General features: G+C 55.3%; 1 protein-coding gene across 1 annotated transcript; it reads right to left on the minus strand.

Moving 5' to 3' along the window:
• Window positions 1-743: 743 nt before the first annotated feature.
• EPHA2 (EPH receptor A2) lies at window positions 744-32,486 on the minus strand. Its single transcript, XM_003279934.4, has 17 exons — window positions 32,272-32,486; window positions 27,328-27,395; window positions 24,814-25,483; window positions 14,547-14,702; window positions 14,125-14,457; window positions 11,989-12,104; window positions 11,367-11,520; window positions 10,798-10,897; window positions 10,193-10,248; window positions 9,833-9,958; window positions 9,532-9,720; window positions 8,805-8,866; window positions 8,491-8,700; window positions 8,147-8,296; window positions 6,644-6,837; window positions 5,857-6,012; window positions 744-1,728 (listed from the first exon to the last, which is right to left on the minus strand). The coding sequence occupies exons 1-17, from the start codon at window positions 32,354-32,356 to the stop codon at window positions 1,623-1,625; spliced, it is 2,931 nt and encodes a 976-aa protein (XP_003279982.1). The 5' UTR covers window positions 32,357-32,486; the 3' UTR covers window positions 744-1,622.
• Between the last annotated feature and the right edge of the window lie 37,679 nt (window positions 32,487-70,165).

Here is a 70,165-nt window from a genome sequence, read left to right on the forward strand (position 1 = left end):
TTGAACCCAGGAGGCAGAGGTTGCAGTGAGCCAAGATCGCGCCACTGCACTCCAGCCTGGCGACAGAGTGAGACTCCGTCTCAATAAAAAGAAAAAAAGAAATTAGAACTCTGGCTTTTCTTGAGACTGCTGTGTGACTTTGGGCAAGTCGCTGCATGTCTCTGAGCCTCCATCTCCTCATCTATGAGAAAAGCATCCCACTGAGATTTCTGACCTTGCTTTCAATTCTGGCCTCTGCCCCTAACTTGCTGTGTGGCCTTGAGCAAACCCAGTTGCTCGGCTCCGGCTTGGTTTTCCTTCTCTGTAAAATGGGGCCGCCCACAAAACTCATAACAAAGTGTTGAGGTTCTGACAAGCTGAAACCTGTGAAAAGCTTGTGTAAACCTCAGAGCCCCACATGGATGGTTGAAGGATCCATTTCGACAGCTCCGGGGAGCCGTGGGAGGGAAGCTGACGGCGGCTCTTGCTGTTCTCCTACCTCCCAGCCCTCCAGAAGGCTCTGAGCAGCCTGGAGATCAAAGGTGATTGGGGCCTGCTGGCATGGAGGCCAGGCTTGGCAGAACCTGCTTCCCGGCCCCCTGCCCACCTCCCACCCACCCCTGCTCCCAGGGTTAAGTGACGTGTCTGCCTTGTACGCGAATCTCTGTTTAAACACTCGGGGTTTGGGAGGAACCCTCAGCCCCTCAACTCCCACCCAGGAAGCTCTGGGACCCCACTGCTTTTCCCAAGACTGAAAGCCAAGATCGGTTTGAATCATCTGCAACTTTATTCCAGAGCAGAAATAAGTCATTTTCTAACAATAAATATAAAAAAAAATAAATTAAGATTTGAAAAAAATTTCCAACAAAACAAAATCCTTAACACTGACAGAACAGAAACTGCTGTCCAAAGCGATGAGAGATGGGGCCGACTGGGGCATGGGCAGGACACTCCTGCAGCACCGGCCCCCGGGTCCCCAGCTCAGGAATGTTTGACACCCTCTGTCCCCAGCCCTGGCGGGGCCCCCTGCCACACACACACATTCTCTCCACAAAGTACAAAATATATATTTAAAAACCTCAACACAACCAAGCATCTTGCAAAGGCCCAGGAAAGCAAGGGTTTGGCCAGTCAGGGATGAGGACGGGGCCCAAGGGTCTAAAGAAGGCACTAGAGGGACGAGGACCACTTTGGGTCTCGCCCAGTCAAGTTCACAGTCTGCCCTCTTAGTGTGAGGAAATGGGGCTTGAGGTACCCTGTTCACTTGGTGCTGGGCCAAGTCCCCCCATCTCCTGAGATGGCCTCATGTGGGAGAAGACGAAGCGGAGGTTGGCTTGGGAATATCCTATATGTCTGTCCGAAGGCCGTGGCGGGGCTCCTGCTCCAGGGATGCTGGGACATGGCGGTGCCTGCTAAGTGCTCAGCTGTCTGTGCCTCGCAGGGAAAGAGGGCCCGGCCCAGCATCCGTGGTCATCTCCTCAGTTCAGGCCAGGGTGTCATCCGAGACCCCTCAGCAGAAGTTGCAGGAGGAGGAAAGAACTAGAAATAAATAAGGTCCCCAGTGGCCCAGCATGGCACAGCAGGGAGGCCATTCTGTTTCTTCAAGTATTCTTGGCCGATGGGGCTCCAGGCCCTGTCGAGGCTCAGATGGGGATCCCCACAGTGTTCACCTGGTCCTTGAGTCCCAGCAGGCTGTAGGCGATGCGCTTCTGGTGGCCGGGCAGCCGCACCCCAATCCTCTTGATGTCGCTGTGGGCCCAGAGGGAGAGAGGGAGAGTTAGGGGCTGGAGCAGGGGAGGGGGTCGGGCTGGGCGGGGACAGGACTCGGTGGGCGGCTGGGGAGGGGAGTGGAGGGAGGCAGAGGAGGAGGGTGGAGAGGGTGCCTTGGGGACCTGTAGGGCAAGAGAGCGCTGGTTAGGTAGGCCTGGGAGAAGGAGCCACAGCCTAGAAGCTTGCCAAGGTGGCCCACCATCAACAAAGTTAGGAAAAGGACAGAAGGCTCAACGCTGTACGAAGCTTTAAAAAAATAAAAATAAATCAAATCTTCTGAATTATCTGTGAGGCAGGTGCTCTTTTTCATCCCCATTTTGCAGATTAGAGAACTGAGGTCAGAGAGGTGAAGTGTCTTGCCCGAGGTCACACAGCTAGGAGGTGGAAGAGCTGGGAATCAAACCAGCTATGAACAAATGCCTCCCCTCCCCTCACCCCTAGTCTGTCCCCAGTGCCCCCAGCTCAGGCCTCCTTCCCAGGAACTCTCTAGGGATGTCGCTCAAAGCCTCTCTGACCAAGGTCTCTTCCCATCTGCTGCCTCATTTCTCCCTCACTCCTTCCAAGTTCCCACTGCTGATCATGAAGGAAGGACTCGGGAAATACTTGGAGGGTTAAACTCTGCCAGTCTTCAAGGGTGAGGCTTGCAGGTCACCAGATCCAGTGACTAGGAAGATGTCTTCCCTTGGGGGAACCTCAGTTTCCTCCTGTGTAAAATGGGAGCTACTGTCCATCTGGAGGGCGAGAGACCTCAAAACCAGCAGTCGCCGGGGAAGGCAGCATCAGTACCAGATGGACAGATGTGCCCAGGAGCCCATAGCCCTGCTTTCCCACACCCACAGGGTACACACTCTCCTGGGGCCCCCTTCCATGGCCCTCCGTCCCCTCATGAAATCACTTATGCTCCCAGGAACCTGTGAGGAGGGCATTTATTACTCACTTTGGGAGTTTTCTCCTCCACCGTCCTCACCCACTAGCCCAAACCCATGAAAACACCCAAGTTTTTATGGGCCGTCTTTTGGCTGTAAAGGGAGCTAATTATATGATGCAAGATCCTAGTCGCAGTTCTGCAGACATGACTTTCCCACAGGCTCCGGGAGCCTCGGCACAGGCGCAGAGCAGGGAAGGGCAGACCCAGGTGAGTGGGGGGGACTCCAGGACCTCCCGCGGAGGCTGGTGCTCCCGCAGCAGCAGGAAGGCTGGGACATTTGGGAGAACTTCCTATGCTACCCGCACAGGACGTTTCTAACCTATACAGTTGGAGGTGCTGAAAAAGCAGCAGTTTCCCACACACTTGAAGTTCTCGAATTGTGGTCCCTGGAAAAGCGCTCAGAACACGGGGAAGAAGACAGGACTCCTGGCCTGACACCCGATTCACTCGACTTGCAGTTCTGCAGGTGGGGCAAGGAGTCTGCATTTGGTTGAATCCCAGAAGAAACCTGACATCCGGTTTAAGAAGCAGTGGGTTGTAAGCTCCAGGAGGACAAGTGCTGAGACCTCGTCATCTGGGCCCATCACCCCCACAGCCCCTGCTCCCGCCCCCACCCCTGCCCAGGGTCCAGGATAGGCCTGGCACATAGTAGGTCCCTAGGGAGTGTCTGCTGCATGAATGAATGAGCGAATAAATGCTTTAGCGGAGACTGGGCCGTTGCTGGGCCACCTCTGGTCCCTCTTGCAAATGGTAGTGGTTAATCTCACAGGATGGGAGCACAGTTTGCTTTTGAGGCCCTGCGTAGAAAACTCCAAGGCCATATACTCGGTGAGCTCCTACTGTGTTCTGGCCCTGGGTGCAGGAAGACGGGAGTAAGAAATGGCTCCTGGAACCTCATGTATCAGATCATTCATTCATTCAGCAAGCATTCCTTCAGTGCCAAGCCTATGCCAAGGGCACTGGAGACCCTAAGATCTACAGCCTGTGCCCTCGACCCCCACACAGGATGCAAATGCTGTAGTCCCAGCTCTGGACAGTGCCTGGGGTTGGGCTATTTTTCTGGGGTGCAACATCCACCCCTTTCATCAGCTGCCCACAAAACATCTGGGACCACTAGTCTAGCTAGAAACCCAACTGACTCCAAAATAGCACAAATGGAGAAGAGACAGTGGCTGTGGGACCCCAGGGGAACAGGCAGCTGGTCCCCTGGGAGGAAGTCAAAGAGGCAGGAGGCTGAGAAGGGGAGGAGGTGGGACACTGAAGCCTAAATCCTGATCCTATTGGGAAAGGCACGCATTCCCCTGCTACCAGCTCCAAGCCTCCCATTGGGACCCATGGCGTGTGTAGACCCAGGCTTCAGGTTTTAAAAAGTCCTTTGAGATCCCCATTTATTTGGAAAGAGGCAGAGGGGAAGGAGGAGGCATGCAGGCCCCAGCTCTGAGCACCAGTGGCTGGTGGGAGGAGCGGGTGGTGGAGGGCGGGGGGCGCCGAATGACTTCCTGCCTTTATCCAGGCCCTTTCACAACAACGCGCACTGGAGCGCACACACACACACACACACACACACACACACACACACAGCCTCCATCCATCCAAGACCGCCCCGTCCCTGCTCGTGGGAAAGGAATTGGCGAGGAACACCCCGGGCTATTTAGGGAAGCTTCTAAGAACATGTGTTTCCTATAAGCACTTCTCCATGCCCTCAGCTCTGGTCATCAGAAGAGAGGCTGTGTTGTCCTTGGTGGGAGCCCCTGGAGGGGCAAAGGGTCTGGTGGATGCTCCCAGGGAAAAGGAGAAAAGGAGGGGGCATTTGCACAGCGCTAGGGGAGGAAAGCAAGGGAATGGAGGAAAAGAGGAGAGCAATGAGGATTTAGCACCTACTGTATACCAGTCGTGTCATCTGCACTGCACCCATGCAATCCCATCAAACTTGATCAAGGTCACTCGCTAGGAAGCGGTAGATGCGGTACTTGAACCCAGGCATGTGTGCAGAGCCCAAGCCTGTAGCCCTGCTGCGCTGGCCGGCAGCAAAAGACATCCTGTGATCCATCTCCCCTCCCTACATCTCCCCGCCTCCCCTCTGGTCGGCTCTGTTCCTGCCTGCTTCCCATCACCGACTGTCCCCTGAGGGGGGCTATGGCCTTGGCCAGCAGGTTGGAAGCCCAGCTGAGCAGTTTCCAAAGGCCCTAGAGAATGTTCATGAACAGGCTCAAATCCCAGAACTTCTGTGACCTAGAACCATGGGAGGCCCAGGTCATCCCCTCCATACGGTTCCCAAAACCTCCCAGCCTCCCGGTCTGTTCCCGCCATGACCTTGGACCATGCACAAGCTGGGTTGTTGAAACCGGCACTATTTTTAGAGGCACAAAAGGCTAAGAGGATAGTGTCTTCCCCCTCCTGGGACGGAAGGAGGTGTCTGTGCCAAGGCCATGCCGGGAAAAGTCTCAATGCTGGAGCTGGGAAGGAGAGAAGAGCTCCCAAGGGGCAGCTCGACAAAGGGGCAAACCCAGGGCCAGCAGGGAGTAAGTGGCACTTCTCGCCAGGTGGGACTGCAGGCTGAGAGCCAACCAAGTGGAGAGAGGTGCCAGGGGTAGGCCAGGGGTTCTCTCTCCTGGGCAGCAGCCAGTGTATCTTGGAGAAGACTGCTCCAAACTGACTGTGTGACCTCAGGCAAGCCAGTAATGTCTCAGCCTGTTTCTCCACCAATGACCTCTCCGATCCCTGTGCTCTGGGACCCCGACTGACTGGGCCTGGAATCCTGCTCTCCCCGTCCTGGCTATGGGACCCTCAGCAGGTCACTGCACTTCTCTGCATCTGTTTCTCACCTGCACCTGTTTCTCACCTGTTAACAGGACTCGCCCCGCTGGGTTCTCATTCAAAGTGCTGAAGCAGAGATGGCACATAGCCCTCAGGAAACAGTAGCTACTGTTATGATTACGGTTACTATTATTTCCCCACTCTGGTAAAGGATGTAGGAAGAGGAGAGAGCTGAGAGTGGGCGCCCAGAGCTGCCAGCTGCTGGCGGAGTTCTGCCCTTCTCTTCCAAGGAGCCTCTTCCCAGAAGAGAAAGAACAAAGAGAGGAGCATTGAGGGGCAGGGAAGAGGGTTTCGGGGGCATGGAGGCAGCCTCCGGAGTGGGAGGCGGGAGGTGAGGGGGGACGGGAAGGGGCCTGACTTACTCGTTCGTCATCTGCACCACCTTCTCGATGGCAGTGTAGCCGGCCGCCATGAAGTGCTCGGTATACTGCTGCATCTTGATGGACTCCAGCCACTCGGACACCGTGCGGAAGGGCACCCCCTCCGAGCCGCTCGTGCTGGGGAGCCGGATAGACACGCTGCAACAGGAAGCACTGCAGGTGAGGGGCTGCAGCACCCAGTCCACCCTGGGCGCCGCACCTGCTGCTCCCTAACCTGGACGATTGACTCGGCTGCCCCGTGCCTCCGTTTCCTTATCTGGGCAACAGGGAAGCCCAGTCAAGTAGGGTTCAATGAGACCTCCTGGCATGTTGGGAGCGCTCAGCATCTGTAACTACTGCTGCCCCTCCACTCCTACTAACAGGACCACCACCAATAACTACCACATCATAAAACGCTACGAGCAGAGATTCCGGATCCTGAGGTCACAATCCCAGCCTGACCACTTCCAGCCATGTAAGATATTCAATCGCTCTGTGTCTCAGTTTCCTCTTCTACAAAATGAGGACCACTGGAGGACTCATCTCGTAGGTTGTTTAAATGGATGAAAACATATTAAGTGCTCACGCAGTGCCCTGCACACAGACACATAAGCTGGTTGCTTCTATGAGGATTTCCTGGGCCATCGTGTTCAGTGTAAGTCAAGTCCACACATAACTTCTTAGCCCCCAGCAGCCCCCAACTTCCCCTGGGTGCCCACTCTACTGAAGCGGTTCAGGAGTCTGTAGAAGGAAAATTGGGGTCATCATGGGCAGAGGGCATAGAACTCACCGGGGGTCGAAGTCAGCCAGGGTCTTGAGGGAGTCAGGGGCACGAATGAGCTTGTCCAGGATGCTGACGATGTCAGCGAACTTGGGGCGGCGGGCACGCTCCTGCTGCCAGCACTGCATCATGAGCTGGTAGATGGCGGAGGGGCAGTCCATGGGCGTGGGGAGCCGGAAGCCATCATTGATGGCTTTCATCACCTGGTGGGGCATGAAGGTCAGGGGCGCTGTTGCAGAAAGCCACTGAAACCCACTGCAGCCTCCAGCCTATGGAGGTGGGCAGGGGAGGGAAGGGAAACAGGAATATCCCAGAAACAGACGGGAAGGGCCTTTCTTGAGCTGCCACCCAACCTTCAGAGCTGCCCAAAGGGCAAATGCCTAAGGGGCTGTGTCCAGAGTTCACTGGAAGGGACTTTTTTTTTTTTTTTGACTGAGACAGGGTCTCAGTTTGTCACCCAGGCTAGAGTGCAGTGGCGCTATCACACCTCACAGCAGCCTCAACCTCCTGTGCTCAAGTGATCCTCCCACCTCCGCCTCCTGAGTAGCTGAGATTACAGGCACGTGCCACCACGCTTGGCTAATTTTTTAATTTTTTGTAGAGACAGGGTTTCGTCATGTTGTCCAGGCTGGTCTCGAACTCCTGAGCTCAAGTGATACTCCTGCCTCAGCCTCCCAAAGTGCTAGGATTACAGGCATGTGCCACTGCTCCCAGCTAGAAGGGACCCTGCTCCCTCACAGGGCACCAGGCAGCAGCCACACTGTGTGCCCTCAGCCCAGCCTCCCTCCCATCTCTCTTCCCCTCCTTCTCTTCATCTGGCTGCCTTACAGTGCCCTTGGTCTTGGCAGAGATGTGACCTCTTCTGAGAAGCCTCACAGGCCACCAGGCTGAGTGAGGCACCAAGCACACAGATACACACACACATGCATGCATGCACATGTGCACACATACGGATGCACACACATGCATGGACACACGGATACACACGTACATCCCACTCCTTGTTTCATCTCTGCACTCTCTGAATCAGCTCCTGGAACCTAGCACAAGGCCTGGCACGCAGTAGATCCTCAAGAAATATTTACGGGGCTGGGTGCGGTGGCTTACCCCTGTAATCCCAGCACTTTGGGAGGCTGAGGCGGGTGGATCACCTGAAGCGAGGAGCTAGAGACCAGCCTGGCCAACATAGTGAAACCCCGTCTGCACTAAAAATACAAAAAATAGCTGGGTATGGTGGCGCATGCCTGTAATCCCAGCTACTCGGGAGGCTGAGGCAGGAGAATTGCTTGAACCTGGGAGGTGGAGGTTGCAGTGAGCCGAGATCATGCCATTGCACTCCAGCCTGGGCAACAAGAGCAAAACTCCATCTCCAAAAAAAAAAAAAATAGACATTTATGGAGCAAACCTAAGTAGGTTCATCTAAACTGTCCTCTGCCCAGCCCCTGCGGTTTGAGATGAGTAAAGGGCTTGAGTGCAGGTCTGGGCAGGCCTGGGGAGGGCAAGGGCACCCACCTCGTGGTTGGACAGCTCCCAGTAGGGCCGCTCGCCGTAGGTCATCACCTCCCACATGACAATGCCAAAGCTCCACACGTCGCTGGCAGAGGTGAACTTGCGGTAGGAAATGGCCTCCGGGGCGGTCCAGCGGATGGGGATCTTGCCGCCCTGCAGGGAACCCAGGCCCAGTCACCACTGTGCCCTCTGGCTGGCCCCAGGACCATTGCAGCCAGGCCCCACGACCCCTCCCTGGACTCCTACAGGTGTTCTGCCTCCTGAAGCCCATGCCCAGGTGTGCAGGCGAGAAGACACCAGGCAGGGCGAAGGCCGCTTCTCCCTTGAGGTCCCCTTCCCCGACTCACACTGGTGGTGTAGGTGGCCTCAGGGTCGTCCTCCAGCACGCGGGACAGGCCAAAGTCAGACACCTTGCAGACCAGGTTGCTGTTGACGAGGATGTTGCGGGCAGCCAGGTCACGGTGCACATAGTTCATGTTGGCCAGGTACTTCATGCCAGCTGCAATGCCCCGCAGCATGCCCACCAGCTGCAGCACGCTGAACTCGCCATCCTTCTCCTGCCGGAGCACGGGCGCTCAGCTGCCGGCCAGCCCTGAACCCGCCAGGCCAGCCCCAGGCTCAATGGACAGGCATCCCCGCCCCCTACAACCCACATCCTTACCCTAAGGAACTTGTCCAGGGCCCCATTCTCCATGTACTCGGTGATGATCATCATGGGCTTGTCTGTAGGGGGGTGGGCACAGGTGAGAGGTAAGTGGGCCCAGGCATGTGGGAGAGGTGGGCACAGATATGGGGGAAGGTGGGCACAGGTGTAGGAGAGGTGGGCACAGGTGCGGGGAGAGGTGGGAACAGGTGTGGGGAAGGGTGGGTACAAGTATGGGGAGAGGAGGGAACACGTGTGGGGAAAGATGGGCACAGGGGGAGGAGTGGGCACAGGTATGGGGAGAGGTGGGTTCAGGTGTTGGGGAGGAGGGCACAGGTATCGAGGACAGGTGGGCACAGGTGTAGAGGAGGTGGGTACAAGCATAGGGAGAGGTGGGCACAGGTGTAGAGGAGGTGGGTACAAGCATGGGGAGAGGTGGGCACAGGTGTAAGGAGTGGGTACAGGTATCGGGGAGAGGTGGGCACAGGTGTAGAGGAGGTGGGTACAAGTATGGGGAGAGGTGGGCACAGGTGTAAAGGAGGTGGGTACAGGTATCGGGGAGAGGTGGGCACAGGTGTAAAGGAGGTAGGTGCAGGTATGGGGAAGGTGGGCACAGGTGTAGAGGAGGTGGGTGCAGGTATGGGGGGAAGGCGGGCACAGATATAGGGGAGGTGGGCACAGTCACAGACAGAGCCCCTGCTAGGTGGCCCCTCTCCACCCAATGTGGGCAGGCCCCAAGCCTCACATTTGGAGACGACGCCCTCCAGGCGGATGATGTTGTGGTGGCTGAACTGGCCCATGATGCCGGCCTCGCCGAGGAAGTCCACTCGCTGCTTCTCTGTGTAGCCAGCCTTCAGAGTCTTGATGGCCACCGGCACCTCCTTCTTCCCCGAGGATGTCTTCAGCGTGCCCTTGTACACCTCCCCAAACTCTCCTGTGGGCAGACAGGGTCAGGGGAGCGCCCCAGTCAGCCCTGGCACGAGGGCTCCCACCCTGTGTCACCACTGCTGCCTCCTCAGGGCCCCTCGGCAGGGGGCCGACCTCACCTGCTCCGATCACCTTCTGCCGAGTGACACAGGACGGATGGATCTCGGTAGTGAACTTCAACACAGCCTGGTTGGGGTCCTCATATGTGTGGGGGTCCACGTATGTCTTCAGGGGCTTCAGTTGTTCTGGAAGGAGAAGGGGTGCGGTCACAGGCAGCTCAGGAGGGGCCCCATGGGGGGTGCCCTGGAGTCAGAGGAGAAGGGCACATGATCTTCAGAGACTTGGACCAGGCTGTGGGGGATGGACCCCTCAGAGCTGCCACGGAAGCCTGCGGCCCCACCCCAGTGCCCTGGGAACACCCTGGTTGCCCCCACCTCCCCCACAGAGCTGGGGACGGTGCGGGCAGGGCTGCGTCTCACCTGACTTGGAGAAGTAAACGTCCTCCGGGGACTGGCGGGCACGCAGTTTCTTCCTCCTGAAAGAGCCCCACGGGGAACCAAATGCAGGGAGGTCAGTGAGGTCTGCTCTGGCCAGGGAAGCCTCCTGACCCTACTTTGGTCCTAGGAGGACCTGGGGTGCTCAGAACGCGACCCAGTCCCCGCTGTCGCTGCCCAAGCTCCACTCTCAAGGCTGAGGGTGCGGAGAAGGCGGGTGGAGGAACGGGGAGGAAGTGAGCGAGCCAGGACTCCCTCTCCGGGATCTAGGCCCCAGAATGGCCCCTTAAGCAGTGGTGACGAAGGCATTCCCATTAGAGCTACTCGGGGATTCCTGCCTGCGTGTCCAGAGGAAGTGTGGACGCATCATTAATAACAAGAGCAGAGGTAATGACCCCCGTGTCCCGGCCCCACCGCGTGCCAGGCACTTCGCTACGCACTCCAGCTCATATATCCTTGCACCATCCGGAGGCAGGGATTAAACTAGACTAGCGTCCGGTGGGCCCCATCGTTCAGATGAGGAAACAGAGGTTCCTGCCCCATTTTCCCACCCAAGTCCCTGTGGAGCCAGGGTATGGGCTCTGACGAACCTGCGGTGGATAAAGAAACCAACTCCTGCCAGCACCAGAAGCAGGACCCCACCGACAGCCACGCCGCCAATCACCGCCAAGTTGCCAGATCCCTCCGGGGCTGGTGGAAGAAATCAGCTGATGACAAGGGAGTTCCCCCACAAATCACAGCAACACCCAAGCTGCACCCAAGACACCTGGGCCCCTACTGTGTGCTGGGTGCTTGCACTTGGGAAGGCTCCAGACGGTACTTAGTCCCATTTCACAGACGGTCAAGCAGAGGCCTTCCCGAAGGGTCTCACAGGAGGTATTGCAGGTATGTGGGGCTCAAAGCTCTGGCTCTTTCTGCGATGTGGATTTGAACTTCCTCACATCACTGTCGTGAATCTACATCCCGGCTCCTCCACCCCTCAGCCCTCCATGCTTCCCCCTCCCCAGGCTTGGGGGCAGTCCTCAAAGGGCTGTCCCAGGCCCCCGCTGACCGAGAAAGGGGCATTTCTAAGTTCTTTGATTCACTTCCTTTCCCAAGATGTCTCAATTGCTTGGTTCTGGGCCCTGGCCTGGTCCATGCCCAGGGTCCCCCAACTCACACAGTGTCTGGAATTCGTGCACCTTGCTGCCGGCCCCCTGGCCCTCCTGTGTCAGTGCCTGCACCTGGACCAGGTAGGTGGTGTCCGGAGCCAGGTCATCCAGGGTCACGGAGAAACCCTCAGTGCGGCGCACATTGTAGCTGTTGGAGTCTCCCTGTGGGTGGGTGGGTGGGCGGCGGAGGGGCAGGTAGTGAGGGCAGGGCAGGGGCCTCGGCTCAGCCCTCTGGAGACCACCCCGAGCTAGCAAGGTGGCTTGCCTTTGTTAGCAAACTTGAGGCTCTTCTTACAGAGGAGGAAACTGAGGCTCGGAATTAAGTGATTCACTCAAGGTCAGAACCACTAAATGCATGAGCCAGGACTCAAACCGAGCTGTGTGGGGTCCCAAAATTCTGCCCCTGTCCTCACCCTGACTGCCTCTTCCAAGGACACCATGCCTTCGCTCCTACAAATCTCTGCTGTGCTGCCTTGGGAGATGTAACCCCCTGGCAGACTCCAGGCCTGTTTCTCCATCTGCAGAAGGGTGCTTCTTCAGATGGCTGGGTGGTTTGGTGAGCATCTATGTGACCAGCCCGTCCGCTGCTCTCGGCCCAGCTACAGCCAGCCCCGCCCCTCTGGGAGTTACCTTCTTGCGGTAGGTGACCTCGTACTTCCACACGCGGCTCTGCTGCGGCAGGGGGATGCTCCAGGAGACGCTAAGCGAGGTGGTGCTGCGGCCCTCCAGCCTCACCTTGGGGGGCTCTGGGCAGGACAGGCAGTGGGGGAAGTGGGTAAGAAGCTGCCTACGAGCAGGCAGGGTTTGGGGGGACAAGTGGACGTGAAGCCAGATCCTCCACAGCCCAGATTCTTTCATTTTTTTGAGATAGGATCTCGCTCTGTCACCTAGGCTCGAGTGCAGTGGCATGATCTCGGCTCACTACAGCTTCGAACTCCTGTGCTCAAGTGATCCTCCTGCCTCAGCTTCCTGAATAGCTGGGGCTACAGACATGTGCTGCTGTACCTGGCTAATTTTTGTGTTTTTTGTAGAGATGGGGTCTCGCTATGTTGCCCATGCTGGTCTCAAATGCCTGAGCTCAAGCAATCCTCCTGCCTCAACCTCCCAAAATGCTGGGATTATGGGTGTAGTCACCACGCCCAGCTCCCAGGCTCTTTAGATCCCAACCGAGGATCCTAAACTTCCAGCTCCAGAGCACAGGGCCAGAGCCCCAGGCCTCCACCCTGGCCCCATCACAGGGGCTGGCACATCAGAGGTGCCCCATATTTACGAGTGCATAAATAATAATAATAATAAAAGGCCAGGCGCGGTGGCTCACGCCTGTAATCCCAGCACTTTGGGAGGCCAAGGCGGGAGGATCACCTGAAGTTGGGAGTTAGAGACCAGCCTGACTAACATAGAGAAACCCTATCGCTACTAAAAATACAAAATTAGCTGGGCGTGGTGGCACATGCCTGTAATCCCAGCTACTCGGGAGGCTGAGGCAGGAGAATTGCTTGAATCTGGGATGCAGAGGTTGGGGTGAGCCAAGATTGTGCCACTGCACTCCAGCCTGGGCAACAAGAGCAAAACTCCGTCTAAAAAAAAAAAAAAAGGAGAAGAAGAAGAAAGAAGAAGAAAAGAAGAAAAAGGAGGAGAAGGAGAAGGAGAAGGAAGAAGGAAGAAGGAAGAAGGAAGAAGGAAGGACTAACTTTTGCTGAATGCTTTTTTATTTTTTTCTTTTGAGACGGAGTTTTGCTCTTGTTGCCCAGGCTGGAATGCAATGGCACGATCTCGGCTCACCACAACCTCTGCCTCCCGGGTTCAAGCGATTCTCCTACTTCAGCCTCCCGAGTAGCTGGGATTACAGGCATGCACCACCACACCCAGCTAATTTTTTGTATTTTTAGTAGAGATGGGGTTTCTCCATATTGGTCAGGCTGGTCTCGAACTCTTGACCTCAGGTGATCTGCCCGCCTCAGCCTCCCAAAGTGCTGGGATTACAGGCGTAAACCACCGCGCCCAGTCTCAATTCTCAATTATTATCCCACTTTACAGGTGAGAACATTGAGGCCCAGAGAGGTTAAGTAACCTGCCCACAGTCACAGAGCTCAGAAGCGGATCTAGAGCAGGAGTGTCCAATCTTTCAGCTTCTGTGGGCCATAATGGAAGAATTGTCTTGGGCCACACATAAAATACACCAACACTAACAACAGGTGATGAGCTAAAAAAAAAAAAAAAAAAATTGCAGGCCAGGCGCAGTGGCTCACGCCTTAATCTCAGCACTTTGGGAGGCCAAGGCGGGCGGATCACGAGGTCAGGAGATTGAGACCAGCCTCGCCAACATAGTGAAACCCCCGTCTCTACTAAAAATACAAAAAATTAGCTGTGTGTGGTGGCACGTGCCTGTAATCCCAGCTACTCCAGAGGCTGAGGCAGGAGAAATTGCTTGAACCCGGAAGGCAGAGGTTGCAGTGAACCGAGATCGAGCCACTGCACTCCAGCCTGGGCAACAGAGCGAGCCTGTCTCAAAAAAAAAGGGGGAAAAAATTGCAAAAATAATATCATAATGTTTTAAGAAAATTTACGAATTTGTGTTGGGCCGCATTCAATGTCAGCTGGGGCCGCATGTGGCCCACAGGTTGGACAAGCTTGCTCTAGACACTGTGCCTTTAACCACTTGCTCTGCTGCCTCTCTCTAAACACACCCGGGCCCCGGGTGGCCGTCCTCCTTAAGCCCCACCTGGACAGGCCCCATAGGGCACAGCTGCCACCCCTGGACCTCACCTGTCTGGTTGATGCTGACACTGGCAGTACGGAAGCTGCGGCTGGTCACCAGGCCTGAGACGCCGTTGCGGGCCTCCACGGTGAAGCTGTAGTTCATGTGGGGCTCCAGGTCGCTGACTGTCACACTGGTGCGGGTCAGTCCCTGCGGAGGCTCTGAGTAGCGCACACTGGCCTCACACGGCCCGCACTCCCCAGACTCGGGCCAGCACTGTTCGCAGGTGACGCTGTAGACAATGTCCTCGCGGCCCCCGCTGTCCTGAGGGGGCGTCCAGCGCAGCTCCACCTTGGCACCCATGCCCACGGCCGTGAGGTAGTGTGGGGCGGAGGGGGGTCCTGCACAGACAGGAGGAGTCAGTGCTGTGCTGGACCCAGGCTGACACGTCACCCTCAGTCACATCACCCTGACCCACTGCAAGACTCACGTGTGCAAGGCATCGACACTGGGTCCTGAGGTGCCCGGAAGAAGCCTTCCTCACACTCGCAGGAGGTGGCACCCTCAGGGGATGGCAGCGTGTGCTCAGGGCACTCCAAGCAGGGGCTCTCAGATGCCTCAAACTTAAAGAATCCAGGCGAGCAGGCTGGTGGGCACAGGACAGACACAGCACAAGGACATCAGTTCAATCTGCTTCTACCCCACGTGACTGTCTCATTCCCTCACTAGGGACCCCTGCCCTGCAAGCAGGTCAATAAATCTCTGTGGACCTGTTTTCTCGTCGGCAAAATGTCTTGTGATGGAAAAATGCATGGCAAGAGCCTAGCATGTACCGGGCACCCAGGAAGTGCTTCACACACATGCTGCAAACCTTTGCTTCACTCCCCACTGGCTCCTGCAAGAACCACCACGCCCCTGAGTCTGGCATTCAAGGCCATACATCGCCTTTCAGCCAACCAAGAATCCCATCACAGCCTAGCTCAGCACTTGACCAAGCACGCTGCCCACCGGCCTCATCCCCTTTCCTCTGTGCAGACTAGTCTCTCAGGTCCCCACCTGGGTAGCTGAGAGCTGCCCAGGGCAATGACTGCCTCTTCTTGACCATGTGTGTTTGTTGACTGTCACCACCACCCTGACTCACTGGCCAGCCTCATCAGTTCAGGATGCCATCCCTGCAGGTGTTCCCTCTAGCCCAGGACCTGCCCACCTTTCCATCCGGGGCTGACCAGGAAGCAGGAAAGGCCAAGCCCCCTGGCATTTTCTCTGGCTCTGCTTCCAGGACCGAGTCATATCCGCCACTCACAAGGACAGCCAGGAAGTGACTCTTCCTCCCCCAGTGGCCAGTCCTGTCCTGGCCCAACAGGCTGGGGGCTCAGGCACCTGACTCCGGGGGCTTCTTCCTCCCACTGCCCTATCCTGTCTCATCCCGCCCCTGCCCTAAGCCCCTTCCTGGCCCTACAGGCAGGAAGCTGCCCAGACACAGGGCTCATGGTGCAGGGCTGTCCAGGGCTTGGGCAGCTGCTGAAGTGGCCAGGGTGGGTAGAGGTCACCCTAGGAAGCTCCCCCAACAACCCTACAATTATAATCCTTCAGATTGTTCTGATGAGAGGGTCCTGAGACACCTCCAACCTCAGCACCATGTTCACCACACACACAATGATCCTCTGCTCTGTGCCTGGCCCACCCCCAGTGCTGGGTATGCACCAAGATGAAAACAAACCCCTGATCTCAGGGAGCAGAAGCACCTGACAAGGTCTGCAAGACAGAGGGAGGAAGCGAGCTAAGAGCTAAGGGGGTGGAGAAGGGGAAACAACCTTGGCCAGGAGTCTGAGAAGTCACAGAGGGGACATTTTGGCTGGGGTTCAGAGGCTGCATAGGAGTTCAGCAGGAGCGTGATAGATGTTGGGAGAGAGAGTTAGGAGTGAGAAAGTGCATGACTAATACAGAAGGTATGAGTGGGTTTGTGGGCACAAATGTGGGGAGCAGCAAGCAATAAAACAGTTGAGAAAGGCCTTCAGTGCCAGGCCAAGAAGCTAGGACTTTATCCTGGAGGCAATGGAAAGCCGCTGGAGGTCTGATGTGGGGAAGTCAGATCCCTGCCGTCAGGAAAAATCTGTGCCTGGAGGCAGCTTTTGTCCAAGACCCTGGGGACAGCCTGGCCCCTAATGATCTAAGGACAGCCCCCTCCAGGGAAGCCAATTTCAAGTACCCTGGCCCAAACAGGCCTGCTAACTCTCAGGGACAGAATCTGGAGCGAAGACTCTCTTCGTCCAGTCCCCTGTGTGAGCTGAGGTGGAGAGGGGGACCAGGAGTCAGGGGAACAGGACTCAAAGGACACCCTGCTCTGTAAGGTGCCAGGTAGTGACTTCCTACTAATGACTCTGCTCTCAGAGCCAGGCTGCATCCCTGTCCCCTCCCCACCCTGGCCCAGGGACCACACAAACAGCCGCTCTCACCCCCTTGGCCCATCCTGCTTCTGCAGACCCTCAGCATTGGCCCTGCGAGAGCTCAGGCACACAGGGCAGGGAAGGGGGCTTGTCCCGCGTCATGCAGCAGGACGGAGGAGGCCCAGGACCCGACTCCTGCTCTGCACAGAGCCTGGAGTCCCAGTGACAGTACCTACTGTGCGCAGGGCTCGGGTTGAGCACTTTACACTCATTTAGTCCTCACAATAGACCTGCTACATACAGGCACTGTTAGCGCTCGTTCCACTTTGGAGGTGAGGAGAGACAAAAAAAACTTGCTCAAGGTCACCAAGCTCCCAAGACAGGAAACCAGAACTCAAGATGCCTTTTTTTCAGCCTCTCTCCTCTCCCACTCCTTTTTCATTATTTATTTGTTTGTTTGTTTGTTTTTGAGATGGAGTCTCGCTGTTGCCCAGGCTGGAGTGCAGTGGTGGGATCTCAGCTCACTGCAACCTCCGCCTCCCGGGTTCAAAGAATTTTCCTGCCTCAGCCTCCTGAGTAGCTGGAACTACAGGCACCTGCCATCACACCTGGCTAACTTTTGTATTTTTAGTAGAGATACAGGCTGGTCTCGAACTCCTGGCCTCAAGTGATCCACCCGTCTCGGCCTCCCAAAGTGCTGGGATTACAGGCGTGAGCCACTGCATCCGGCCTATTTTATTTTTTAGAGACGGGGTCTGTCTTTGTTGCCCAGGCTGGTCTCTTGACCTCCTGGCCTCAAGTGATCCTCCCACCTCGACTTCCCACAATGCTGGGATTACAGGCGTGAGCCACTGCACCAGGCCTCCTTTCCGACTTCTGTTCTTAGGAACACTTCAATTTGGAGCAAAGATAAATCAACATTCTGAAACAAGCCTGAAGAGAGAGGAGATAAGGACTGACCCACTTCAAAAGCCAGAAACTCCTGATGAATTTCAGAGCAGCTGTGGGTCTATGTGTTGTGGAGAGGGGGGAGGGTATTCCCCACCACAGATCTTCTCAAACTGGGCAGTTTTGTGTCTGTGAGCAGAAAAGTGTAGACTCCATCCCAGGGGGTTGGTTGGGGTGGCTGAAGTGGTCTCCTTCAAGCCCCAGATGTCTTCAAGTCTCCTATTGCGTTTGGAAACCCATGAGTATATTGCATCCCTCCCCATAATATATCTGCATGATACAAAAATAGCTCTCTCCTCCACCAGATCTTTGAGCAAAACTGAGACTCCAGAAAGCTGGGCCATGTTTATCCTGGGGTTTCAATTCCCCTAAATGCCCTGACTTGTCTGCCGAGGAGACTTCACCTGGCTAAGTGCTGGCTCCAGGTGGTCCAGGGCCAGCAGCCTTGGGAAGCTCAGGGGCGTTCCCAGCCCAGGCTCTCAGGCCAGGCAGGGGCCATAAACCCCCACAGCCCAGGCTCGGACCCACTGAAGGCTTTAGCCACCTGCAAACCCTCACAATGCCCCGACTCCCCACCATGCGGCTGCTCCTATGCCAAGAGGAGGAAGTGGGGGAAGAGATGGGCTCTTTGGCCCCAGCGCCCGGGGGTGGCCCGCCTGCTGCCGCCAGGAAAGAGGGAATTTGGAGAGATTTCCGCTGCGGATGTGCCAGATAATACAGCAGAGAGGCAGCGTCAACAGGGCATGTGCCTGCCTGACGAGATGTGCTTCCCCTCCTCCAACCACAGAGCTACCAGGGGCTGTCTCCAGGGCCCTGCCAGAGTTTCCAAGTGCTCAGGGGTCCCAGAGTTCATGAGTAGGACACCAGCAAGCCCCTGTGTTCTTCCTGACTTTATCTAGTTGGATTTCCTGGCATTCTGGGTGGGCAAGTGGGGACAGGGGTCACACACACTCAAACACACCCACATACACCAAATACCTACTGTTCCTTAGCCAACCAGCAAACTCCTATGCATCCTTTAATACCCAGCTTAAGCTCCTCTACACAGCCCTCCCAGACTGCCCAATTCCTGGCCCCCTTGGCCCCCATTAGGGCATCTATTAATCTTATGTTTACCAAATAGAAATGGGCACTTCATAGGTGTCTGGCACAATGCTGGGTGCTAGGATACGATGGTGAGACAGATAAACGCCGTTTCAGCTCCAGGGGAATTCAAAACTTGGCTTTTATGCTCCATTTGAAATTATTCCTCCATGTATCAGGAGCTTCCGTGAGACTGGCAGCTCTTGAGGAGCAGGAATGGAGACCAATTTATCTGTGTCCCATGGCCCAGCGGTGCTCAGTTAATGTTTGCTGAATGGATGGACAGACGGATGGATGGATGGATAGATGGGTGGGTTGGTGGGTGGATGGGTAGATGAGTGTGTGGATGGATGGATAGGTGGATGAATGGATGGATGGATGGAGGGGGCTATCAGTGGGTGGATGAATGGACAGATGAATGGACAAATGGATGGGTGGGTTGGTGGGTGGACGGATGGATGAGTGGGTGGGTGGATGGAAGGATGGATGGGTGGGTGGAGGGGTGGATGGATGGATGGGTGAGGAGGATGGACAGATGAATGGACAAGTGGATGGGTGGGTTGGTGGGTGGACAGGTGGATGAGTGGATGGATGGATGAGGGATGGATAGGTGGGTGGGTGGGTGGAGGGGTGGATGGATGGATGGATGGATGGGTGGGGAGGATGGACAGATGAATGGACAAGTGGATGGGTGGGTTGGTGGGTGGACAGGTGGATAAGTGGATGGATGGATGCGGGATGGATAGGTGGGTGGCTAGGTGGAGGGGTGGATAGATGGATGGACGAGGGGGAGGATGGACAGATGAATGGACAAGTGGATGGGTGGGTTGGTGGGTGGAAGGGTGGATGAGTAGATGGATAGATGAGGGATGGATGGGGGTGGGTGGGTGGGTGGAGGGATGAATGGATGGATGGATGGATGGATGGATGGATGGACGGATGGATGGACGGACAGATGAATGGACAGGTGGGTGGTTGGGTGGAGGGGTGGACGGATGGATGGGTAGAGGGGGGTATGAGTGGATGGATGGATGGACAGATGAATGGACAAGTGGATGGGTGGTTTGGTGGGTTGGCAGGTAGATGAGTGAATGGATGGATGATGGATGGATGGATGGATGGATGGATGGATGGATGGACAGATGGATCAATGAATGGATGGATGGATGTAGGGGTGGATGGGTGGAGGGGTGGATGGATGGATGAGTGGATGGGTGGACAGGTGGATGGAAGAGTGAGTGGGAGAGAGAATGGGTGGCAAACCTACCATGTGCACGTGAAATATACACTCCAGGGCCAGAGAAGTGAGCAGTGTTTCAGTGCCCAGAAAGACACTGTGGAGAAGGTCCACCAGGATGCCTACCTGCCTTACACAAGAGCCTAACTTTGGCACACCTGTGGCACACCTGTGGAGAGCTGTTCTGGGCCCGGTTGTCTGGCCGGCCTGGGCCACTCCGAGCAGGGGAACTGGGGCATAGTGGCTGCACCTCCGGCTATACCCTGGTTTTTCCAGTTCCTGATGCCTGCCTCTCAGGTGGCAGCATGAAGTGACTCAGGGACAGACGCCCTTATCATGACGCTCCCCGATGGAGCCCCTCCTCCTAAGGCACAGCCACCTCCCAGGCTGGCAATGGCAAGGTTGTGAGGTCAAGAGGTCATGGTGGCAATTCACCTGGGGCCAGTCACCGCCCAAGCCAGGCCCAGCAGGTGACCGCAGGAACCACCTTGGCCCAGGGATGTGGAGCTTGGACTTTGTCTCTGGGCCCTGACAGACGGCAAATGGCGACCTATGGGTCAGTAGACCCAGAAATGAGGGAGCTGACAACCTCAGGCCCTGGTGGCTTCTTGCTCCCAGCAGGCCCTGTCGTCCCTGCAGAAGGGGGACTGCCCCCAGGGCCTGACGGCTGCCAGCACCCTGTCCCTTTCACACACACCCTAGGGAGCTATCTGCAGGCACATTCCTCCACCATTGATAAGCACCGCTCCCCACCTCAGCCCCCGCCTACCGCTCCCGTCCTGCCTCCAGCCTTTCATCTTCTGTTTGCTTTCCCTCGCCTCCTTCCTTCCGTTCTGGGGACCCACTTACCTCCAGGAGGGGAGAGGGAGGGAGGGAAAAGCTGGTGCCCGCTCAGCGGAGATGCCAGCACCTAGCTTTGCCCCCAGTGTGAGCTGAAGGTGGGGCAGACAGGGCACAGAGGTGAGAGCCACCATGGGGGGCTGGGGGTGCTGCCACCGTGGTCCCACCCCTGTAGGCCAGAAGAAACATCACAGAAATAAGGCTTGGTGGGACTTCCCAGCAGGGGACAAAGCCTGCGAGCCACAGCCAGCAGCTCCCAGAGTCTTCCACCTGGAGGACCAACTGTGACCTGATGAAAAAGGAATCCTGCCAGCAGCCCCTGCCATGGCCCGAGACCACCCTGTCTAAAGACCACCTTAACCACAGCCATACCCTGGCCAGGGGACTCCTCCCTGTCAGCTATGGACCTTAGGCCACTGGGGCTGCAAGCAGTGGGATCCCTCCTCACCACACTTGAGTCACACAGTCAACAGCTTCCCGGGTGTTCAGACTGAGCCCCAGTGGGAAACCACAGGAGGGAAGCGCGGATCACCAGGCTGACAGTGTCCTTCAGGGCCACAGGTCCAGCCCACTCATTTTACAGATGGGGGTGGGACCCCGAGGGGACCTGCTAAGGTCATACAGCCTGTGAGTGGAAGGACACACACCAGGGCAACTGCCTTCCTGTGCCAGGCCCCCGTTCTTTTGGTCACTGTTCACTGCTTCCTCTCCGGACCTCAGTTTCCTCATCTGTAAAATGGGGATCAAGTCCTCATCCTCTCTGTGTTGTGTGTGAAGATGGAAGAAAGCCCTGCTTATGAGTTGTCCAGCATGGTGCCTGGAATGGGGTGTCCCTATGAACTGGGGGATCGTGAAACTTCAGTAGGGAGGGGAGTCCCCAAGGGGCTGGGCCCCTTGAGGGAGCAAGAGCCTCTCAGGAGGGAATCTCCAACCCCCCACAACCCCAGCTGGGGTGAGCTCACCTGCTGGCCAGGTAAGCAGGTGGCCAGCAGCCTTGGCCGGCGGTCCCCAGGGCTGAGGCGCCAGCAGGGGCCTCGCCAGCTGCTGAAGCCAGCACAGGAAGCGGAGACATGGAGACAAAGCAGCCCCTGGGGGACAGTGGTCAGCCTGAGCAACTCCACTGTCCCCACAGGCAGGGCCGGGGGTGGGGCGGGGGAACCAAGGGAAGCTGGCTCATTCCTGACACAGTTCATGGGAGCGCTCCGGGCAGCGTGCCCACCTGCCGCACACAGCACCTGGGAGGTGCCTGCCTTCCTCTGCCCACTTAACTCTTTCCTGAGCTCCAGGCTTCCTGGGGAAAGAACCCTGAGGAGAAACGGACAAACTGGGAATAACCTAGACAAGGTGCCAGGTGACCTCAGGGTGCCCCACCTCTCTCTGGGTCTGGTTTGTCACCAGCAGGAGCCCCAGTGAAAGAATCTGGGTCTCCAGGCCTGGGGAGGGTCCGGCAGGGAGGGCAGACCCTGTGCCTCCCTCTGGTTCTCCCTCAATGTACCCAGCAGTGCCCTCTCCAGGACCCCTGCCTCCAACAGAGCCCCCAAGCCCCTGCAACAGACCCTGCCATCCCCAGGGCTGGCCAGAGAGCCTACCCCAGGGCCAGGAGCTGAGTCAGGGATTCCAAAGGAACTGGTCACTTCCCGCCCCATTTCCTGACCCATCTTGCAGCCTGGGCGCTGCTGCACCGCCTGGATTCAGATCCTGATGCAGCCATGTCCTAGCTGTGTGACTTCAGACAAGCCTCTTTAGCTCTCCGAACCTCAGTTTCCCGGTCTATCAAACGGGATTGATCACAGTCCCTGCCACGCGGAAAGGCAGTGTGGATTCCGCTCGCATGTCTGATAAAGCATTTGTTTGGCTCAGCGCCTGTCCCTCGGACGGCACCTGTCTACGGTAGTGACTGTCATCACTTCCAGCAGCAGCATGGCCAGGGGCTGCTGAGAAAAGTCTAGAGGTATAAAGAGGAGCCAGCCGGGCGTTCCTGGCATCTCACACACCGGCACCCAGCCACACCGAAAGGAATTTTGGTGGGAGGATCCTGAGGAAGAACAATCCAGCAATAGGTGACTAGTGATTGATAGGGTCCCACCAACTAAGTCGGAAATTTCGCTCTTGGAAACTTGTCCTCCTGCTGGGCTGATCTTCCCAACAAACGGGGCTGCTCGGCTCTCTGCAAACAAAATCTGCCAGAACCTTGACCCCCCACCTCTAGAGGAGGGAAGGCTGCCCCCCTGTCCTGGAGAGACACCCCCACCCCAACCGTCCACTTATCTCTGTGGGGCCTGCCTCACCAGCCTGTGGAAAGTTTTCAGCTGCCCCTCACCCCCACCCCCGCATTCTTGTGCGAGGATGTCATGTGGGAGGAGCCTGCTCGCCCCACTGGGTTGCCTCGTCCCCGGCCCGGCCCCCTCAACCCGCAGTCATTGTCTGAAACTGGGAGTATGCATTCGAGGTCACCTAAAGCAGGGGCCGCCTGGGGAAGGGGGGCTCACTCAGCAGAGGGGAGCTGGGAAGACAAGGGGGCGATGGGATGGGCTAGAGCAGAGCCTACACCACAGGCTTATGGCCAGATAGGCTCATAGGGAACTTCTCATCGGGGGGTTTACAGACCGTGTTAAGTAAGGTTCTGAGGACTTGCTTTGGGAGGCAAGTAGGGCCCATCACAAAGGGCTTCAGGGTCCTCCAACCCTTCAACCCCCTCCAGGGGCTGCAGGATCCATGGCCAGAAAACAAGCATAAAGTCTGCTGGTGCTGGTGAACTTTCTCATTTTACTCAAAGGAAACCCAAGGCCAGAGATGAGGGGGGAATTAGCCAAGGTGTGTGCAACGCAGCCACTAAACCTCCAATTCCTTAACGTCCCGCTTATCTCAGCAAAGAAGCTGCCAGAGAGAGGGGATGAGCCAGCCCTCCAAAGGTCCGCCTGCATTCCACAAATGCTCTGCTTCATGGCCATTTCCAGAAAAAGTCACCCACTGAAAATCCACATTGCTGTGGAGATTTCCGTGGTCACAGGCCCTGGCCACACCACGCCACTGCTTCCTCCATGTGAACTCACTAATGCCCAAGCCTCATTCCCCAAGGAGAGTCTGATTGAATTGGCCCTTTTCTGGGTCCAGTGTGTCATCTATAGAGGCCCCAGTGGAAAATCAATAGAGGCACCAATGGGAAATTTGTGGCCCTAGGGACATTCAGACAAGAAAGGCAGACCCTTGGCCCCCCTCCAACCTCTCCCTCAACAAAAGCATTTCCCAAAAGCTCCGCTGGTGATCCTGATATGCAGCCAGGGGATGTGCACCCCGGGTCCAACTCAGTCGCTTCTATGTACAAAAGAGGAGTTTGAGGCCCAGGGAGTTGAAGTACCTTGCCTAAGGCCACATAGTGAGTTGATAACAGACATGGAACTCGCTCCTGGTACTCCACCAAGGGACCACAGTGCCGCCGCACTGGAGCTACTCAGTATACATTTGTGGGATGAATAAAAAATAACAGCCACATTTAAAAGTACTTACGTGGCAGGCACTGACCTAAGCACTTTATATTAAGTCATTTTATTATCACAGCCACCCTACGAGATAGACGCTATGATCCTCTCCATTTTACAGATGAGGAAACCCAGGCACAGAGAGGTCAAGGAAATGGCCTAAAGCCACACAGCTAAAAATGTAGACCTAGGATTTGAACACAGGCATTCTTGTTCTAGAGTTATCAATCATAAACTCCACATTCTACTGTTTCTCAATTCATTCATTCTTTTTTTTTTTTTCAGACAAGAGTCTCACTTTGTCACCCCAGGCTGGAGTACAGTGGTGTGATCTCAGCTCACTGCATCCTCCACCTCCCGGGTTCAAGCAATCGATTCTCGTGCTTCAGCCTCCCAAGTAGCTTGGATTACAGGTGCATGCCACCACACCCAGCTAATTTTTGTGTTTTTAGTAGAGACGGGGTTTCATTATGTTGCCCAGGCTGGTCTCAAACTCCTGGGCTCAAGTGATCCACCCACCTCAGCCTCCCAGAGTGCTGGGATTACAGGCATGAGCCACCGCACCCAGCCACAATTCATTCATTCTTAATGAATGAGTTAATCCAGCCTTAATAAGCAAACTGATGTCTGGGAAGGATCTATAATTTCCACTAACAGAACTAATATGTGTCAAAGCAGGGATGAGCTTACCAAGATTCCATGATTCCAAAGCTAAAGACCAGAACCTGGGATGCAGCCTGTCACTCCAGAACCCCTTCCCTGCCACCCAGAACCGTCACTCACCCTGGCAGGCATCCTCCACCTTCTCGTAGCCTGCCTGGCACAGGCACTGCCCAATGGGCACCAGCCACTCGCCGTCCACTGCGCAGTGCATACGGGGCTCTTCACCCCCCGGTGGCACCACGGCATGGTCCACACAGGTGCCGGCCACAGTGGCCAGGGAGGGTGCATCAGAGCCGGCGATGGTCTCAGGGAAGTGGGCCAGGCCCTGCAGCAGCTCGGGGCACTTCTTGTAGTAGACACGGACGGACAGCAGCGCCACACAGGCACCGATATCCTGGAAGGCCAGGTAGAAGCCTTTGCGGGTGAGCGGCCCCACGGAGCGCTCCTCCACGTTCAGCTTCACGTGACGTGCCTCGAAGTCGCTGCTGACAGTGATCTCATCGGGCGCAATGGTGTCAATCTTGGTGAACAGGCGCTTCTGGAAGTTGGTGCCGTAGTCCAGGTCCGACTCGGCATAGTAGAGGTTGAAAGTCTCCTTGCAGGAGCTGGCGCCACCAGGGAAGCTGTTGCAGTCACGTACAGTAAACTTGAGCTCAATGAAGATACGCTCAGCCTCTCCTCGGTACACCCAATTGGTGCGGAGCCAGTTGTCCTGGTCGCCAGACATCACATTGCACACGGAGTACATGTAGATCGGCATGTCATTCATGATGTTCTGCATCAGGTCCCACTGTGGAGGGAAGATACAGGTTAGTGTGGGCAGGTGCCTGGGGAAACTGAGGCCCAGGTGGCAGAGTGGGGCACTAGGAAGATGGTTTCCGGTTCGTGCTCTCCCGGTTCTATGGTGAAGGAAACTGAGGCCTGGGGCAGGTGGGGGATGCATCCTAAGTGGCTGAGCTGGAATCTGGCCCCTGGTCTTTCTGGCACATGTCTGGAAGCCAAACCTCTCTATTAGATTGTGAGCCTGCAGGTGGAGTCCGGGGCTCCATGTGACCTCAGGTGGGTTATGCTCTCTAAGCCGCAATTTCCTCGTCTGTACAATGGGAGCAAGACCCCCTACCTCGCAGAATCGCTGTGAGGATAAAGGACAGAATGTCTACACTGGCCAAACACAGTGCTTGGCACAAGGTAATAGGCATACGGGCAGCCAGTATGATTATTGTTACTGTTGGTATTATTTACCATGCACCCATGTGTGTTGACAAACGCAGGAGTGGCGTTAAGTCACAAACAACGGATGATCCTCTCCGTCATTTAGAATTTGGCTTTGGAGCAGATCAACATGTTCCTCCTTCCCTGGATCACAACTCAGCCTTCTCCAGAAAGAATTCCCAGGTTAGGCTACAGCTGGGCCAAGTGCCCCCCAGCCACCCAACTCCCAAAGTTGCCATGTTCCCCTTACCCTGTACCCCTTGCCATTTACCAAAGTGCACTTGGCACGGCACATGGGGACACCTACACCTGGGCTCCCACACGAGATTCTGAGCTCCTCAGCCAGGGTCGGCATCTAATTCACCTGTGTCCCTAGAGCCTGCTGCCTGAGACAGAGTAGGTGCTCAGGGAAGCGTTTGTTGAATGAATAAACAAAAGAATGAATGAAAGCACAGGGGAGGAGGAGAGAGGCCTGGGCTATACTGTGTGGCATTGGCCAAGGCCCTACATGCCCTTGGGCCTCAGTTTCCCACTCTGTATAATGACTGGGTTGTATTAGGTGACCCGTGTTCCCTCCCAGCTAGACTTCCAGGATCCTAGAAACCTGCTCAGGGCTACACCCCAGCCAAGCCTGCCCAGAGCTAGGGTGACCAGGGACAAGAACTCGATTCATGCAGATCTGGCCAGCTCTGGGAACTATTCCAAGTAGCCCCTGGGAGACAGCCCCTTTTCTCAGCTCAGGGTCCCAGGACAAACTCAGCAAGGGCCCATTGTATAGAATGAGAAACAGAGGCCCCGAGAGCCACATCTTCCCCAGGATCACACAGCAGACACACACAGCCAGGGGAAGAACCCCCAACCCCTGCCCCCATTCCTGGTCACATCAGGACGGCACAGAGGGAAAGACCTGGTTGAGAACGAGGCAGAGAAATCCAGCCCCCCACAGGAAGGGGAAGCAACAGCTGGAGGTGGGAAAGGGGCGGGCAGGAAGGAACTTGATCAGGTTTTCCTGTTCCCTGTCCCTTCTTCACCCCTCACCTCCTGGGCTGAGACCTCAAGACAGGGGGCATCTTTAACCTCTTCCCTCCCAAGAAGTGGATGGGTGGTGCCAGAGATCCCTCTGACTGTCAGCCCTTCTGGAACATGGAAGGCCCAGCTCTGCTAGGGCCTTCTCTGTCTCCCCAGTTCCCCCCACCGCTCAGGCTTACACCCACACCCCCGTACCTTCCCACACCCATCCAGCCCTGGCCTGGGCCGGCTGACTCTGAGCCTGGTGTGAGAAGCTGGACCCTGAGCCCGAGACCTGGCCGAGCTACTGAATTGAAGCCAGGACCCACGCTCCCTGGGCCTCAGTTTCTCCATCTCTACAGGGGACCAGCAGCCCCACTCTCACACCCCTCCCCACCCCGAAGGCTTACGTACCCCTTTGCCATACGGGTGTGTGAGCCAGCCGAGCTCCCCTCCAGCTGCAGCAAAGTCCAGCAGTACCACTGAAAGGGAGAAGGGAGAGGGGGTGAGCCTGAGGGTGTCTTCAGGAGTCAGACCATGGCAGGAAAGGTGAGGATCCCTCCAGGAACCCCAACTCTCAGACAGAGAGAGAAGGACCCCACCGCACAGGGTCACCAAATCCAAGAAAACCATCCTTCGACTCCTGAGGGAAACAGGCCCAGAAAAAGGATGGAACCCAGCTGAAGGCACACAGCAGGCTGGGGTCAGGACTGGGCCTCTTGTCTCCCAGGCCAGGATTCCAGCCATGCTGCCCCCCTCCGTTAGTCCCCAGCTGGGCAGAGCAGGCCAGGGAGCTCAGCCCGGCAGGAGAACAGCAGCTGGGCAGAGAGCTGGGCTGAGCAGGGTATTAAGTGACACCACACCGCCCCCTCTGCTTCCTTGAACAAGGCTCTTCGGCAGCACTTCACGTGCATGTGGGCCTTGGGGACACTGGTGTCTGCTTCTGCCACATTCCCCCCAGCAGGAAACACACCAACCCCACTCAGGTCATGTAGCACACACATATGCACCTATATGTACACGTGCATCTTGCGGTACTCCAAGAAGAGAGTGCTGTTGACAGGTGGGAACAGCTCCAGGGTGGAGGAGGGAAGGGGGTATCTGGAAACCGATCTTCTCACCACAAAAGCCACAGAGCAGGCAGGATAAAGCCCTGAACCCATAGGGCCCCTAAGAGGGGCCCAAAGATACACACAGCTGGCAAGGTCCCCTCCCTGGGAAAGTCACTCCCACCACCCCTGCCCCTCACATCCTGACCACTGCCCTGCCAGGGGTGCCAGAGGTTCCTGGGGGATCAGGAATAAAAGCCCTTGTAGGGGACATTCTAGGCCCAGAGACCAGGTGTCAGGACCATCCCGTTCCCAGAGAGGCAACTGGAGCCTGGCGGAGGGATACACTCCCGGGGTCTTCCCTAGAACTAGTCCTGCCCTTGGGCACCTCCCACTGATCCACCCCAGGTTCTCTGCCAGGCTCAGAGGCCATAGCCAAAACCTAAGATCCTAGGTACTGCCCCCACTCCATTTCCAAGTAAAGTCCAGGTAGCTGCCAATAAGTGCTACCCTCCCTAGAGGGTAAGGAGATTGGAGAAACTGAGGCATAGAACCTATGCAAGATGGATTAAGAGGGTAAAGCCCTAAGGTGGGGGTAAAGAAACCAAGTCAATGCTTCCTTCGGGCCCTGGAGCATGAGGGATCTGCCTCAGAAGCCCCATTCCTCAAGGCCAGGACCGGAGAAGGACTCAAACGGTGGACAGAGCTCCAGGCAGGCTGGGAGCAGGGATGACCTGGTTCGGGGAGATGGGAGCTGGGCTCTGAGGGTGGTCTTGAAAACCCCCTCCTGAAGTGACATGGCCCTCCTACCTGGGCTGAAGGCCCCCAGGCTGGGGCGTGAAATGCTGCCACCCCCACTACTGACCAGGGCCAAACCTCTCTAGGAAGGGTCAGGAAGCCCAGACAGGCAAGAGGAAATCCGATGTGACACCGGCCCCATGGCAGAGGCTGTGGGGATAGGGGAGGGTGGCTGGGGGCAGCGGGGTGGGCAGGGGCAGGGATTTGTTCAGACATGCCCAGGGCTGGGGCTTTGAAACTCACTAACCCCACTAGCAAATGGAATGTTCCAGCTACACAGGAAGGAATCTGGAGGCTCCTGATTTCAGCTGGGTGGGTAGAAGGACAAAGGTTCCTCACGGTCCTGCAGCCCGCCCCCCCTCAGATTGACAGGAGGCTGAGGTCTGTGCCCAAGTGAGAGGGCTCACCGCTACCAGGCTTCTGAAGGGTTAACCTGGCATGGAGGGCCCTCCCTTTCCAGCCTAGGCCTGGCTCTAGAAGTAACACAGGGCTCAATCAGAGAAGAAAAGAAGCCCTCACACAGGAAGGAGCCACCCCTGCAGGGGTTTCCAATCCCGGCCCCCTCCCAGGGAAATTCCCTCAAACCAACCACCAGGAACAGGAGGCGCCCAGCGCTGGGTCCCTATGCCCTGACGCGGGCGCGGCTCTTTCCCCAGGTTCTTCCAGGGACAGAGGCTCCCGCTTCCCTGGAAGGGGTGGGAGCTTGGAAGCCCCTCAGCTGACCCAGACGGCTTCCTGGAGAGGCTTAGGCTAAGCAGGGCTTATCCATGAGCTCTCTATCCCCTTACCTTCCCATATCTGGGGGGGAAAAAAAAAAGCAAAAAACACCTCCTTCTTTGCCATGCGTTCCATCGTAGGTGCCATCTTTGTGGGTCCACATTGCTCCACAGCTTCTTCCACAAATGCAGGACTGCCACCCACTCCCAGTCTCCGGTCCTTCTCCGCAGCCTCCAAGGTTGTGGTTCCCTCCCCGCTTCCCCCATTCCTCTCTAACCAAGACCAGCTAATCCCTAAAGGAAGCAGGGAGGTGGGGACTCTGGGGAAAACATGAAAGAAAAAGGGAAGGGGACAGAGGCCCCGGTAGAACCAGAAACCAAGGACTTCCTGGCACTCTCCAGCCCTCTTCCCATCAGCAGCACCCCAGCTCAGCACCCCTTGCCACCCGTCCAGGCCCCTGCCCGGCTATGTCCACTTCCCAGGAAAATCTACCAAGACACCAACCCCAAGGCAGGCAGGGCCTTGGCTCTGGCAGCCGAGAAGCGGGATGCTCAGGTCTGGTCCTCTGTCCAGAGGGCGCTGGTTGGCAAGGGCTCGGGCCTCCCTCAGTTTCCCCATTTGTAAAAAAGAGGGCAGATTCAGTGGCTGTTGATGACCTAACAGGAGCCACGTGGGCAACCAAGTACAGCCTAGGGGTGAGGGGGCAAGAAAGAAGTCTGAAGCAGCCTGGGGGTAGGTGAAAAAGGCACCTGTGTCCTCCTGCCTGCCCCCTAAGCCACCCCCAGGCAGACTCACCACATACAACCTGATTCCCAGGAACTGAAACCAGCAGCTGCCAGCTAGGCCATCATGCCCACCCCCACCTAGGCACACTTCTCTAGGGAGTCTTTCACAGGGACTCAGAGTCGAAGCAAAAATGTACCCCCACCCTAGTGCAATACACAAGCCTTTCCCCCTGCATCCCATGGGGTGTGGGGGTGGGGTTTAATCACACGGGCTGGGGAGAGGTGGACGCAGGGGACAAGAACAAGGCAGCTCCAGACTTCCAGGCCAGCTTGGGGGCTGCAGCAGCAAAGCACCCGCCTAATCCTCCAGCCCCCATGGGCAGCCGAGGAGAAAGGCCTATAGTGATTCCAGCTGTCTCTCCCCTTCTCTCCAACCACAGTCCCCCAGGAAGGGGGAGGACCAAACGTTCGTGGGGCGGATATTGAGGGTGGCAGAAATCCCTGCCATGAGCTCCTCCTGCAACCAGAGGTCCTGGTTGAGACCCGGGCCCTGTCACTCCAGAGACTGAGACAGGATGCCACCCCCAACACCTGCCACTGCCCAACGGCTCCAGATCTGGCCTCTTCCTCCCAACACAGAGCAGCAAAACCTCCAAACCCAGTTTGGGAGGCAGAAAAAGAAGGAAACGGGTGGGGGGGGGGGTGGTGCAGGCGGTGGCTCATGCCTGTAATCCCAGCACTTTGGGAGGCCGCGGCGGGTGGATCACCTGAGGTCAGGAGTTCAGGATCAGCCTGGCCAACATGGTGAAACCTCGTCTCTACTAAAAAATACAAAAATTAGCCGGGCCTGGTGGCGGGCGCCTGTAATCCCAGCTACTTGGGAGGCTGAGACAGGAGAATCGCTTGAACCCGGGAGGCGGAGGTTACAGTGAGCCAAGATTGCGCCATTGCACTCCAGTCTGGGCGACAAGTGCGAAACTCTGTCTCAAAAAAAAAAAAAAGAAGGAAACTTCTCACCGGCCCAAGGTTTCCTCCCGGCTTCCCCCTTGTGGAGCCTGCGGAAACCTCGCTCTGCCCAGGCAGGAGGGGAAGCCTTACCCTCACTGTTGGAAACTGAAGCTGGCCTGGGCTGGGTGGACAGGAAGGCCCTCGGCCAGGGCAGGAGCCCCCATCCTCGCCGCGACCCTAGCGGAGGGACAACACCCCCACCACACACCCGCCGCGCCATGAGCAAAGTCTGCGGCCCCTCACTCAGCGCGGCTCCGGGAACACTGGGGCGGGGGTGGGTGATTCAGTCCCCCACCCCCGGGTGTCCTGACTCCCTGGTGGCCCTGGGCTGACAGCTCCACACCTTGGGAGGCCGCACCCCCACCTGCCGCATTTCCTCGTTCTGAGTCACCCTTGCTCAGAACGCTTGACTTTGGGACTTCCTGTCCGCACTCGCGGCCCCTAACCTGCCCCGGGAGCCTGGGAGTGCGGCTTGGGAAGGAGGGAAAGGAGTGTGTGAGCAGGGATTGGCCCGAACCTACCTCCACGCTCTCCCCCGGGACTGGAGGTGAAGCGGGGCGTGGAGGAAATCTCAGGGAACAGGGGCTTCGCCAGGGGGCTCCCGCCCGCCCGAGCCCCCTCCCCAAAATTCGAAGCCTGCACAGTATGCCTTCTCCGCAAAACCCCGGAAGCAAGTTAGTGAATTCAGGTCACTAAGAAGCTGAGCCCGCGGAAAGCCGCCCAAACACCGCCTTCTCTAGGGGACTCCCCACGCCCCCCGCCGGGACGCGTTTCCGAAGCCGCCGCCTGGACTGCAACCGCGTGGCCTGCGCCGCGTCCTCTTCTCCGCAGCCTCCGAGGCCTGTGCGACCAAGCTGAAACCCCTTATTCTCCGGAGCCCCTATGACCCCGGATGGGGGCCAGGGCTCGCCTCGATCGCAGCCCGTGCGCCCTCCGGACTCCAGCTCGCTGGGACTGGGCGGCACCAGGTCGGTTTCCAAAGTTGCGCGCGTCAAGGAGCGCCGGGCTCTGGAGGGCACTGGGGCCCGGGGGCCAGGGGTCCAGACGCCGCGCGCACTCACCTTCCTTGCCCTGCGCCGCCGCGGCCGCGGCCAGCGCACAGCCCCACAGCAGGGCGAAGCAGGCGCGGGCTGCCTGGAGCTCCATGCCGCGCTTCTCGCTCTCAGTCCGATCCCCCGAGCCCGGCTCCCGCACACCCGCACGCCTGCACGCCGGCCTCGATGTCCGCTCCCGCCCGCCGGCCCGCGCGCAACTTCTGCCCCTCCTGCCCCGAGTCCTTAATGGAAGTTGAGTGAGAACCGACTCCTGTTCATTCATGCCCTACGTGACGTCAACGCCACGCCCTCAGGAATGTCTTTAAAGGGGCCGGGCTGGCACACGGAGGAGAGGGAGGGGAAGTCCGGAGGGGTTTGGAGGAGGACCTTGGGGCCCTCTGGACTCGCGGGCTCCCCGCAGGCCTTCCAGAGTTTGAGCGTCTGAAAGCGCCAGCGCCCCTACGGGTTAGTCCCCAGGGATCTCTGAGCCTGGTATCCTCGGTACAAACGTTTAATGGTTTTGCGCTGAGCCATACCCATTCTGCCCTTCACCTCTGAGACTGAGCTCAATGCAACTGAGCTTAACGCTGGCCTGAAGGCCTGACCTGAAATGGATTGGGGGTCCAATAAGCAGTTGCCTCCTAAGCAGCAGGTCTGGGAGAGTGGCCCAGAAATAGACCTGGATGCCCTCCTTCCTAAAACACTTGAAGAGTATACCAAGCTGCTGATGGTCAAAAAGAGTATCTCTGTTCAGAAGCCTCTAAGCCTACTATGATCTGAGAGTAGGTTCATTTCCTCTGGGAATGGATCAGACATGCACTAGCTTATTTATTAATAATTCTCATCTGAGAGGCAGGGGTCATCATCCCCATGTTACAGAAGAGGAAACTGAGGCTCCAAGAGCAGAAACAACATGCCCAAAGGGTGTAGAGCTCACGGGTAGTAGAAGCAGGATTTGAATCCTGGTGGTCTCTGCTTGAACCACTGCTTCTTTTTGGGGAAGGGGGCAAGAGGCTGCTGTGCAGAGCACCCCTAGCCCCCGACCCTGGCGTGGCAGGATAGGTTGATAGGTTTTGACACTTTGGAGGACACCTGCCTACCACCTGCCCCTTGATAAGGCCTCTTCACAAAACTTCCTCAGACATGAGCTCATCTCCCTTCCTGACAGAAGCGGCTAGTGTGAGTGAAACAAACGGGAAATTTGCTCTGGCCCGCCTGCCCAGCCACCCACGGCTGCCTGTTGGCCAATCACCATTTGACCAGTCCAGGAAGAGCAACTGTGGCAGGCCTGATTTCCTGGGAGGCCCCAGACTCCCTTTGCCTACCTCTTCCTCTCTGACCCCATCCTCGCTTCGATGCCTGGGACCTGCTACCCAGGTACCTGGGTCCTCTCTGCCGGATGTGGACATCTTGGCCTCTCACCTTGGTGCCTACTCTTGGGAAGCGGGTCCAGACATCTCTCCTGCAGGAGGAGAGGAAGGGTTAATTACAGGCGTTGGGGTTAATTAAAGCCTCTGACCAAGAGGATGGGAGGAGAGCCTTGGTCCTCTGAGAGCCTGTGAGTGTGCAAGTGCCTGTGAGAATAAGTGCATGTGTATGAGGGTGTGAGATTTTGTTGAATGTGCATGCGTGTGTGTAGACATGAGAGTGTTGATGTATGTATGACTGTGTGTGAGTGTGTGTATGGACATAAGTGTTGTATGTGACTGGGCACAGTGGCTCACGCCTGTAATCTCAGCACTTTGGGAGGCCGAGGCAGGCAGATCATTTGAGGTCAGGAGCTCCAGACATGCCTGGCCAGCATGGTGAAACCCCGTCTCTACTAAAAATACAAAAAAATTAGCTGGGCGTGGTGCCACTCACCTGTAATCCCATCTACTAAGGAGGCTAAGGCAGGAGAATCACTTGAACCCCAGAGGCAGAGATTGCAGTGAGCCGAGATTGTGCCACTGCACTCCAGCCTGGGCCAGCAAGACTCTGTCTCAAAAAAAAAAAAAGTGTTGGTATATGTGTGTATGAGTGTGTGTGCATGGGCATGAGAGGATTTGGGTATGAGTGTGTGTCTGTGTGTGTTTGAATGTGTGGATTGTGTGGATGTGTCTAGATGTGTGTATGAGTGTGCATGTGGGTGTGAGAGATTTGTGTATGAGTGCATGTGAGTGTGGATTTGTGTATGCATGTATTTGTGAGTGTGTCATACTTCACAGTAGTTGTGGAGTCAGCCTGTGAGTTTCTCTTTTTTTTGAGACGGAGTCTCGCTCTGTCACCCAGGCTGGTGCAGTGGCGCGATCTTGGCTCACTGCAAGCTCCGCCCTCCCGGGTTCACGCCATTCTCCTGCCTCAGCCTCACCAAGTAGCTGGGACTACAGGTGTCCGCCACCACGCCCGGCTAATTTTTTTTGTAATTTTTTAGTAGAGACGGGGTTTCACCGTGGTCTCGATCTCCTGACCTCGTGATCCGCCCGCCTCGGCCTCCCAAAGTGCTGGGATTACAAGCGTGAGCCACCGCGCCCGGCCTAAGCCCGTGAGTTTCTGAACAAGTTATTTCACTTTTCTGAGCCTCAGTTTGCTCACTGGGAAGATGTAAAGCCTATTTTGGAGAGTTACTATAAAGGTCAAATAAAGTCATGCATGTAAACCACATGGGCCAGGACTACAGAGAGCACACATGAAATCTCAGCTGTTACTGGGTTACACGCGGTTCAGCAACAGGAAGCCACATCCGTGGAGAGCAGGGCATGTGTTGTGCCCAGGGCTCTGTGGACAGGCACATGGGGTGTGTGGATGAGTGTGAGCATGTGTGTAGTACGTGGTTTGGGTAAGTGTTTTGCATGTTGGATTGGAGCCTCTGGGCTAGGGACACTGGTGTGTGTAAGACTCCATGTGAGTTGTGTGGAAGCCATTGCTTGTACATGTGTGTTACATGCCACTTGCAGGCTCCATCTGTCAGATGTGTCACTAGAGGACACACTGCAGGAGGACAGGGATGTTTGTAGAAAACAGACAGTTCCTGGGCCAGGCACGGTGGCTCACACCTGTAATCCCAGCACTTTGGGAGGCCGAGGCGGATAGATCACTTGAGGTCAGGAGTTTGAGACCAAGCTTGTCATCATGGTGAAACCCCATCTCTACTAAAAATACAAAAATTAGCCGGGCGTGGTGGCGCACGCCTGTAATCCCAGCTACTCGAGGTGGAGGCAGGAAAGTTGCTTGAACCCAGGAGGTGGAGGTTGCAGTGAGCCGAGACCACGGCACTGCACTCCAGCCTGGGTGACAGAGTGAGAGTCAAAAACAAAAAAAGAAAACAGACAGTGCCTGATACACGCAAGATATTCAGCAAGCCTCCGCTGAATGAATGAACTAATGAGTGAATGACAGTGTTGCGAGTTCTGTGTTGCGTGAAAGTCTCTGTGTGTAGTGTTGGTTGGTCCTTCCGGTGGCAAGTGTGGGTTTCCATGTGTGGCCTCAAAAGATTGGATCCAAGCACACGCATATGGCAGGGTTGCAGGCAGGCCCTGATGTCTGTGGGGCGTGTGCCCAGCAGTATGTGCACAAGTTGAGGGCTGAGAGCATAGGGCAGGGTGTCGCTCATCTGCAGCATGTGACATGAGCAGAGGCCTATGGAAAGGAGTGGTATGTCAGGTGGTGGCAAGAGGGTGTTCCACCTGGCTTTTCCCTGGCTTTTAGTCACCCATCTAATGACACACCCTTCCCTCTTTTCCCGTCCGACTCAGAGTCTTTCTCGCTCTAGGTGACTGGGTGCTAAGGAGGAAAGTTCTTCGGCGAGTCTTATAAAGCGGCACCAAAACGTGGTATTTGTAGTGACATAATCAGCCCTAATGGAGATGGAATTACCCCATAAAGGCCCCAAGGAGCCCTCAGGGCCTCAGCGCCACTGCAGCAGACAAGGCTCCTGTACAGGCAGGTGGAGCCCGAGTGAGTGTGTATTTGCGTGTGACTGCCTCTCCTGCCAATCCCTGCCTCCAGCCCACCAGCCTGCTTAGGGGCCCACCTTTGCTAGGACTTAGCTGGGGCTGGGGACTGGGGGCAAGAAGATGACAAAGGTGAATGCTGAAGCCATGGCCTCACTTACCCCATCTTTGATCTGTGCCTGCCTTTGGCCAAGAGCATCAGAAAAAAATAATGCGGCCTGGGCAATAGAGTGAGACCCCATCTCTACAAAAGAAAAAAGAAAAAAAATTAGCTGGGCATGGTGGTGAGCACCCGTGGTCTCAGCTACTTGGGCAGCTGAGGCAGGAGGATTGATTGAGCCTAGGAGGTCAAGGCTGCAATGAGCCGTGATTGCACCACTGCACTCCAGCCTAGGCAATCAAGTGAGACCCTGTCTCAAAACAAAAATTTTTTTAAAAAGAAAAGAAAAGAAAAAAATTGTAGCCAATACTTATAAAGCACTACTATCTGCCGGGCCCAGTTCTAGTCACTTATCTATACTGATCCACTTAGTTCTCATGACACCTTCAATGAGGTGGGCACTGCTCCTGTCCACATTTTGCAGAAGAGCAAATTTGGAAGTAAAATTTGGAGCTGGGATTCTGGCCCAGACAGGCTAGATCCAGCGCACACTCTCATGGGTACCTGTCTCAACCATTGCCTCTGAATTCTACTGAACCCAGAGAGCAGTCCCCCGTCCTGGAATGTGCCAACTCTCTGCAGCTGGGATCTTTAAGGTCAGTCTAATTACTACCTCTTGGGTGAAACCCCCAGGGATCAGGCCCGCCCTAGAGCCCCAGGGGACTCCATACTACATGCCTACCAGGACTCTGGTCTCAGCCAACTAAACTCTTTTTTGTTTTTCAAAGCCTCTGAGCTGTCTTCTCAACTAGACTGTAAATCCCTCAGAGGCAGGGTATGAATCCAACAACAGCTAGAACAGTTCCCCACGCATTCTGCTCAATAGATGCTAATTTTTCTTTTTTTTTTTGAGACAGAGTCTTGCTCTGTCGCCGAGGCTGGAGTGCAGTGGCGCAATCTCAGCTCACTGCAAACTCCACCTCCCGGTTCAAGCTATTCTCCTGCCTCAGCCTCCTGAGTAGCTGGGATTACAGGTGCACGCCACCATGCCCAGCTAATTTTTGTATTTTTAGTAGAGACGGGGTTTCACCATGTTGGTCAGGCTGGTCTCGAACTCCTGACCTCGTGATCCGCCCTTCTCGGCCTCCTAAAGTGCTAGGATTACAGGCGTAAGTCACTGTGCCTGGCTTTAGATGCTCACATTTGATGGTGACATTCTAAATTAGTTTCCTCCATTCATTTCCTTTTTTTTAGATGGAGTCTTGTTCTATCGCCGAGGCTGGAATGCAGTGGCGCAATCTCGGTTGCTCACTGCAACCTCCACCTCCCGGGTTCAAGGGATTCTCCTGCCTCAGCCTCCCTAGTTGCTGGGATTACAGGCACACACCACCATGCCCAGTTAATTTTTGTATTTTTTAGTGGAGGTGGGGTTTCACTATGTTGGCCAGGCTGGTCTCGAACCTCTGACCTCAAGTGATCCTCCCGCCTCGACCTCCCAAAGTGCTGGGATTACAGGCATGAGCCAGCACGCCCAGCCCCCTCCATTCATTTCTTTTTTTTTATTTTTTATTTATTTATTTATTTTTTAGACAGCGTCTCCTTCTGTTGCCAGGCTAGAGTGCAGTGGCTCGATCTCGGCTCACTGCAACCTCCACCCCCTGGGTTAAAGCGATTCTCCTGCCTCAGCCTCCCGAGTAGCTGGGACTACAGGCACACGCCACCACGCCCAGATTTTTGTATTTTTAGTAGAGATGGGGTTTCAGCATGTTGGCCAGGATAGTCTCGATCACCCTCCCAAAGTGCTGGGATTACAGGCATGAGCCACCACAACCAGTCCCCTCCATTCATTTCAATCCACATTTCTTGAAGGCCTGCTCTATGCCAGGCCACTTAACCTCTGTGAACTCATTTAATCCTCTCTAGCCCTGGAAGGAAAAGCTAATATTGCCTCCATTTTTGCAGAAACAACATGAGGCTCAGAGAGAAGAAATAACTAAAACTACACAGCTGGTACATGGCAGAGCTGGAACTAAAAAGTTAAGTGTGTCTCTCCCAGAGCCAAGTAGACCTGCTCTTTTTTGAACACATCCTGGGCTTTCATGCCTTTGTCCCAGCTGTGCTCTCTCCCCAGATGCCCCTTCCATCTGGGCAGCTCCTACTAGACCTGCCTTGGCATACATAACACAGGAGAACAGATTGCCAAAGGGTAGGAGAGTGCCTGGTCTATAGTGTGCACCCAACACAGATTTGGTGAATGAATGAACAGTGGGTCCAGTAGACCTGGATTCTGCCATGTAACGCACTGTGTGGCCTTGGTGGAGCCATGTGGGTGCAATAATCCTGGTTTCCACCCTTCAGGGCTGCTGCTGGGACTCAGTGAGATCATCATGTATCTAATGCCCTTTGCTCAGTGCTGGGCACACAGTGAATGTGCATTGAATCTTAGCTACTGCTACCTTTACAGTCAATCAAAAGTCACTTCTGAACAGCCTGGGCTCCCCCAGGCCAAATAAATAATTCCTCCCGGGACAAACCCCAGCTCTCACTCCCTCCTCTTTCGGCAGGGGGCTCCCTGAAGGACAGAGGCCCGGTTTTATTCCATCTTGCCATCCCCCATGGTGCCGGGCATACAGTGGTGCCCAGTAAACGTGTGTGTTGTACAAACATGCGGTAACTAGGGCCCCATCTTTTTCAAAAGAACACACTCCCCAGTTGCAGCCACAAAGAGAGACTGTTCAGCTTTTCAGGTGAGGTTTTGGGGTGAAACTCGTCTGAATAAAAGTTTTGCGGAACACAGCCTCACCCCCAACAAGGAGGCAATTTGAGATGGGGGTGGGGAAACTTAGATGTGGGCTCCCGGGTTTTAAAGGGGGTAGCGCGGGAGGAAGCCCCCCAATAATTGCGGGGCTTCCCCCACCCCCAGAGCTGGATTAGAGGCTGCGCCGCTTCCTTTGGGGATCGCTCGCGCTTCCTGGGAGCCTTTGATGTGGGTTCTTGGTAAATCCTGCCCGCGGGGCCTGGATGCGGGCGGAGCCTCCGGGCAGGGCGGGGCCTCAGCCTGGGCCAGCATTGGGGAGGCGGCCACCCGGTAGCTGGGGCGGGTTCCGCCCACCTCCCGCCTGTATTTACAGCCCCCTTCCAACATCCCCGACTCCCTGAGGGCGCCCCTCATTCTGCTTGGCCTTGCCTTCCCCATTCGGCCACATCCTCCTCTGTCCCAACTCAGCTTCGACCCCCAACGCCTTTCCCTGACCATTGGAACCACAGGCTTTTCTCTGGCCTCTGAGTGCCAGTCTTCGACTAGGTGTTTTTTAAAAAATCAAAAAGCATCTCATCCTACGGGATGTGTGTGAAAAAATCAAAATAAAATAAAGAAAAAGCGGGCCAGGCGCGGGAGCTCACACCTGTAATCCCAGCACTTTGGGAGGCCTAGGCGGACGGATCACCTGCGGTCAGGAGTTCGAGATCAGCTTGACCAAAATAGAGAAACCCCGTCTCTACTGAAAATACGAAATTAGCCGGGCATGGTGGCGCATGTCTGTAATCCCAGCTACTCTGGAGGCTGAGGCAGGGGAATCGCTTGAACCTGGGAGGCGGAAGTTGCAGTGAGCCGAGATCGCGTCATTGCACTCTTGCCTGGGCAATAACAAGAGCGAAGCTCCATCTCAAAAAAAAAAAAAAGAGAGAGAGAGAGCCCATCACTCCTCCATTGCAGCCCCAAAGGCTGTCAGCTGAATGGAAGGTGCTTCATCACGACCTTTGGGATAAGTAAATTTGAAGTACAGAAATAGCCAGCTGGGCGCGGTGGCTCATGCCTGTAATCCCAGCACTTTGGGAGGCTGAGGTGGGCAGATCACCTGAAGTTAGGAGCTCGAGACCAGCCTGGCCAACATGGCGAAACCCCGTCTATACTAAAAATAATTAGCCAGGCGAGGTGGCGTGCACCTGTAATCCCAGCTACTCAGGAGGCTGAGGCAGGAGAATAGCTTGAACCCAGGAGGCAGAGGTTGCAGTGAGCTGAGATCACGCCATTGCACTCCAGTGAGCCGAGATCGCACCATTGCACTCCAGCCTGGGCAACAAGAGCAAAACTCCATCTCAAAAAAAAATTTTTGTTTTTTTAAATAGGCCAGGCCTGCCTCAGTGCTCTTACACGTACTGTCCCCTCTGCCTGGATCACTTTGTGCCCCTGCCCCCGAATTTTCAGGGCTGGCTCCCTCGTCTCCTTCAGGTCTCTGTTTGAAGTTCAGCTCATGTCTGCCACATGTCCTAACCACCGTATTTAAAATAGCAGCCTCAGGCTGGGTGTGGTGGCTCACGTCTGTAATCCCAGCACTTTGGGAGGCTGAAGTGGGCAGATCACCTGAGGTTGGGAGTTCGAGACCAGCCTGACCAACATGGAGAAACCACATCTCTACTAAAAATACAAAATTAGCCGGGCGTGGTGGCGCATGCCTGTAATCCCAGTGACTCTGTCTCAAAATAAAATAAATAAAATAAAATAAAATAAAATATAAAATAAAATAGCAGCCTCTCACCCCACTCCACCCCTGGACTCCCTGTCCCCCTTCCGTGCTGTATTTTTCTCCATAGCAATTACCACCACCAGCTGCCACACTCCAGAGATTACCGTTCATTTGTCTATTGTCTGTCTCCCCCTGCACCCACCACCCCCATTCGTGTGTGAGCTCCAGGAGAAGGGCCGGGGTTGCTGCTGCTCTGTGAGTCGTGAACCGTCCCCACCCCCCAGTCTGTCCTACAAATTTGTTAAATGAATGAGCAAATAAACGTGGTGGCTTCCCAGCTGACCAGTGATGAAAGCTTACACTGCGTGATCTAGGCTAGTCACTGCTGTCTTTCCCTCCCTCTCCTCATCAGTGCATTGAGAGATGACAGTAGCTCAGCCTCTTAGAGCAGTATGACGATGGCACAAGTTACTATATGCCAAGCACAGAGCATGACATCATGCCCACAGGCCCAGGATACAATCCAGAGACAATGACAAATGGGGGATTCCCGCTCCTGCAGAAGGTGGGGTGACTGGTGCCCCGGGGCCCCCAGGAAGTGCCCTTACCTAACTCCCAGGATCCTCCTCTGTGACCCTGGGGCCTTCCAACCTGCCAGGTATTTTTCCTATATTATCTTATTTTATCCTCCCAATAGCTTCTGTGAGCAGCACACTCCCCATTTCACAGACAAGGAAAAACTGAGGCTTACACAGGTGAAGTGACCTGCTCGACGTTGCACAAGAAGTGGCAAAGTCAGGCTCTGAATCCAAGGCGTTGGGCTCTAAAGGCCTTGATGCTACTCAGCTAATCACGTGGCCTCTGGACATCACTGCCATCTTTTCTCTACCCTCCTCTCCTCCTTGCACTGTGTTCTGAGGGTCAGTCTGACAACCCGTGTCCCCTGGGCAGATGTGCAGAGGAAGATCAAGCTGTTGTTGGCCAGGGGCCGAGGGCAAATTTCTGGCTTCCCACGGCCACGACTTACTGGGAGTTTCGGATGAGGTGCTTCACTGCCCTGAGCTCTTCTTCCGGGTCAAGTGGGGATAAAAATAAAACAATACCCACCTTGTGGGAAGACATGGGAGCCTGAAAAACCTGGCAACGTGCCTGGCACATGGCAAGTACTCCGTAAATGTCAGCTAGGATTATTTTTATCATTGACACCATATTTGGGGGCCCCAGGCTGGCAGAGTACCTGCCAGGTGCCACCCCCTTCCTGAGTCCTGACAGTTTGGCTGCAGGCCTGGGTGGAGGCTTGGAAGGAAGAAGGGAGGAAAGGAGGAAGGGAGGAAGGGGTCAGGGAAGCCCCTCTGTTTGTTTTCTGTCTCTGAGAACCTCCCAGTCTGACTCTAGCCCCTTCCCCTCCCTGCAGGCGCTAACACACAAGGCCCCCATTCACCAGAAATCTGTCCCAGGCCCCCTGGCTGCCACACTCCCTGGATAAACCCACCAGGACCCCCTCAGCCCCTGAAGGAAGAGGAGAGAGCTTACCCTCCTCCAGGCCCCTATTTCCACGCCCATCACCAGGCCTGGGCCCTCACAAGGCTACACACACACCAGGAAGTGCCAGGAACACAACCATGCCAGAGCACTCACAGATGCCTGTACACACACACACACACACACACACACCTGTCCATGCAAACTCGCATACACTTTCCTAATGGCCAGGTCTCAGGGGCTCTGTAGGGACCACCTCAGGACAGGACATGGTCTTCCCTCCCCCATTCCCATTCCCCTTCCTGCCCTGTTTCCTTCTGTCTGTCCATCCATCTTCATCAACCAGTCCCAACAGGCCCCTGCTCACTCCCTCCCTGTTCCCCCTCCATCTGTCTGCCCATCCGTCCATCCACACATGGGTCCATCTGTCTGTCGTCTGCCTGTAGCTAGCCCTGCAGTGAGCAGTCTATCCCTACCCAGCCCTGTCCATCACTTCTGCCACAACACCCCTGCAACACCCTGTCCCTGTCCTCAGCAGGGTCTCTCATCATTTCTCTAGAACCCACCCATCTATCCCCCAGCCCCTTCAGCTGTGTCCTTCATCTGTCAATCTGTCCGTCCTTCCTTCCTTCCTTCCTTCCTTCCTTCCCACCTTGGCCCAGCCCCTCTCAGCCCCCTCTGCATCCCATCCATCACTTCCCAGACAGCCCTCCCTAGCCAGGTAGTCACCTCCTAGCAGCTCCATCTGTCTGTCTGTCTACCAACCCATCCATCCATCCGTCTGCCAGCCCATCCATCATGCCACAGGCCACTTGTCCATTCTTGCCACCATTCACATGTTCCCTAGTTGGGCCCCTGTGGTGTCCCCCAGCCAGCGCAGTGTAGGTGGGGGGCGTGTATTCATGTCAGTAGATATGCCTGTAGCCGCCAGAATGCCTTGTGCTGAGCAGAGGGCCAGGGACCTGGATGAGGAGCTGGGGAGGGGTTGAGGATAGGGAGACTGGGAACCTTTTTGTGGGGGGTACAGCAGCTTCCCTGTGTATTCTCCCTGTGGTCTGTTGCAGTGTAAGCATCAATGGCCTGCTCAAAAATACGACTGGAAAACTCTCCCACCTCCATTCTTTGTTTTTTGGTGGGGGAGGAGGGGTGGTGGGAGTGGGGATGGAGTCTCTCTCTGTCGCCCAAGCTGGAGTGCAGTGGGGTGATCTCAGCCCACTGCAACCTCCACATCCCAAGTTCAAGCAATTCTCCTGCCTCAGCTTCCCAAGTTGCTGGGATTACAGGCCTGTGCCACCATCCCTGGCTAATTTTTTTGTTGTTGTTTCTTTTCCGGGATGGAGTCTTGCTCTGTCACCCAGACTGGAGTGCAATGGCCGGATCTTGGCTCACTGCAACCTCCACCTCCCGGGTTCAAGTGATTCTCCTGCGTCAGCCTCCCGAGTAGCTGGTATTACAGGCACGCGCCACCACGCCCGGTTAATTTTTGCATTTTTAGCAGAGATGGGGTTTCACCATATTGGCCAGGCTGCTCTTGAACTCCTGACCTCAGGTGATCCACCTGCCTTGGCCTCCCAAAATGCTGCGATTACAGGCGTGAGCCACTGTGCCTGGCCTCCATTCTTACTTCCTGATTCCTTAAGAGAGGCCTGACTAATGCCCAGCATGGTTGGGGACCCAGGCCCCCCCAGCCGTGGAAGTCCCTTGCCTGGGGTCGTCCAGTCTCCCCCCTCAAAGGGCTCTCACTCCCCACCACCACTCCCTCTCCTCTTCCTGCTGGTGAGAGACGAGAGACCAGCAGAAAGAGAATTGGAGAGACGGAGACACAGAGGCAGATGGAGAATGCTGGGCGCCCCGAAAGCCCAGGAAGGAGACGGGCCACGTGGAGGAGAGGGAGGTGGGAGGAGGCAGGAGAGAGCAAGGCTGCCCAGGACAATGGAGCGGGACCGTAGGAGACGCGGGGAGGGCCGCGGGCCGCGGGTGCGGTGGGCGGCACGGGGTGGAACTCCGGGTCCCGTAGGGCGGGCGGGGAGTGGGTTGGGGGGTGCCCCACCTGCCCTGGGAGCGGGTCCGGGGGAAGCCAGGGTCTCGGGGTGCGAAGTACTGTGTGGAAGCTAGAGCAAGAAGCGAGAGGAAGCGGGGCGGGGCGGCCTCTGTCCCAGCCTCACCCCCATCCCCCCAAGTCTCGCACCCCGGTCCGCCCCAGCTTCCGGCTCCGCAGGTGCTGCCTTTGAGGGCCGCCGCTCGCAGTTTACCGCGGAGCCAGAGCCCCTTCCCCGCGGCGAGGAGCTGCCTCTGCGTCTCGTAAAAGGGGTCTGGGCCTGGGGGACGGCGGCCTCCGTCGCCATGGAAACGAGGGTGGGAGGCGGCGGCCCGGGGAGCCCCATGCACTTTGCATACCATTGCAGGTTCCTCCCCTTGGGCCCCGCCAGCCTCGCTGTGCCCGCCTCTCTCTCCGCCCCTCCTCCCCCAACCCATCACCCTTGCCTTTATTTGCTTTAAATTTATTTTAAAATGTATTTATTTATTTATTTATTTATTTTTTTTTTGAGACGGAGTCTCGCTCTGTCGCCCAGGCTGGAGTGCAGTGGCGCGATCTCGGCTCACTGCAAGCTCCGCCTACCGGGTTCACGCCATTCTCCTGCCTCAGCCTCCCGAGTAGCTGGGACTACAGGCGCCTGCCACCACGCCCGGCTGATTTTTTGTATTTTTAGTAGAGACGGGGTTTCACCATGTTAGCCAGGATGGTCTCGATCTCCTGACCTCGTGATCCGCCCGCCTCAGCCTCCCAAAGTGCTGGGATTACAGGCGTGAGCCACCGCGCCCGGCCATATTTTTTCCAAAAGGATCTCGCTCTGTCACCCAGGCCTGAGTGCAGTGATGCGATCATGACTCTCTGCAGCCTTCCATCTCCCTGGGCTCAGGTGATCCTCCCACCTCAGTTTCCCAATAGCTGGGACCACAGACATGCACCACCACGCCTGGCTAATTGTGTGTGTGTGTGTGTGTGTGTGTGTGTGTGTGTGTGTGTGGTGATGTCTCGCTCCGTCACCCAGGCTGGAGTGCAGTGGCCAGATCTTGGCTCACTGCAACCTCCGCCTCCCGGATTCAAGCAATTCTCCTGCCTTAGCCTCCTGAGTAGCTGGGATTACAGGTGTGTGCCAACACACCCGGCTAACTTTTTTTGTATTTTTAGTAGAGATGGGGTTTCACCATATTGACCAGGCTGATCTCAAACTCCTGACCTCGTGATCCGCCTGCCTCAGCCTCCCAAAGTGTCGAGATTACAGACGTGAGCCACGGTGACCGGCAATGCCCGGCAACTTTTTTTTTTTTTTTTTTTTTTTTTGTAGAGACAGCGTCTTGCCATGTTGCCCAGGCTGATGTTAAACTCCTGGACTCAAGCAATCTGCCCACCTCCGCCTCCCAAAGTGTTAGGAGTACAGGCATGAGCCACTGCACTCGGCCACCCCTGACTTTAAGAGTCACCTCCTCCAGGAAGCTTTCAGCACCACCACCATGCCCGGTGGCACCACTGGCACTTCATAACAATAATAATTCATCATCACTCTCATCGTAGCTAGGCTTGGCTGAGCTTTGTCTCTGTGCTTCCTTCACCCCCATCTTCTTCTGTCCTCATACCAACCCTGTATGCAGAGACCACTTTTGTCGATATTTACAAATGAGAAAACTAAAGCTGGTAGGGGGTCTGCTCAAGGTCTCACACCTGGAAAATTCCCTCCTCATTCTAGTCTCAGTGTTCCCATTTGTAAAAAGGGAAGCTCGCACCAGGCGCTTGCCGAGTGACCATGCAAGGGTGGGAATGAGACCGCAGGTTTGTCTGAGTGGAGGCTGAGTGTGGCATTCTGACTCTGAAGGCCTGTAGTCAGGGTATGCATGCTCTAGTTCACCTCAGCCCTGCTGTGTCACACCCCCCACTCTGCCCCCCAGTGCATCCCCACCCTTGGGACCCTAAGTGAATCTCTCCAGACCAAGCTCCTAGTGACTCAAGAGATATCTCTAAGGGGCCTTCCAGCTCTGCCATTCTGAAGTCTTAGCTTATTGAGAGGGTGAGTTCTTGTGCCGTCTCCCTCCTCTGACCGGATGCTCCTGGGGGAGAGGGGCTGTGCCTCTCCTGTCAGACTGGACACTGCTAAGGGTTAGGACACCTCTGTCACTCCCCCAGGTCTGTGGTCACTAGAAATGCCCAAATCCAGGCTGAAGGCTGACCATGTCTCTCCAAGCACAAGCACACCCCAAGGTGCCCCAGTCCCTTGCCCTGATCCTGAGATCTACGGGACTGGGTTCTTGGTGGGGAAACCTCCAGCTCTGCCATAAAAAGAGAGCCTCATCCCAGACCTTCAGACCCCTTCCAGCACTGGCTCAGGAGAGGAGAAAGGGGCCCAGAGACAACTTCCAGGGCAGCAACACCACAATCATCATCCCTTCTACTTAGTGATCTTGGCTGTGTGCCCAAAACTTTTTTTTTTTTTTGAGACAGTGTCATTCTGTCACCCAGGCTGGAGTGCAGTGGCATGATCTCAGCTCACTGCAACCTCTGTCTCCTGGGTTCAAGTGATTCTCCTGCCTCAGCCTCCTGAGTAGCTGAGATTACGGGCATGAGCCACCACGCCCAGCTGATTTTTGTAGTTTTAGTAGAGATGGGTTTTCGCCATTTTGGCCAGGCTGGTCTCTAACTCCTGACCCCAAATGATCTGCCCACCTTGGCCTCCCAAAGTGCTGGGATTTCAAGCATGAGCCACTACCCCAGGCCATGTGCCCAAAACCTCGTGAACGTGAACAACAGTGCAGGGAGGTGGTTATTTCATGCCCATTATATGGAGAGGGAAACTGAGGCTTAAAGAAGGAAAGTCACTTGACTAAGATTACCCCCTGGCAAGTGGCAGCCCTCTTCTTTGACCTGCACCCTCCTGCCTTGCTGTGTCTCCCAACATATTTCACGCTGACTTGAAACTGATTGTTGACAAGTTTCCAGTATTGGGCAAGCATCTTCAGGGAAGGGATGGAGCAGGCCTTGGTTTGCTTTTGCTTTGTTTTTGATCTGAGGACCAGTACTCAGCTCAGGCCCTGGGACATAACAAGTTTGTGGAAGACACCTGATAATTATCTGTTTTCTTCCACACTCCAGAGAGGTCCTGCCTTCCCAAGTCAATCCAAGCAGCATTTAGTGAGCACTTACCATTTCCTAGGCACTTTATGCGCAACACACTTGATATAGGTCGTCTCACGGAATCCACCCCTACCCGCTGCCTCATGATCTCCCAAAGACTATTCATCTCCACATTTTACAAATGAAGAAACTGAGACTCAGGGGCAGAGTTGGGATTTGAAGCCGGATCTACGTGGCTCTCACATGCTCATACTCCCCCTGTTAACCTGGCATTTCCCTGGGAGAGAGGGCAAGGAAGGGGCACTGAGCCTGTAGATGTTGGGGGCTGCCCCAGAGATAGAATGCTGCTGGCGGAGGGGTAGGAAAGCTCCCTTTGGGGTCTGCGGTCTTTGCCTCAATCCTCCACGCTTTTTTTTTTTTCCTTTGGAGACAGAGTCTCACTCTGTTGCCCAGGTTAGAGTGCAGTGGCATCATCACAGCTCACTGCAGCCTTGAACTCCTGGGTTCAAGTGAACCTCCCACCTCAGTCTCCCGAGTAGTTTGGACCATAGATGTGCACCACCACACCCAGCTCATCTTAAAAATGTTTTTGTGGAAACAGGGTCTCCCTGTATTGCCCAGGCTGGTCTCGAAATCCTGGGCTCAAACAATCCTTCTGCCTCGGCATCTCTAAGTGGTGGGATGACAGGCATGAGCCACCATCCCCAGCCCCTCTAACTTCTTAGAGGTGCGTGTGCACTTGGGTGAAGGCATGCAAGCCAGGACATGTGTGCACATTGCATGCGAGTTCCCAGGTGAATGTTCAGGGTCATATATGTGTCCATGTCTGACAGTGTGTATGTCCTGAGCAATGGAACCGGATAAGGGACGGAGGCTCTGGCATACACAGGCGTCACGTGTCCAGGCAAGCCTATGTTATTATCCTCCTTTTACAGACGAAGAAACTGAGGCATGGGGAAGTGAAGGGATTCGGTGAAAATCATGCAACTAGTGAGTCTGCCCATGGGGGTGTGTGTGTGCAGGTGCGTGTGCGTGGTGGGTAGGGTGGAGTGAAGGGGGGACTGCCTGCAGCTCCAACCCTATAATAGACCCTCCCTGTCTCGCCAGCAACGGGCGGTAATAACTGTTTTGCCCAGCAGAACTGCCTCATGCCATAGCCTGAGAATGTGCCTCGGGGCCCATCTGCAGAGACCACCCCCCAGTCAGGGCAGCCGGGCCAGACCTCGCCCAAGCCTGACCCTAGGCTGATCCCTGGGAGAAGTGGGGATTTCTGGGCCCTGCCCTGCCCTGCCTTCCTCACCTCCAAGTTGGCCTCAGCAGGCCCAGCAGGTGAAGGGCCCAGGCCCTGGGCAGCCCTGCGAGTCAGTGCTAAGTCTACCCGCCTCTGCCTTCAGATCACAAACTCCCCGAGGGTAAGAGGTGGTGACTCCTCTAGCAGATTGGAGGGCTCTTCCAGAAATGGAGTATATGTCCCCTCCTCAGAGGGCAGAGGCTGCAGCTTCCCCATGAGAGTGGAGGCTTCAGCAGGGCAGAGGCCAGGCCTTTGCTATCAGACTAGGAGCTCCCTGAGGGCAGAGGCTGTGGGATATTCCCGGGGCAGAGGTGACCTTCCCCCATCAGACTGGGACCTCAACTGAGTCTAGCAGCTCTAGGGTGAATGTCTCCGAGGGAGGGGCATCAGCACAACAGACACCGCCTCTCTCAGCCCCGAGTCCCCAGATCCATGTCATCTATTAGAGTCTCCCCCACTCTAAGCCTGCGAAGGCAGCCACAGCTGGGAGCAGCTGGTCCTGAGACCTGGGCGGAGGCTGGACAGTGGGGCACAAGCACTTGGCTGGCCAGGAGTCGGATCACTGCCCCCTCCCACCCCACCCCACCCCATTCAGACCTGTCTCCCACGGACTCTGACCACCCCTTGGTTCTCTTATCAAAAACTGCCAAAACCCGCCATCGAAACTCCTGGTCTCCTGACCCCCGTGCCCCACCCGGCTCCACCCGTCTTCCCGCCCTGGCATCCAGTGCCCCAAACCTGCCAATTCCGTTCCTGGGAAGACCCAGAAGGGAGCAGAGCTGGCACCAGGAGGCCAACAGCCCAGGCCCCCTCGGTCCCCAGCCCCTCCTGGCCCTGGGCCCTCCACCCTACTGTTTCTCCTGGGGTGTGCCTTTCTTTACCTTCTGCCTCGGCATCTCTAAGTGGCAGGGGACGCAGTGGAGTGAGGGCAGCAGGCCAGGGGCATGGCCCGTAATGAAAAAGGAACCTGGCTGGGCACGGTGGCTCACCCCTGTAATCTCAGAACTTTGGGAGGCCAAGGCGGGCAGATCATGAGGTCAGGAGATCGAGAGCAGCCTGGCCAACATGGTGAAACCCTATCTCTACTAAAAACACAAAAATTAGCTGGGCGTGGTGGTGGGCACCTGTAATCCAAGCTACTCGGGAGGCTGAGGCAGGAGAATTGCTGGAACCTGGGAGGTGGAGGTTGCAGTGAGCCGAGATCGTGCCATTGCACTCCAGCTGGGGCCAACAACAGCAAGACTCCATCTCAAAAAAAGAAAAAAGAAAAAGGAATCTGAGCATGGAGGCACACTCCACCTTCAGACTGCGGGGAGATCAATGTCTGGCCCAGAGTGGGTGAGGCCAGCTGAGGTCACTTGAAGGGTATCATCCCTGAGAAGGAGTTTGTGGGGCCTCTTCCTCTCGGCCAACCCCGGCAGAGCTTGGAAACTGAGGCCCAGAGCGGGAGTCCAGGCTCACAGAGCCAGCCTGGCAGAGGAGGAGTCGGGGAGTTGCATCCCCACCATTCCCACCTGGGGCATACAGCGCCTTTCTGAGCGTCACAGGCCTGTCTGTGTCCTTCTTTTGCAGAAGAACTAACCGCACCTCAGGTTCCCCTTTTGAAAGACAGAGGCTGAGGAGGGTGAGTCAGTTTTATTATATGCGATAAGGCGGCCGGACAAAGCAGCGACAGAGGGCCTGGCACACAGACAGTGCTCAGCGAAGCAGTCGCCTTCTTTCAGGTCTGAAATCCTCACTCTGCTCCCCAGCTTCTCTGGGGGATCTCCCTTCCCCTCCCTGGACCCCTGGGCCTGACTTCCCCCACTACTCCCAGCCTTTGTCCCACTTCTGCCCCAGGCACCCCTCCCTCCTCCATGGGAAGTGGAGCTTCCTCCTCTGGTCCTGCCACCACCTTCCTGGTGAGGGTCGGGCTCTGCTGGGAGTGCCAGAGCTGCCCAGCCTGCTGACTCAGCGCCTGGGGATAGGGCTTGCTTTAGCAACAGCCCAGGCCTCGGGCAAACAGAGCCATGGCAACCACACCCCTGCCACAGGAATGCAGCAACATTCCTGGGGGGTGCCGTGGCACCGTGCCTGTGACTGGGGGGCAGGTGGGGGCCAGGTAGGCACCTGCCTCTGTCACCTTGCCACAGGTAGAAGGGAGCCAGGAGTCAGGGCCCAGCGTCCTGAGGGCAGGGGGATGGAGTGAGGTCGTGAGGCTTTGAAATCTGTACCAGCCATGTGACTTGAACAAGCCCTCCCTGAGCCTCAGTTTCCTCACCTGTAAGGTGAGGGGAGAAGAGCAGTAGCCTTCTGGGGGACTTATGGGGAGGACTGAATGAGAGTGCGCCCGTCTGGGGCTCAGCATCAGCCTGCCTCACTGTGAGGATTCCGTGAAGCAGACCCTCACCCCTATAATAGAATCGGGGGTCTTCTGGCTCTGGGCCCTAGAGTGGGGCTGAAGCCCAGAGAGGCAGTTGCACCTCCCCTAGGCCACACAGCAGGTATAGGCCCCAGGGGCTGAGTGCCCATCATGGCTGCTCTCCTCTCCGTCCACCCAGAGCCTCACTAGCCAGACCCGCACTCCCCCATTCCCTGGGCAAGTCTGCACCCCAGGTCGGTGAGGACTCCCAGATCCTACTGCCACCAGCCAGGGTCAGACCTGGTGCAGGAGGCTCCACAGTTCTCCTGCTCAGGGCTCTGTCTCGCCGCTTCCTGGAGCTCCGTCCAAGTGGGGAACCCTGCCCGTCCTCTGCCCTTCAAGCCAACCAGGCATTTACGGGGGAGGGGGGGGAAAGGGGGGCCAGGACCTGCATCCTTCCAAGCCCTGGCCCTCAGCACCCCCATCAGGCAGTCAGGGGAGGCGCTTCCCCCAGGGAATCCTCCCTCCTTCTGTGTCGGCCCGGCCAGGTTCTCCTCTCTCTGTCTGCCTTTGTCTTTTTCTCTCTGTCTCTTCATCCCAGGAAGAGGCCACAGGACAGGGGTGTCCCAAGCACAGAGGAAACTTGTCTGATGAAAACAGGCCTTGACTGGGAGCAGGGCCATCTGGATTTGCACCTTGATTCTGTCTGACTTGCTGTGTGACCTTGGGCGAGTCCCCTCCCCTCTCTGGTCTTTCCCATTATCATCTACCCAGCACATAGTAGGTTCTCAGAAAAGGGGAGTCCCATATGCGTGCCCCCAGCACTCAGCCCCTTACTGCCTCCTTTAATCCCCACAGATCTGCCAGCTTTTGATACTCCTGTGGGTGGCTGAGCCGGGGTTCTGAATAGGAAGCTGAGGGCTCATGGGCTGCGGGGAAGCAGGCAGGGGCTGAGCCTGCCAGGCCTGCCCGAGGGAGGGGGCTGTGGGCCCCTCGCCATTCACTGCTAAGCCTGGATCCGGGCGCCTTTGTGCCAAGAACAAAACCCGGGGGATCAGCTGTTCTCAGGCCTGCCTCTCTCAGCTCCGGAAGGGACGGAAGCCTGGGCCTGAGGGGTGGGCCGCACTCCCTCCATGGATCCTGGGGTGCCGGGGCTGGCCCCATACCTCAGAAGCTCCCCACTACCCCCGGGTGTGGAGCTATGGTGGGCAAGCAAACCTGGGTTCAGATCCCACATTCTACTCATCATGAGACTTGGGCAAGAGTTTTAAGCCCTCGGAGCCTCAGTTTCATGATCTGTAAAGTGGACGTTAGAGTCGCTCGGGATGCGGGATGCTTGAATGAGATGATGCACTCAGCACGTGGCAGGACCTGGGGCCCTGTGTGCTCTGCAATTACAGCTGCTATTAGACCAGCTTCCTTCTTGCCTGGGTATGTGGGGCTTAGGCCAGAACAAATCTTGGGACTGAGTGTGAAATATATGTGAGGGAGTGGGAGGTGTGGGATGGGGCTCGGTGCGGGCCTGGCAGGTGTGCTGGGAGGCAAGGCCTATGACTCCTATGGGCCTGCTCTTCCTCCCATCCCACCCTCCACAGTCCCCACCTCAGGGGCCCTGGGCCTGCAGCAGCAGGGGCCGGGGTGTGGCTCTCCAGAGCAGGAATGGAGGGGCCTCCGCAGCTGGTTGGGTCGGTGGGGGGGTGGGGTGGATGCCAGCCCCCTGCTGATTAGGTCTCAAATTAAAGCCGAGCTTGCGCCTGTCCCTGCTCAGGCAGGCCGTCCTCCTGGCCACAGTTCCCTGCCTGGCCCTCTGCTTCGGTTCTCGTGGTGGCTGGTTGCTCCCAGCCTAGAATTGCCAAAAGGCTCCCGTAGTGGGTAGGAGACTCGGGGGACCTAGGAGAGGCTTCAGGGGCCCTGCCTGCATGGGGGTCTCTCCTGTGACCCTCAGACCTGAGCCAGTGTCTGGGGACAAGCCGCCGTGTCGGAGGCTGCGGAGAGCAAAGCCCAGGCGGTGATGACTTGAGTTTCCAGGCCAGGCGCCAGGAGGCCCGTGGTCACACTCCGCCTGGGGCCTGGGCTCCGGCCAACCGTCAGCAGCAGAGATTGTTGGGTTGGTTTTATTTTAAACAAAAAAGAACTTTGAGTGGAAACATGTGTTTCTTTTTTCTCACCCTTCCCTCTCTCCCTATCTCTCTCCATCTCATCATGGAATATTTTTCTTTTTTGTACCTCCCTTTCTCTGTTTTTCTCTCTGTCTTCCTCTATTTCTGTCTGCCTCTGTCTCTCTCTCTCTCGTTCTTTCTTTGTTTTCGTATCCTTGATTTCTCTGTCTCTTTCTCTATTTCTTTTTCCGCAGCTTTCAGAAGTCAGGAGAGGTACCAGACTGCCTCCCTCGGGGTGTGGCCTGGGCCCCTGCCATAAAATCCCCAGGCGTGCCACAGCCCTATGTCCGGGGTCTGCCGCTCCAGGGGAGGGAGGGGGTGTCTAGCAGCAGAGGCTCCGGGACCCGAATGCTCCTTCCTCCGCCATCCTCCTCCTCCAAGCTCCCACTGCCCCTGCATCTGCCCTTCCTGTGTCTGTTTTCTCTACTAAGCATCTAGAAAATAATTCTGCAGCTTGAGACAAGTTTTAAAACACTGGTCTGGCCCCAACCACCCATCTACAGCCAGAGACTGGTGCCGAGGAGGGGGCCATGGCCTGCTCAACACCGCACAGAGGGTTAGGGGCAAAGCCAGGCCGACCCAGGTCCCCCACTCCCAAGTGACATTACTGACACCCCCAAACCCACAGTCACCGCACTTCTCAGGTCCCTGCGTCTTTCAGAGGGGTGGTCTGCTTCCTAGGAGGTGATGTGCCCTCCCCTAAGGTGGTCACCCAGCACAAGGGTCCCCCTGGAAAATGTCCTGCCTTGGCTGGTCACCCCTTCCCCAGGACAAACTTTTGGGCCCCCACCTTTCAGCCCCTTCTGCCAGGCAGTAGAGAAGAGAGAAGAGAGACTGGCGGGCACAGTGGCTCATGCCTGTAATCCCAGCACTTCGGGAGGCCGAGGCGGGCAGATCACAAGGTCAGGAGATACAGAAGACAGACTGGCCACCCATGCACTGGGCCCAGGTCCTAACTCGACCTCTGAGTCCTTGTGTGACTGTGAATATGACTTTTCCCCTGGCTGGCCTCAGTTTCCCCATCTTTGTAACAGAAGCCTTGCCTTTGCCGAGGAGCCCCTTTCTGCTCGAATATGTTATGGTGTTCTCCTCTCCTTCCATGGAGAGGAATTCTGGAACATCAGACCAGGAGTGCCATCTCCTCTCCCAAAGTGAGAAGGACTGTCCTCAGTGTGGCCTCAATAGGTCAACTCTCCTTCACTTCAGGTTCCTTGTCCCCTGTGTGCAAGGGCCCCAGATGCCACCACCAAGGGGAGAGGTGCCACCATGACCTGGTGCACCATTGTCAAAGGTGCACTTTCTTGGGTGTCCGGGGTCATGCCAGGATTCATGCAGGGATAGGAGGGGCCACCTGGGTGGCAGGGGCCCATTCCACCCCTGTCTCCCACAGCCCCAGGAGTAAAGTCAGTGTAAGTGTGCGGGATTAGTGAGGTGGTGACAGGGGAGCCTGTCTTTCCAGATTTGGGCAAACTCTGTCACCAGCGCCTGGCTACTCCAACCTCCCCACTGCTTGGCTTCTGAAAGTGGCCCAAAGAGAAGAGCAGGGAGCCACATGGTCACCTCTGCTGGTAGGGAAAGAAAGACATGCTCCCAGGAGCCTATGAAGGGTGAGGCACCAGCCCTATTTCTGCCATCCCCTGACGCACCTCCAAGGGCTGCAAAATGTGACCTTCCCCTGTCCTCACCAGTCCCCGAAGATCCTCCCACCTCTAGTTTAGAACATGGAAATGACTCCTTATAAGAGCCTTGAAGGTAGCAACCATTACCACCTACTTTACAGATGGGGAAAATGAGGCACACAAAGAGGAAGCATTTGCCTGAGTTTATACTGAGTGTTGTGCCCAGTTGGCTCTTGAGGGCTCAGGGAGAGTAGATTGTTCCATTTGCATGCATTTTGCAAGCCAAATGTCACTGGTTGCTTGAAGTCAACTGTAGTGCGAGTATTTACACTACAGCAATCAGCAGTGACACTCTTCTTTTTCCTTTTTTTTTTTTTTTTTTTGAGACAGAGTCTCACTCTGTCGCCCAGGCTGGAGTGCAGTGGTTCAATCTCGGCTCACTGCAACCTCAGCCTCCCGGGTTCAAGCAATTCTTGTGCCTCAGCCTCCCAACTACCTGGGATTACAGGTGCCCGCCACCATGCCCAACTAATTTTTTTTATTTTTAGTAGAGACGGGGTTTCACCATGTTGGCCAGTCTGGTCTCGAACTCCTGACCTCAAGTGATCCACCTGCCTCAGCCTCCCAAAGTGCTGGGATTACAGGCGTGAGCCACCACACCTGGCCTTCTTTTTACCCTTTTCATTTTTTTTCTCTTTTCCTTTCAGAGAGCAGGTTGTTAAACATTTACCAGCTCACCACTGGCTGGAGGCCACAGCATTTATAGCGTCTCAGAAGGGTCTGGAGCTTAGAAAGTTTAAGAGCTTAGCAAGACTCCTCCCGTGTCTCGGGACCTGTGACGGATCTGAGCCTGTCTGACACCAAAGCCAAAAAAATGCCTTCCTTCCCTCACAAGGCCAAGAGTTAGCATCTCTTTCTACCCCATCATGACAACTTCCTGTCCAGGGCAAGAAACTGTCCTGATTGTCCCTTGGGGGCAGGGATTAAAGGTACTACAGGTTCAGAGCCCCTGGCTAGCGTGCCCTGCCCTCTGACCATGTATGATCAATTCCATAAATATTTACCAAGCGCCTCACTTAACCTCCCTGAGCCTGTTTCTTCAAAGCTGCAAAATGGGGCCCTTCAGCCTGACTACTTTCATTCATCCATCCACTCATTCCTTCAGTTAGTGACTGCCCTGTGCCGGGTGGTGTTTTTGAAGGATACTGGAGTCGGGATGCCTGCTTTGAGTCCTGGCTCTGGCACTGGCTTCCTCGGTACCATGGGCCTCAGCGTCCCCATCTGTACAATGGCACCCACATAAGGGTTCCTTCCAACTCCTTTCCCCATCTCAGGGGGTTGTTGAGGGATATCGGGGCTGGGGAACCTTGGTCATCAGAGTAACTAGGCTAGCTGACACACAAAGGACCAGCAACAGTTCACGCCCTGGAGACAGAACACGCCCACGTGATTCACACCGGCAGCGGACTCTGTTTCTGTTGCCTTGAATGAGGTGCGCTCTAGTCTTGCAGAGTTTAGAAAACAAGAAGGTGTGGAATGTTCAGGGAAGACTTCCTGATGAGGTAATAATAATACAGGAACAGCTAATATTTGATGAGCACTTGCTGTGTGCCAGGGCTTGTGCTAAACACATGCTTCATCTTATTTAATCCTTACAAAGAACGTGCCAGGTGGGAACGCATATGCTACCCCTTTTGTAAATGAAGAACCTGAAGCTCAGAAGCCCAGAGAGTGGAAATGATTTGACCAAGGTTATTTATTTATTTATTTATTTATTTATTTATTTATTTATTTATTTTGAGACAGAGTCTCACTCTTGTTGCCCAGGCTGGGGTGCAGTGGTGCAATCTTGGCTCACTGCAACCTTCACCTCCTGGGTTCAAGTGATTCTCCTGCCTCAGTCTCCTGAGTAGCTGGGATTACAGGCGCCCGCCACCAAGCCTGGCTAATTTTTGTACTTTTTTTTAGTAGAGACAAGGTTTCAACGTGTTGGCCTGGCTGGTCTCAAACTCGTGACCTCAGGTGATCCGCCCTCCTCGGCCTCCCAAAGTGCTGTGATTACAGGCGTAAGCCACCGCGCCCGGCCAAGGTTATTCATTTATTCAGAAAACATTGATTGATGGGGAGCTTTTGTTGAGTAGAGTTTCAGTTTGGGATGATGAAAAAGTTCTGCAGATGGACGGTGGTGATGGTTGCACAACAATGTGAATGCACTTAATGCCACCGACCTGTACACTTCCAAACGCTTAACATGGTTGATTTTATGTTACAGATATGTTACCACCATAAAAACACAAACGAAAAAGATTTACTGGGCCGGACATGGTGGCTCACACCTAGAATCCCAGCACTTTGGGAGGCTAAGGCAGGCAGATCACTTGAGGTCAGGAGTTCGAGACCAGCCTGGCCAACATGGTGAAACCCTGTCTCTACTAAAAATACAAAAATTAGTCAGGCGTGGTGCTGCACACCTGTAGTCCCAGCTGCTCGGGAGAGTAAGGCAGGAGAATCATTTGAGCCCGGGAGGTGGAGGTTGCAGTGAGCTGAGATTGTGCCATTGCACTCTAGCCTGGGTGGGTGACAGAGTGAGACTCCATCTCAAAAAAGAAAAAAAAAAAAAAGATTTACTGGTCCCCTGCTGTGTTTTAGGCATGAGTCAGATGCTGTGGATATAGCAATGAACACAGCAGACAAAGGTCTCTGCCTCTGTGAAACTGACATTGGAGAACAGCAGTCTAGAAGAACTTGCTGTGGATGGAATGATGGATGGATAGAAACGTTTTACATCTGCTCCGCACTGGCCGCACGCAGCTACTAAGCACTTGAGATGCGTCTGCTGCACCTGAAGAGCTGACTTTAATTTTACTTCATTTTAATTAATTTAAATTAATTATTTGTTTATTTGAGACAGAGTCTCGCTCTGTCACTCAGGCTGGAGTACAGTGGCACAATCACAGCTCACTGCAACCTCTGCCTTCCAGGCTCAAGCCAGCCTCCTACCTCAGTCTCCTGAGTATCTAGGACTATGGGTGTACACCACCACACCCAGCTAATTTTTTTGTGCTTTTTTTAGAGATGGGGTTTCACCATGTTGCCCAGTCTGGTCTCGAACTCCTGACCTCAAGAGATCCACCCACCTTGGATCCCAAAATGCTGGGATTACAGGCATGAGCCACTGCGCCCGGCCTCTAGATTTAAATAGTACTGACTGAACTGGCCAGTGCAGCTCTAAAAGGTCAGCAGCATGTGAGTGGGAAAGCTGGGCCCAGCTGTGTGTTATTCACGTTCTTGAGCGTTGGCTTTCCACAGTTTGGGCCTCTGGCAGCAGAATCACCTGGGAAGCCAAAACTTCAGATCCCTGGGATCCCAGACCCACTGAATCAGAATCTCGGAGGCCAGGGCTTGGGAGTCTGCCCTTTCACCACACACCCCAGGTGATTCTGATGCACATGAGGTCAAGTTTGAAACCCACCCCACTGCCCTAGTTGTTCAAGACTCCCAGCACTGGCTGGATGCAAAGTCTTATGCCTGTAATACCAGCTCTTTTGGGAGGCCAAGGCGGGCAGATCACTTGAGGTCAGGAGTTCCAGACCAACCGGGCCTACAGAGTGAAACCCCATCTCTACTAAAAATACAAAAATTAGCTAGGTGTGGTGGTGGGCACCTGTAATCCCAGGAGGTGGAGGTTGCAGTGAGCCAAGATCGCGCCACTGCACTGCAGCCTGGGCAACAGAGCAGGACTCTGTCTCAAAAAAAAAAAAAAAAAAAAAAAAAAAAAAAGACTCCCAGCCAGGAAGAGAGCTTGAATGAATTCTGACCTGCACCAGGCCTCCTGGGCCCAGACCAGGCCTGCTTAGGGGAATGTGCCCTGCTCAGAACTTCCCCATCCCAGCTAACCCAGAAGATACCTGGGATGAAGATAGCTACTTCTGGCTACCAGCCCATGATTCTTCGCCAGCCTGCACTGCTCCCTGAAGAGCAAAAAGACTTGGAATTTCCTTGCTCTATCCAGAGGGGCTGGGATGAGGGGTCCTGAGTTCCCTTATCCCATGTCCTACCAACCTCTGGGGCTCTCCAGTCAGCCAGCTCGAGGCTCTGGCCCTAGCTGGTGGGCAATGGGAGGGAGAGGCTTGGCCCGGCGCCCCACCCCACAGATCAGCCTGGTCTGGCAAGCAGAGGAAGGAAGCAGAGGCAGCCGGGGCCAGCGGACACAGGGTTGGGGGTGACGCAGGCCGCAGGAATTTGAAAACAAACACTTCGACAGGGAAGGAAGAGGCTGCTGTTGGCTGCTGAGCCCAGGCGGGCCCAGGTCCCTCCCTTTCAGGGCAGGGGTGAATCCCAGCACTGCTGACCGTGGCCCCCGGCTGGACCCAGTGCCCGGGGAGTTTCCACTACGCTGGTGGGATGGGAAGGTCATGGGAGGTGTGGTGGGATCCAGGCTCTGTCCAGACACTGGAGCATCCTGGCTGGGGTGAGGACAGGATGGGATGAAGAGCTGGGAAAGCCACGAGAACCCAGGAGAAGACTCAGCGGCAACAGGATGCCTCCTCAAGCATTTATTGAGCACCCATGGTATTCCAAGAACTGAGAACATAAGCACTGCCTAGCTGGGGAGATCAGGGGAAGCCTAGAGCCCTGTGGCCTTCCTGGAGGAGGTGGCATTGAACTGAGCCCTGAAAGGCAAACTAGGACCAGGGAGGAGAGAATCTTATGAGTTTTACCCCTTCACACTCCCAGAGCTGGTGCTCAGTCAGTGCATGAGTGAGTGAGCGGCTGACCAGTGACTATGCAGCATGAATGAATGACGGACTGAATGACATGAAGTCTGGAGTCTCAAGGCCGAGACTGCAAAAGGGGAGTCCATCCTCCTATCCCCTCCGCTCTGAACTCTCTTCATAATCCTGAAGGTCCTTGGTACCTGGAGACTACAGAGCCAGCCTGCCTAGGTTCTAGTCTGAACTCAGTCACTTCCCAGCTATGTAACTTCGGACAAGTTACTTAACCTCTCTGTGCCTCTGGTCCCTTCTCTGTAAAGTGTACTCATCAGCCCGGCGCGGTGGCTCACACCTGTAATCTCAGCACTTTGGGAGGCGAAGGCGGGCGGATCACTTGAGGTCAGGAGTTCGAGACCAGCCTGCCCAACATGGTGAAACCCTGTCTCTACTAAAAACACAAAAATCAGCCAGGTGTGGGGGCACATGCCTGTAATCCCAGCTACTCGGGAGGCTAAGGCACGAGAATTGCTTCAACCCCAGAGTAGGAGGTTGCAGTGAGCCGACATCTCGCCACTGCACTCCAGGCTGAGCAACAGAGTGAGACTCAAAAAAAAAAAAAAAAAAATACAGAAGTAATCATAGTGCCTCCTTCACAGGGTTTTTGAGAGGACTGAATGAGTTTTACAAGTGAAGTGCTTAGAACGATGTTGCACATGTAGTGAGAACTACACTAGTGTTGGCCAATGCGATTACTGAGGTTCTAGCTTACGCGTTCATTGAGTCACTCACTCACTCACTGTTCATTCACTGATTCGCTCCTACATGCCATCCGCCACTTACACACCCCTCCCTCTTCACCATCATCTGTTGAGCAATCCTCATGTGCCAGGCTCTCTCCTCTTGGTCCTCTCAGCCCCCCTTTGCCAGTCTTGGACGGTGCCCGCCATGCTGCCAATTACCCTAACAATTTCATTAATTCCTCTCAAGCCCAAAACAAACAAGAAGGACCTATCTGGAGCAGGGGCCACGTGCTAAGACCAGAATCAGGGTGTGGGACAAACCCTCTAGGACGAGCTCTTTGACCAGAATTCATCACCAGAGCTCCTCCAGAGATGGCCAGGCCTCCCCACCTGCAGTTGCCCGGCCAGTGCCCCCCACCCCGGGCAGCCTCACTCACTCCCCTCTTTGAGTAAAGGTAAAGGGACTTGCCCAAGGCTGGGTTCTCCCACATCCCGACTGCACCTGTCCACATTTCAGGCTTCATTCATTCCAGGAGCCCCAGACCTGCTCCATGCATCAGCTCTGCCCAAGCCCAGAGCCCCGGGCTGGCTGAGATGAGAGCCCCAAAGCTTGAGCCCATTTCACCAGCAAACAATTAGAGCTGGTGTGAACATGATGACTGCATGCTGATTAATGTAAGATGGCTGAGCAGAAGATCCCACTTCCTTCCCCACAGGCCCTGGGAGAACAGGTCCCGCTGGGGAAGAGTCTGTCGCATTCTGCAAAAGCCATTTCTTGAGCACATCCTGCAGGCTGGGCACTGCACTGGGCACTTGATTCCTTTCAACAGCATGACATGGTGGGAGGACAACTTGCCTCTCATTGATGAAGAAACGGAGGCTCAGGAGGTAAAGGGACTTGCCCAAGGCCACACAGCCAGTCAGTGGGGTCCTGGAATTCAAATCCAGGTCTTCTCATGCTGTATCCTACCCCCAGGGACGAGCCAGTTTGGCATTTGTGGAACTGGAGAGAGGCTGGGTTTGGGCATAAGGTGATGTTTAGGCCAGAGGGTGGGGAAGGAGAGGAGAGCTAGAGCAGAGCCAAGCGCCAGGCAGGAACAATGGTACGGGGTGGGTAACGGCAGCCCAGCCAGCTCTGGGGCTCCTGGGCAGGCCCTGCTGGGCCCTGCAAGCAACAGGCTCACCCTGTGGAGCTGCCAGGGTGACAGCAGCCTCAATCTGCTGACTCAACGAGTGCATCGGCCTCTTCCTGGAAAACAGTAGACGCAGTGCGGGTGTCAGGGAGGGAGGCACCTGTTTGGCTGTTTGGGAAAAGGGTGTGTAGGAACCCTGTCCTGCCCTTCAGCTCCCCACAGCCAGTGCACAGGTACTTGGCTCCAGGTGCCCCACGAACCTCCCACCACCTGCCCAGACCCCAGAAGCCACCAGATCCAGGAGTCTGAGCCAGCTGTGCGCTGAGTCCATGGTGCCACCAAGGCTCTGCATGACCAGTGCTGCCAGCCACCACCTCAACCAAGCAGCACAGCCTCTTAGGGCACGTCCCCACTTGCTGTCTGCAGAGCCTTGTTTTGCCCCACCCTGAAGGGGCAGGTGTAGACGAGCATTAGGCAGGTCTATGTGACACCACTTGCTGTCACTCTTCTTTGGGAGGTATCAGGGCCACTCTGCCATGGGGCACAGCTTAGGGCCTCCATGGAATCTGGTCTGAAGTATCCGGCTGCCCAGAGGGGGGTCAAGAATAAGGAATGGGTTCAGAAGCATCCCCGTCCTCAGGCTCCAGTTGGGGGAGGTCACAGGGCCAGTCACAGACACTTGTCACACCCTGGAGGGGATAATAGGTTCTGGGGCTCAGCCTCCACCAATTTCATCACCACACACCACACCCAGGCAAGGGAGAGCAGAGGCATCAGCAGGGCCTGGCCAAGGAGCTGAAGCCTGGTGGGGAAGCAGGGAGGGCCCCTGGGCCTCTCGGTCCTATCTCTTCCCAATCCAGGCCTCAGTGGACTCCAGGGCCGGGGTGCGGGAGCTGATTTCTAGGTGTAAATATTCGCTCCCACCATGGCCGTTTCCAGCACCAACCTGAATTTCCCAGTGCAATGCTGGGAAGAACTAGTCTTTTTCTTTTCTTTTCTTTTCTTTTTTTTTTTTTGAGACAAAGTCCCGCTCTGTCACCCAGACTGGAGTGCAGTGGCACGATCTCAGCTCACTGCAACCTTCGACTCCTAGGTTCAAGCGATTCTCTTACCTCGGCCTCCCGAGTAGCTGGGATTACAGGTGGCCACCACCACGCCCAGCTAATTTTTTTTTTTTTTTTTTTTTGAGATGGAATCTTGCTCTGTCGCCAGGCTGGAGTGCAGTGGCACAATCTCAGCTCACTGCAAGCTCCGCCTCCCAGGTTCACGCCATTCTCCTGCCTCAGCCTCCCGAGTAGCTGGGACTACAGGTGCCCGCCACCACGCCCGGCTAAGTTTTTGTATTTTTAGTAGAGATGGGGTTTCACCGTGGTCTCGATCTCCTGACCTCGTGATCCACCTGCCTCGGCCTCCCAGAGTGCTGGGATTACAGTCGTGAGTCACCGTGCCCAGCCAATTTTTTTGTATTTTTAGTAGAGACGGGGTTTTGCCACGTTGACCATGGCTAGTCTCGAACTCCTCACCTCATGATCCCCCCGCCTTGGCCTCCCAAAGTGCTGGGATTACAGACATGAGCCACCGTGCCTGGCCTCTTTTTCTTTTTCTTTTTCTTTTGAGATAGGGTCTCGCTCTGTCACCAGGCTGGAGTGCAGTGGAGTGATCATGGCTCACTGCAGCCTCTACCTCCCAAGCTCAAGTGATCCTCCCACCTCAGCCTCCAGAGTAGCTAGGATACAGTCACTCACCACCACACCTGGCTAATTAAAAAAAAAATTTTTTTTTTTTTTTGAGACAGAGTCTTGCTCTGTCGCCCAGGCTGGGGGGCAGTGGTGCGATCTCGGCCCACTGCAAGCTCCTCCTCCCGGTTTCATGCCATTCTCCTGCCTCAGCCTCCCAAGTAGCTGGGACTACAGGCACCTGCCACCACTCCCGGCTAACTTTTTGCATTTTTAATAGAGACAGTTTCACTGTGTTAGCCAGGATGGTCTTGATCTCCCGACCTCGTGATCTGCCCGCCTCGGCCTCCCAAAGTGCTGGGATTACAGGTGTGAGCCACCTCACCCGGTCAAAAAAAAATTTTTTTAGAGATGATGTCTCACTCTGTTACCCAGGCTAGTCTCAAACTCCTGATCTCAAGTGATCCTTCTGCCTCAACCTCCCAAAGTGCTGGGATGACAGGTGTGAGCCACTGTGCCCGGCCTGGTCAGAGCTCCTCCTGAGAGCCCGTCTGAGTGGGCTCGGGTACAGCACTGGCACCTCCTCCGTGTCTTCACTTCCAGCCTCTTGAGCTGCTGTGAGAACCCTGGGAGCTGGGGAACATGCTTACGCTTTGAGCGGAATCGCTGCAGAGCTGGGGTCGGGGAAGATGTGATAGTCAAGGGCTTCGGGGAGTAGGCCTAGGTCTACTGGGTCTGGTTTCAAAGAAGCTCTGCCTTTTACTGGCTGTGTGACTTCAGGCAAGTCACTTCTCTCTGAGCTTCCATTTCCTTCTTAGTAAAGTTTGGCTGAGTTGAATAGAACCTGCTCCTAGCGGAGTTACAGGGATTAAAGGGCATAATTGGTGCCAATGGAGTGGTAAACAACACTCAGTGCACAGTGGCGGTGATTTTTATTGTCCCCTTCAGTCAAGAACTTGACATATCCGGGGCAGTGGCTCACGCCTGTAATCCCAGCACTTTGGAATGCCGAGGCGGGTGGATCACCTGAGGTCAGGAGTAAGAGACCAGCCTGGCCAACATGGAAAAACCCCGTCTGTGCTAAAAATACAAAAATTAGCCTGGCATGGTGGTGCATGCCTGTAATCCCAGCTACTCGGGAGGCTGAGGCAAGAGAATCGCTTGAGCCTGGGAGGCAGAGGTTGCAGTGAGCTGAGATTGTGCCACTGCACTCCAGCCTGGGTGACAGAGCGAGACTCTTAAAAAAAAAAAAAAAAGGAGGCATGGGGGTCTAGGGGAGGGATAGCATTAGGAGAAATACCTAATGTAGATAACAGGTTGATGGGTGCAGCAAACCACCATGGCACGTGTATACCTATGTAACAAACTTCCGTGTTCTACACATGTATCCCAGAAATTAAAGCATAAAAAAATTACACCAATATAAAGAATGGATACATTACGTGAGTTACTGTGCCATGTGATAATGAAGTTCGAATTGTAAATACAACCACCAACTATTTCTGTGATTCATATTTTTATATAAGAAAAATAAAAAGAAGAAGAAGAACTTGACATGAATGACTGGGACATCATAGGACCCAGGGGGTGGTCTCTGGAGCCTCTGAGCATGTTTCAGACTTAGGAACCCTCACAGCTGAGGCCAGAACTGGCCATGTGCTCCTGTCTCCCGGGCTCTGTGCCCTCCCTTCCCTCTACCCAGCCCACTGTCCCTGCCCCTACTCCCTACCCCTGCCCCACAGACACAGCCCAGCCTCAGGAGGACTCAACCCACAGGAACGCGGGGAATGAGCAGGCTGCGCTTGGAGGACCCCGCTATCCCAGCCCTGGGCTCTGCCGCCCTCTGGTGACTCAGCTGGGAAGCATACTGCTCCCATTACTACCGTTGTAGAACCGCAATTGCCCTAAAAAAATAAAATGCTGTTCTGCTACTCATGATGATGACGACAATGATGGCAATGACGATGATGACGATGATGATGATATTCATTGCTTTATGGTTTGCAAAGTACCTTCTCCGTCAATCATAGGCTGCACCAAACAGAGTGCAGGGTTCTGGACTGAAATCAGATGGGAATGTAAGTCCCTAGTCAAGTTCCAACTGATTATGTGACCTTGGGCAAGTCACGTCACTTCCTTGAGCCTCAGACTCCTCATCTGTGGAACGGGGTGACAAAAATAGGGTTCTCGTAAGGATTAAAAGACCTAACACCTGGCCGGGCGTTGTGACTCATGCCTGTAACCCCAGCACTTTGGGAGGTCGAGGTAGGAGGATTGCTTGAGCTTAGGAGTTTGAGACCAGCCTGGGCAAATGGTGAAACTCCATCTCCACTAAAAATACAAAAAACAGCCAAGCACGTTGGCACATGCCTGTAATCCCAGCTACTCAGGAGGCCGAGACTTGAGAATCGCTTGAACCCAGGAGGTGGTGATTGCAGTGAGCCTAGATCACACCACTGCACTCCAGCCTGGGCGACAGAATGAGACTCTGTCAAAAACAAACAACAACAACAACAAAAAAAAAACATCTATTGAACTAAATTGGCCTCCAAAATATACGCTTCTGGAATTTAGGTGGCTGGTAAAAGGCCTAACACCTGGCACTTGGGTTGGAGAGAATAACATGGCTGTCGTTACACACTAATCCTTGGCCAGTCTGTCCCGGGAGATCAACTCCCCTTTGCATAGGGCTTTTTCCAAAGTCCTTTTCCAAGCAATCACCTTCTTTTAGCTGCATTATCATGCCCATTTACCAGATGAGGAAACTGAGGCTCAGAGAGGGGAAGCAGCTTGCCTAGAGCATCATGGCTTGTAAGTTAAAGCAAGACTCAAGCCAGGTCCACCTGCCTCCAAACCTGGTGCTGGACTTTCCCACACCCTGCTTTGGAAACTCTAAGGAACCTTCCAATCCCCAAAATCCTATTGCCTCATTTAAGTAAAGCAGGCCTGGTTTCTGCCTCCTTCAGTGCCCCTCTTCTCTTCCTCCCATGCCCCTCTTCTCCTCCTCCCACACCCTTCCAGCAGCCGAAACGCTAGACCCAATAGCTCACCCCTTCCTCCTTCCTGACCAGCTCCCAACCCTCAGGGCAGCTCATGAGCCAAGAGCTTGAGAGTGGCTTCCAAAGGTCACTCTCTCCACCCCGCTGTGCCCCACCCAAGCAGATGACTGTTCGTCCAGTTCTTCACGCTGCTCAGGGGAAGAAATTCCCTAACTCCACTCCCTCCACTCGCCCAGGTGTCTGAGACAGTTCCCACAGTTGGCAAACTCTGCCTTAAGTCCCACCAGAGTCCCTCTTGCTGCAATGTCAGCCCATTTATTTTAGTTCTTTCTCCCAGTAGCATCAGAAATACAATCTGGGGGAGACACACGCTGGGAGAGTGGGGCCCTGGGAAGGGGAAGGCACACTTGGGGACAGGAAGTGAGGGCGAACCCAGATTCAAATCCCGGTCAGGGTGACAAAAGTGGCCAAGCGAGGCCAAGTGCAGTGGTTCACACCTGTAATCTTAGCACTTTGGGAGGCTGAGGGGGGCAGATCACTTGAGGTCAGAAGTTCAAGACCAGCCTGACCAACATGGTGAAACCCCATGTCTACTAAAATTACAAAAATTAGCTGGGCATTGTGGTGGGCACCTGTAATCCCAGCTACTCAGGAGGCTGAGGCAGGAGAATTGCTTGAACCCAGGAGGCAGAGGTTGCAGTGACCCGGAATAGTGCCACTGCACTCTAGTCTGGGCGACAGAGTGAGACTTCATCTTAAAAAAAAAAAAAAAAAAAAAAAAAAGAGCGGCCCAGTGGGTCTCCTGGTGCCCAGGGCAGTCTCAGCCTAAATGGGGCAGCCCCACCCACAGCCCAGCCCGAGGGCACCCTCACCCTCCACCCTACCACACTGGCACCAAGTAGCTCAAAGGAGGGAAGAGAGCTGGGGTGGGACTTGGAAGCAGAGCGGGTCTGAGAGGCAGTTATGAGCTCGGGCTCAGGGTTCATGCAGAGCCAGGCTCAGACCCAGCAACAAATATTCACTGAGCTGCTCCTGGGTTCCAGGCATGGCAGGTGGCAATGAGGCCACAGCACTGGGAAGACAGCCAGAGGCCCTTTCTTCATGGATTTCACGGTCCAGTGGGGGAGACAAGAGAAAACAGGTCACCACATGGATCAACAAGGAATCCCAGAGTGGCCACTCGGCTCTGCACTGTCCCCCTCCTGTCACCATTTCAGCTCTCAGGATGCCGCTTCAGTGGCACCACCTCCAGGAAGCCCACCCTGACCGCCAGTGAGGACAGGCTGCTCCCTTATTTGTGCCCCCACAGCCCCGCAGTTTGCACTGTGTAAGCTTTCAGCTGAATTTAACTCCCATGCAGAAAAGCACACAGATCTTAGGCGCCCAGCCTGATAGACTGCCCCGAAGTGCACAGCCCTGTGGAAGCAGCATCGGCAGTCCCTCCGTAAGCAGTCACTACTTCAGCTGCAGGCGCTCCCCACCCTGACCTCGATCCATCAATTAGTCTGCCTGGTTTTGTACTTTATGCAAATCAACTAATTTGTTTTGTTGGTTTTTTGTTGTTTTTTTTTTTTTTTTGTGTCTGGCTTCTCTCACGTTCAGTCTAGATTCGCTCATGCAGACACAGACAGTACTTGTAGTTGTAGATGGTTTAGTCTCATGACTGTGCAGTGTTCCACTGTGTGAATATACCAGGATTTTCATTTTACTATTGATGATGAGCATTTGGGTAGCTTCTAGCATTTTGGCTATTAATGGATAATACTGCTAAAAACATGCTAATTCAGGTCTTTTGGGGCACATATGTACCCATTTCTGTTGGGTGTATACCCAAAGAAGGCAGTGGAATGTCTGGGTCATAGCGTAGACATGTTCAGCTTTTGCAGATGCAGCCAAGCTGTTTTCCAAAGTAGCTGTGCCAATTCACACCCCACCAACAGTGTAGAATTCCTGCTGCCCCACATCCTGACAACACTCTGTGTGGGGCCCTGCACTTCACCTGTTTACTTGTCTGTCTCACCGTTAAGGAGTGTCACCAAGGATGGGGATGCTGCTGATGTTCCTTGGTCCATAGGTGACACGATCAGAGAGGAGAATGAAGGGGATTGGAAAGATGGAAAGAGAGCTGGGCATAGTGGTGGACGCCTGTAGTCCCAGCTACTCGGTAGGCTGAGGCACAAGAATCACTTGAACCCAGGAGGTGGAGGTTGCAGTGAACTGAGATCGTGCCACTGAATTCCAGCCTGGGCGACAGAGCAAGAAAAAAGAAGGGAAGGAGGGGAGGGAGGGAGGGAGGGAGGGAGGAAGTTAGGAAGTGGGAAGGAGGGGAGGGAGGGAGGGAGGAAGTTAGGAAGTTGGAAGGAAGGAAGGAAGGAAGGAAGGAAGGAAGGAAGGAGAAGGAAGGAGAAGGAAGGAAGGAAGGAAGGAAGGAAGGAAGGAAGGAAGGAAGGAAGGATAAGGAAGGAAGGAATGAAGGAAGGAAGGAAGGAGAAGGAAGAAAGGAAGGAAGAAAAGAAGGAAGGGAGGGAGGGAGGGAGGACATCAACAAAGAAGCGAGCCACACTGTCTGCCCCAGAGCTGAAGTGCCTGCTGGGCTGAAGCCAGGGCTCACTGATTCACATGAAACCTCAGTGTGCCCTGAAAATGAACAATCAAATAAGTTTCTTTCTCAACAGTTTCATTTCAGGACAACATCTTCTAAACAATAAGCTCAGAGTTTGGGGACCAGGAGGAATGAGGAGGGGTAGCAGGGTCCCTGCAGTCTCTGCAGAGCAGGGTCGCTGCAGAGAAGGGCATGGGCACTGGGTGGGGAGGAGCTCCTGAAGGATTGGAGACTGGCTGGGCAGACAGCCTCAGGGGCCAAAACTCCCACCCCAGACGCCGTCTCCAGGTCCTGGCCTGCAGATACCACCCCCCAGCTTCCTCCTCCTTCTGTGGCAAGCAGGGCAGGGCCCTGGGTCCTTGGCCAAAGCCCTACCAGGGCAGGGCATGATGGGCAGAGGTAGGCACCACTGAGAGAGGGGCTCCCCGGAGATGCCTGGCCCGGATCTACCCCCTGGGCAGGTGGGCAGGGAGCAGGTGGGGAATGAGGAAAGTGGGCCCAGTGAGCAGCCCTGGCCTCCTGGCCTCCTTGCCTGAAGCACAGCCCCAAAGCCAGCCCCCTGGCCCCCAGCAGTTTAACCCAGACTCAGGTGTCCGCCAGATTCCAGATGTGCCAGGGCAGGCTGAATGCAGGACAGCCTGTTTCCTCTGCTCTGCCAAGCTGCTGCCAAGTTGGGCGCTCTTCAGGCAGACTCAGCACTGGAAGAAACACGCAGGCCCCTTGGTCTCTACTCAGTATAGGAATCCCATTCCCAGACTGCCTGAGTTCCTTCAATCCTCAGGGGACAGGGGCCTCCCCACCTCGAAAGGGCCCCCAGGCTCTGGCTGTGCAGCTCTGACACAATAAAAGCCACCACTTCTCGTGACTAATTATGGGCCAGACACTGTGTCAACCACTTACATACTTCATTTCACGGTGGCTCCATGAGGCAGGAAACATTATCACCATCCCCATTTTGCAGATGGGGCTTGGAGCCTTAAAGAGGCTTTAAAGAGACTTGGTGTCTTGCCTAAAAATCACATGGTGCATACACACACACACACACGTATATATTATATATGTATACATATTATATGTAAGTATATATTATATATTAACATATGTATACATGTATATTTATATACTTATATATATTTATATGTGTCTATATGTATACGCATATATAAATATATGTATGTGTGTGCGTGTGTATATATACATATATATATATATATTTTTCCCACCTCTGTCTGATGAGAGGGCCTAGAAGCAGTGACACCTCAGCAGCAATAAGCACACCCAGTCTCTAAAATAAAAGAATCACCCTCCTTGGAGAAATGGCTGATTCTAGCACTGAGGCAGGAAAAAATGCAAGATGATTCCAGAACATCTTGCAGCTCAAGAAAGAAAGGAAATGCTCAAAAAACAGAAAGATGGGGGCATGTCAAACAGACACAGGAGCTCATCTAAAAGAGTTCCTAATAGCCAAAGCTGGAACCATCTGAAAAATAAAATAACAGTCTGGGCACGGTGCCTCATGCTTGTGATCCCAGCACTCT

This window comes from Nomascus leucogenys, chromosome 24 (assembly GCF_006542625.1).
Source record: "Nomascus leucogenys isolate Asia chromosome 24, Asia_NLE_v1, whole genome shotgun sequence".
In the NCBI taxonomy this organism is placed as follows: Eukaryota; Metazoa; Chordata; class Mammalia; order Primates; family Hylobatidae; genus Nomascus; species Nomascus leucogenys.

Bases quoted from the DNA above. Each gene is read 5' to 3' on its own strand.
- EPHA2 (XM_003279934.4), bottom strand. From the start codon at position 32,356: ATGGAGCTCCAGGCAGCCCGCGCCTGCTTCGCCCTGCTGTGGGGCTGT. The intron at 14,703-24,813 runs GTGAGTGACGGT...TGTGCCCACCAG, and splicing joins GGTGGAGGATGCCTGCCAGG to CCTGCTCGCCTGGATTCTTT. The intron at 10,249-10,797 runs GTTCGTCAGAGC...GGGCTCTTTCAG, and splicing joins GGTTTCTTTATCCACCGCAG to GAGGAAGAAACTGCGTGCCC.